Source organism: Coptis chinensis, chromosome 3 (assembly GCF_015680905.1).
Source record: "Coptis chinensis isolate HL-2020 chromosome 3, ASM1568090v1, whole genome shotgun sequence".
Classification (NCBI taxonomy): Eukaryota; Viridiplantae; Streptophyta; class Magnoliopsida; order Ranunculales; family Ranunculaceae; genus Coptis; species Coptis chinensis.
Window position 1 is genome coordinate 105,130,516 of NC_141458.1, and position 51,698 is coordinate 105,182,213.

General features: G+C 37.3%; 4 protein-coding genes and 1 pseudogene across 5 annotated transcripts; 2 read left to right on the top strand and 3 right to left on the bottom strand.

The window, feature by feature from the left end:
- Nucleotides 1–1,106: 1,106 nt before the first annotated feature.
- LOC147512515 (uncharacterized) lies at nucleotides 1,107–2,267 on the top strand. Its single transcript, XM_086595545.1, has one exon. The coding sequence runs from the start codon at nucleotides 1,507–1,509 to the stop codon at nucleotides 1,975–1,977; it is 471 nt and encodes a 156-aa protein (XP_086451671.1). The 5' UTR covers nucleotides 1,107–1,506; the 3' UTR covers nucleotides 1,978–2,267.
- Nucleotides 2,268–10,428: 8,161 nt separating this feature from the next.
- Nucleotides 10,429–17,795, bottom strand: ALDH7B4 (aldehyde dehydrogenase 7B4). The gene is made up of 15 exons (XM_086595546.1): nucleotides 17,548–17,795; nucleotides 17,390–17,476; nucleotides 17,192–17,323; nucleotides 17,009–17,081; nucleotides 16,717–16,739; nucleotides 16,539–16,602; nucleotides 16,278–16,323; nucleotides 15,327–15,507; nucleotides 14,552–14,728; nucleotides 13,816–13,980; nucleotides 12,982–13,122; nucleotides 12,729–12,826; nucleotides 11,447–11,596; nucleotides 10,803–10,872; nucleotides 10,429–10,683 (listed from the first exon to the last, which is right to left on the bottom strand). Exons 1-14 carry the CDS (start codon nucleotides 17,680–17,682, stop codon nucleotides 10,818–10,820), a joined length of 1,527 nt encoding a protein of 508 aa, XP_086451672.1. The 5' UTR covers nucleotides 17,683–17,795; the 3' UTR covers nucleotides 10,429–10,683; nucleotides 10,803–10,817.
- A 382-nt stretch (nucleotides 17,796–18,177) lies between these two features.
- LOC147512517 (L-type lectin-domain containing receptor kinase IV.2 pseudogene) lies at nucleotides 18,178–19,231 on the bottom strand (annotated as a pseudogene). Its single transcript, XR_015214996.1, has one exon. The product of XR_015214996.1 is annotated as an L-type lectin-domain containing receptor kinase IV.2 pseudogene (transcript).
- An 8,459-nt stretch (nucleotides 19,232–27,690) lies between these two features.
- Nucleotides 27,691–30,084, top strand: LOC147512518 (cation/calcium exchanger 4-like). The gene has a single exon (XM_086595547.1). The coding sequence runs from the start codon at nucleotides 27,956–27,958 to the stop codon at nucleotides 29,867–29,869; it is 1,914 nt and encodes a 637-aa protein (XP_086451673.1). The 5' UTR covers nucleotides 27,691–27,955; the 3' UTR covers nucleotides 29,870–30,084.
- Nucleotides 30,085–30,651: 567 nt separating this feature from the next.
- On the bottom strand, nucleotides 30,652–34,219 carry LOC147512519 (uncharacterized). Its single transcript, XM_086595548.1, has 5 exons — nucleotides 33,262–34,219; nucleotides 32,070–32,122; nucleotides 31,880–31,924; nucleotides 31,749–31,793; nucleotides 30,652–31,128 (listed from the first exon to the last, which is right to left on the bottom strand). Exons 1-5 carry the CDS (start codon nucleotides 33,589–33,591, stop codon nucleotides 30,825–30,827), a joined length of 777 nt encoding a protein of 258 aa, XP_086451674.1. The 5' UTR covers nucleotides 33,592–34,219; the 3' UTR covers nucleotides 30,652–30,824.
- Nucleotides 34,220–51,698: the final 17,479 nt, after the last annotated feature.

Genomic DNA, 51,698 nt, shown 5'->3' on the forward strand with positions numbered 1-51,698 from the left:
TCCATGCAAGTTTTTATGGTAGCAATTAATGAGAATGAACAAAGAAGAAGAAGTGAATGGAGGCTCTCATGGTGGAACTTGCAGACAATATATAGATAGTGAAGAAGATGGATACTATATAATTAGATCAAATCTTAGATTTGAGAATTTAAAACCATTTTCGACGTTTTGTTTTACAAAATCTGTTTTTTTTTCGGTCAATTTTCGGTTTATTTTTTAGTTGGCTAGTTGAGACCATTTTCGACGTTTTGCTTTTTATGTTTTTTTATTTTCGGTTTATTTTTTAAGTTGTGGGTAAAAGTTATACCTCTAGCCTCACGCTTAGTGAGAGTTAATATAGATATAATCTAGGAATGATCTTGAGAAAGAAATTAACGCGAGAAGCACCTTTGAGAGATCAAAACACAACGAATCTCAACCACAATTCTTGCGTAAACAGTGAACAAATTAGTTAAGCAACTTATGTATAACGCACTTATTATATATGACATCATCAACGAAAAAATAATAATATGACACATCAACTTTAAAATGCTTTAAAATTTGGTAAGCGCAACAATTCACAGTAAATGTGGGAAACCAAAAACAGATTACCCCGTGTGCCAACTAGTAAAGTGGGTAAAAAAATATAATAAAAAAAAATAAAATAAAAAATAAAAAAAAAAAAAAAATTAGTCGTAATTAAATAGTGTTAAGCAAACTAAAAATTGCAACTTTCCTCCAAATTTGGGGATCAGCTGGCATCTTCAGAATATTCTAGCTCATTCCTTCTATTTCCATCTTGGTCAATCCTTTTAGCAACAACCATACTTCCCTATTATCGGAAAAAAAAAACACAACAACCATACTTCCCAAAAATCAGGCCCACATTATATAAATCAATGGTCATCAAAATTAGTACAACAGAAAAATAGTAACACGTCAAGATCTTTGAGTTGTAGTAGTACGTTTAAGTTGCTAATGTGAGTAGCTGAGTACAATAGTTTTGGTAAGAAGACAACCGATACAGCTGGCAAAGAATAAACAATAATTGCCAGCAAAGAAAACTGACGTGGACTCAATAAGTTTTGTCAATCATTGTGGCCGCCTTGATTACAAAAAGGAATCAAATCTCCCTCTTCTCTACTCTTCCCACGCAAAGAGAGCAAAAAAGAAACAAAGAGGCTCACATGACTTTTCTACAACTTTCAAGATATGATCGATGATCTCAGCTAGATTCACAAAAGGAGAGTTTACAACACGTTCTTGAAATGGTACTAATCTTTTTAGAACTTCTTGAAGCTGAGAAGGTTGAAGGCGAGTGGGAAAAAGAGCGGTAGCAAAACAAAAAAATAAACCGTTTCAAACTTTCAATAAAACACCCACCCCATACTCCAAGCGTCAGAGAATCTCAAAACATAACCGAAACAGAATCTAACGTTACGCGAAATTCTCGGTAGTTTTAAACACAAGTCTTTTATCTAGAAAAGAGCTCATTCTTTTTCTAGAGGTCTGAAAATTTCGGTGATGTCGGCGACTTTGTTTACTGAATCAATGGCAATTCCAGCAGCACCAGAAACTCAAGCAAAGAAAGTTACAGCGCCGCAACTAGAAGTAGAGTTTGCTAAATGTGCATGTTGTGGATTAACAGAGGAATGTACGTTGACGTACATAGAAAAAGTTCGTGAAAGGTATCAAGGTCGATGGATATGTGGACTATGTGGTGAAGCAATTAAAGATGAAATATTTCGATCTGGGAGAATTATTACTAGTGAAGAAGCATTGAATCAGCATATGAACTTTTGTAAAAAGTTTAGTAGTTCGAGTCCGCCGATTAATTCAACGGAGGATTTGATTTCAGCTATGAAACATATTGTTCGTAGAAGCTTGGACTCGCCATTGAGATCAACGCCGAATAGTCCTATGAGAAAGGAAGACGGGGTTCGTAATCGTTCGCTGGTTCGATCTGGTAGCTGTTTCTCTACTCTGGCTCGTTGAAGCAGAGTGATGAGTTGATTATTACAACAACAAGAAGAAGAGGAGGTATAAAGGTAATGAAGAAGAATAGAGATATTCGAAATAAATTGCAGCAGTGAGAAATCAAAAGGTAGTTAATTAGCTGTTAGTTTAGCTAATTAATTAGGGTTTAGTTCTTTAATCTAGTGTATTTTTTATTTTATTTTTTTTTTTTTTTTTATCAATTTATGAATTTTGAATTGCTGCATTGTCAAGTGTAAAAACATGTACTTGAATTAAAGTTTTCAAGGAATTTGCCTTCTTAATTAAAATTATACATGATATAATTTTTTTTTAACATAGTTTAGAGTGAATATAGCACCCGAAATAATTTTAGGGATTTAATCATGATTTTTGACCAATTTATGCCCTTCTAAGCTATAACCAATGAAGACGAGACAAGCTGCGGGTTTTGGCTGAACATCCGGAAACAATTGGCTTAGTTGATAGTTTGATACTTTGGATTACCATCCTTGTGGGGTAAAGTAACCAAGCTACTCATGCTGTAGGAATTTAGGACTCAGGACTCGCTCGTTTGCAGCATGAGCTGAGCTAAACAGAATTTAGGGCTCGTTTATAAAATAAGTTAGTTAGCATTTATGAAAATGAGCCGTTGTTTTCTCCCCTTTTACTTCTTACTGAAACTCTTTCTAAACTCTAAACTTGTAAGGGAAGATAGGGAAGGGAAAATGTACTATAGATTTTTATATCAATGGAAGCAGGGAAGGCTATAATCCCAACTACTTAACTTCAAAAAAAAAAAAAAAAAAAATGAGCCGTTGTGTTTGTAATGAGATGTAACGTTTCTGGTAATTAATGCAAGTAACATCCCAAGTTTTGAGGTCTACCTCTCATCACAATGAGTGATTCCTAGAGATTGTTCATAACTTCCCTGGTCAGCAAATCTGACCATGGAATTTGTCAATGCATCTTGAAGTTCTAGTTGTGTATGTTCCATATATTTAGAAACGTGGGGGCAAATAATCACGTCTTTTTAATCTATTTATATGGTATGATTAGGTGATTTGTTCAATTATTTGTGTTATTCAATTTGTTTGTTGGTACTTGATAGTTTGTCAACAATAATGCAATGAGAACTAGAAAATGGGTAAACTAATTAAGTATACCAAGACAGAGTTTGGGGAGTCTTGGTTAGGTTCGCTGTTTTTTCTTTGCATTTGATGGATTTCACACTTTCACTGCAGAGCAGCAACAGTTAGTTTTAGACTTTTAGTTAGGAAATAAGACTTAGTCTGGTACTCTGGTGTGTGTGGTTTGACACTTGAACTGAAAATTGGCACTACTTTTTTGTGTTCATAGGTTTTGTGTTTCTATCTGAGCAAAATGCAACTGGCCATTTGTTCATTATTACATTGAGGTTTGTCATTATCTGACGGTTGGTTCAGTAGGGAGATAAGGATATGAGAAGAAGAGAAAGCCTGATGTGACATGAGGTCGTTCATAGAATTATCATGGCCAAGGACAAGGGACCATGGGGTGTCTGGGACCCTTCGAGGAAGGTGATATGGACAACATCATGGACCCTACCACGTTAATAGGAACATTGATGAGCTATCCTATGTGGCTGTGTCCTCTCAATGGGGGAGGAACCGAAGAATACCAACATATATTACTGCTAGCCTCATGCCACGTAGGCACATGGAACAATCTATGAAGCCACACTATTTTACTTTTATTTAATTTTTAAAATTTATAATCGAAATAAAATTACTATTTTATTTTCATATGCAAACTTTTTTCCCATCACGCCACAAAAAGTATATCTTCGTTTAATTACGATAAGGTGCATTGTGATTTTAATGTAGTTTCGGTTTTTAAAAAATTTTATTAGTAGTTTTCGGATTTTAGAAAAAAAAAGAAATATAAAGTAGTTATTTGGATATAAATTATGATAGAAGAAAATGAAATCGTTTAATATATCGGTGTGATAAAAAGTCCAATGGCAATATCATACTAAAAAAAATTGGACATAGAATACGTATAAACTATAAAGCCCAGACAGCAATGTGATAAAAAAGCTGGTTCGAAATATACGGAGGATATAAAGCCCAGACAGCAATGTGATAACAATTGGTTCCTACGGAGGATTGATTTTGCTATTCAAAAAGGGCTAGCGACGCAATTTTGTAGCGCGCTTGACCTCTAAATCATTTATTTGATTTATTTTTTATACCAATAAATATATTTATTGTTGATAAAAAAAAATTAAAAATAAATAATAGTGTATAGGGCAATTTTGTAATTTTTCAATATAGAGCACTTTTGTAATTTACATTGGGTAGAAAAGTGACTTTTTTTTTTTTTGTAATTTAGATAAAATATAGAAACTAATATTTAATTTAGACAAAGCAGTGTGGGGACTGTTATGTAGTTATCGTAAAGTATAGAGACTGTCCCGTAATTACCATAAAACATAGAAAATGTTCTGTATTTTATATAAAGCATAGGGACCTAAAATTATAAAACAAAACAAAAGAACTGTGAAATGATGAAATTGCCCCTACGTCACACACAATCACTATTCCTCAACCCTCAGATTTTTCTATATAGCAAAGATATCAATAAATATATTTTTTGTTGATAATTTTTTTTTAATGTAAAATTCGTTATCATTATTAATAAAATTTTCCACTTAAAAAAAATTGTGCATAAGGGCAATTTTGTAATTGTTGATAAAATATAAGGACTTTTTTGTAATTTAGATAAAATATAGTGACTAATATTTAATTTAGACAAAGTATAGAGATTGTTATGTAGTTATCGTAAAGTATAGGAATTGTCCTGTAATTACCACAAAAAATAGAGACGATTCTATAGTTTATATAAAGCATGTGGACTTAAAATTATAAAACAAAACAAAAAAATGTGCAATGACAAAATTGCCCCTACATCACACACCATCATTATTCCTTCAACCCCAAGATTTTTCTATATAGTAAAGATATTAAGATCTAGGGGTTGATTCCCAAAAAAAAATAAATAAATAAATAAAAATTGTGGGTTGATGACTAGTAATTTTGGTGTATGTCTCAGGGGCATTTTGATAATTCCTCTTTTTTTTTTTTGCTTTTAGGTCCCTAATATTTATATAAACTACAGAACAGTCTCTATTCTTTATGGTAATTACGTGACATTCCCTATATTTTACAATAACTATATAACAGTCTCTACATTTTTTTAATTAGATATTAATATTTCAAAATATATTTTATTGTAATTAAATGAAGGTATACTCCCTTGTGTTGGGAAAAAAAGTTTGCACATGAGGGTAAAATAATAATTTTACTTTGATTATAAATTTTAAAAAAAATAAAAATAAAAAAGAATGGTGTGGCTCATCCATGTTAGGATTGTTCCACGTTCCCAGGCACGTGGCATGAGGCTAGTACCATATATAGGGATATAGCGCATGACCACATATTTGTCTTAAAACACCATATCTTCTGAGCTTGAACTTCTTTACAACTTCTTGGGTACCTTTAGAGCAAGTCCAATGGGATGCTATATGAGCTGTTAAAAGCCATATAACACCCCAAACACCAAAAAGTCATTCCAATGGAATTGCTACATTTCTTTGTGTGGAGTGGCGCTGGACTGTTAATGCTCTTGTCGTGTTGTTTGTCTATGTTGGTTCCATCTCTAGAAAACTCTCAAGGTTGTTTACCATCATAAAAGGTTGTGTGATTCACATGCGCAGAGGTGATGAAGATAGGAATTTAAAATTGTTTATTCATTATGTTCTTATTCTGGCTTGTATACTTTGAAAGCGCAGAGGTGATGAAGATAGGAATTTAAAATTGTTTATTCATTATGTTTGTTGTTTTTTTTTTTTTTTTTTTTTTTTTTTTGGTAAGTCTGTTTTAAATGAGATTAGTAACTCTTTGATGTTGGTGGGGTTCGAGTCCCAAACCTCTAGTATCATCACTCAAAGGTTTTGCCGACTTTGCTAATCGGCACCTGCCTTGTATACTTTGAAAGCTTAGTTATTGGCAATCAAAAGCTTGAGAACATTGTAAATTTTGGAAATTATTATCAATGGATTATGTATCAATTTTTGAAATGTGTTGCTTTAGTATGTAGTTTTTGTGTAGTTGATTTTATGATTTGAGAAACCTCAAATCATGTAACAATTAGCAGGGGTACGTGTCTAGAAAAAAATAGATTTTACCAAAAAAAATTATTTTAAACTAATACGACTGGGAACATTGTCGTTAATTGACTTCCCAAAAACAAAATGTGAGGAAATACATGTCCTAAAATCAGGACACAAAAGTGCGACGGTTGGTTGAGTTCTAGTTTTGAAAATAGGTTGTTTTGGTGTAAAGAAAATTTATGACGGTTTTTAGTGTCCTAACTTTAACGACGACATAAACTGTCTCATATCCATTGCAATTCTAATTCAACTTACCACGCTATTTTCCGTCATAAATATTAACGATAGAACTATTCACGACGGAGTCTAGGACACTATCTCGTTGCAAATCTTGATTTAGGACAGAATAAACCGTCATTTTCGACCATTTCTAGTGTAGTGAAAAATTCTTAAATTTGGCTAGTGTGATAAACCCAGTCAAATTTGTGGCCTTGTCTAGCAATTGCCATAATATGTTTCGGGAGACGGATAACACAATTTTTGTCGTTTGTGTGTTAAATTTTGACGGACGACAGAAAGTATGTCGTCTGTCCAAAAAAAATTCAACTTAATACTTGCAACTAATGGACGGACGACAGAAACTATACCGTCTGTATCTCTTTAGCACTTCAAAGTATGAAACAACCATTGGAATGGTTTTTGTGTTTTGCGTCTGTCAAATTTGACTCTCTTGCTAAAAGGGCAAAAAAAAGTTGTCGTCCTTTAGCAGCTTCATTTTGGCAGCTCTTCATTGAACTTGCTCTTAATTCTTTGAACATTTTCTTCAATCTTGAGTCTTGACATTTATAAAGAAATTAAGAATTCACTTGTCAAGAGTAAACAACCAGCCTCAATGTGTGTAGTCATAAATTAACAAAATGAGTTAGTAGCCTTAGTAAATTTGGTGGATTGACGAAGTGAGAAATCCATGGTTGCAAAATGTTTGATTTTGCTAGGGTTTTCTGATAATTAAACTTGACCTAACCCTTGTTCAACCATAAAAGGCTACTTTATGAATCTTAAACCTGCAATGCTAAGGCGACATAAAGTTGGATTGTTTAGCTTTTCCAAGCCGGGTCATAAAAATGGAAGATCATAGATTCATGGTACATTAGGAGTTTAGGACCAAGTTAATGATGCCCTAAAACCTTTTTCGTTTTTGGAAAATAATATGTTCAGCAAATAATTTTGGAAATACGAGTACGAAGATTGGGAACCAATGGACCTCGAGTTTACAGGACCATTAGTGTTCTTTTGAGCTTACAGGACCATTAGAGTTGGTATTTAAGACTTAAAATGAAAAACAAGCTATTTCTTTCTAACCCTTTTCCAATCAATTTGTTTTTGTTAAGCCAATTATACTTTTTTAATTCTCAACCATATAAGCAAACTCCAATATTATTTCAAAAGTATATGAGAAATTAGGGTGCCAACGGGTTGGTTTTGGGTCGGGTCTTAGCAGTTTCGGTTTGGGTTTTACTATTTACAGTTTTATCGGTTTCGGTTCTCAACGGTTTTAGTATGAGAATTATAGAATCCAACCCAAAACCATAAAAACCCACGGGTTTTTATCGGTTTCAGTTCTAATTCGGGTCTTTATTATTTATTATGATTATTAAATAATTTCAATCATTTAAACACTAAAACTTTTTTTTATTTTTATTTTTTTATTTTCCTACATAATAATATTTTATATATAATTAGTGATGTATCAACAATCATATTTACATCAATTTATGAATACGTATCAATTATACACGTTAAAACATTTACAATTCATATGATAATTTAAACCTTTGATATATAAATTAAAATAATCAATATCTAACTTTATAATTTTGATTTTTTTTTACGTGCATACTGCATACATATATTTGTTTTCTTGTATTAACTCGATCGTGTACACGTGCAATCACATATATTTGTTACCTTGATATATTTTACGTGCACACACATATATTCGTACACGTGTATTAAATCGAACATGCGAGTACATGCGTCTTACAATTACATCTCATCACTAATTTTTAATATGAACACTATATATTGGTTTATAATAAGTGTGTGTACCACAATATATCAAGCATGTATATCCTATTTAAATATACACGTCTATAAGTTAATAAATATAAAATGTATAGTATTAGTTAATTCATTATATACACGTTGACATTATTATTAACATCTATGATACACTTGTTTAACGTATGTTATAAAATATACATTTAACAATACACATTCACTATTATACTATATATATATTTAATAGACTTTTACACGTAAAAAATATATTTTATATTATAATGTATGAGTTTGATTATCTTAAATGTAATATAATACTAAATTTTAAATATCGAAATCATAATAATCGGTTCGATTTCGGTTCGAGTATCTACGGGTTTTTTACTATTCGGTTCAATAGTTTCGATTCTTTATCGGTTCGATTTTTAATGACCCATTTTAAATGGGTCTAACTTTTTAAGACCCGAAACCAAAACATTTGGTTTCAATTTCTGTTTGGTTTCGGATAATCGGGTACCCATTACACCCCTATGAGAAATATGCTAAAAATACTATATCAATGAAGTTCATATAAAGATACACCAAGAGTAAGAATTTAAATATAGCACAAACCAAGAACTCAACCCAAGTTGTATTGAACAACGAGTCTTCCACCCAAAAGATCTGAGGCAAGTTCCCCAGTTGGTTAGTTTTCTTCATTTTGGACATTATCCCGTAAGTAGGTTAGTGGTTAGTTATTAAGTAGCTAGTGTTATAAATTATGATGTATCTCATCTATTGGGAGGAGAAAATAATATTATTGTAGTTTGCATTTGTGTGTGGATTACGAGGTCAAAAGCTCTTCAATAAGTCTTAATGTTATGTGTTTTTGATACAATCACTTCAAGATTGTATCAAAGCAAGATCCCAACTAGACGACCTGTTTCGGATAAATACCCATTGTCCCACATGCTCTGACCATAATGGAAGTGAGATTACATAATATAAACACTTAATTTTTAGAGAGAGGTTAGATCATTATTATACTTAAACTAGGAGAAGAAGCCAATGTGAAACGATGATTTACAAAAACGACGTAGGTGATAATTATGTACTGGGAGAATAAACACAATTAGGTTAAACAGTTGAACCCTACACAAAGATAGGACGATAGGTTGAAGCTTTGGTAAGTAAAGCCACATAGATAGAGCTTTTGTTGTGTATTTTATCATTCAATCAGGTTAGAATTCAATCTCAATAAAACCCAATTTCAGTTTTTGATGAACAAATCTGGTGACTCTTCCTTCCACCTCTGACCTCTGGAAAGTGATAGTTCCGAACGTATCCATATGGCCTGGCCACCTGGGACACCTTCGCACAATATGTTAGTTCCTTCCTTAGTAAAAACTAGATGTACCACGACCATATTTGCTTCATTAAGTGTATCCATGCAACAGATCAAACTAGACTCAAAGGTTTGAATCACAGAGAAAATGTGAACGCCAACACCAATCTTTAGGCATTTGCATGCTGACTAGCAACCGGTAAAATCTTTGAGTGATGATACTAAAGGTTTTGGGCTCGAACCCCGTCAGCATCAAAGAATTACTGATCTCATTTAAAAACAGACTTACTAATCAAAAAAAAATCTCATTTAAAATAGACTTGCCAATAAAAAAATACAAAACAAAAAATCTTTATGCAATTTTTAATCGGTAGTGCCAAAACAAAAACTTTGGAGCTTTTTTATCCATTCGTGCCTAAAAAAACCAAAACAAAAAATGCTGCACTCATTGAAACACAGTTAGCCTGACAAACAGGCTTCAGGGGTGACAAGGGCTGAATGAGCATTTATCGCTATTCTAGCCACTTTAGGAAATGCCGACCATCACTCACCTTGGCTTACTCCAGTGTTTAGTTCATATCTGAGGACGAGGGTGAAACCACATAAACGCAATCAAATCATATTCTTTGAGCATATGAAAAATGGTGAAAGGAATGGAAATTTGATTGATTAGAGAAAAAGTGTAATCCATTCTTCAGTATTCCGTCTCTCTCACTAGTTCTCCAAGGAAACCAACTCTACTAACCACAGCCTACGTATATACTGATAAGCACTATGTTCGGGGTGGAAAACACAGAAAGAACTTGTAGTAAGGCAACATGTGCAAGCAAGAATTGTGATCCACACTGAAGGGAAGGCTCAGGCTGATTGCAGCCTGATTCTAATCCGGAGTGACATCTTGGTAGATTAACTAGCACTACATCACAAACACAACTACAAAAGGAACTTAAGTCATAACCATGCGTGAAATGAATGTTAAAATATATTTCAACAAAACAAATGTCCTTTCATTTTCTTTTGCCCTTATTGTGTAGAAGGGGACTGCGATCAGATCCAATCCCAGACTTAACATTATCAGAAATACTTTTTATCCGATCTCAACATACATTTCTCAGATAGGCCACGTTGATGTTTTGAACAAAGGAAGTGAAAGGACTTTCCTGAGGTGGTCCCTGAGCAGAACTTATTCCTACAAGATAACCAACAAAATCAAATAAGCAGCGACAAGATACATAATGTGTACGTTATGAAAAGACACAAGATCTACACGAAAAGACATAAAAAAATAATATATCATTTGCAGCTCACCGAATGCCAGACCCATTAGCCGAAATTAATTCCTTGCGCAAGTGGAAGCTCACTTCCATAATTGATCGTGCTGTTAAGATATCAATCAGTACATATTACAACCACATTAACAAAAAAAAACTAAAGAACATAAAACTAAATAGGATATTAGATTGCAGTATTGCACCCTCAAAAGAACAAAACTCCAATGGGTTCAGTAGTGTATGAAGTTGGCACTTGAGAAAGATACAATGGTGTGAGATCTCCTCAACACCATTTCAGATTCATGAGCATTAGTTTCAATTAGCGGTTATCAAATAAAGCTAAAGCAACTAAAAGTTCTAGGGTAGGAAATCAAATAACAATTAATTCTGGCTTTCCAGTCCTCAGTGACTCCTCACACAGGAAAGAACAGATACATTAATGCCTAATCAAGAACTTTGAAGTAATTATCAGTTTATAGATTACAACGCATGAAGGGGACACATTATCACAATGTTAATACAACCATAAGCCATTAGTTTATAGCTTATTACGACAGGGCCAATTGGGAAATGAACAAAGAAATAAAAAGTGCATATTATGCTTAGTACTTGTAAATAAACTCTAAAACGTTTCTGTTTTTTTACACCAACAAAATCAAGACAGACTTATATCAAACTTACCATGTTGACCGTCGCATGTACTGCTTCCATGAGTCACTTCCTGCTTCACGGCCACCCCCAGTAGCCTTTTCCCCGCCAAAAGCACCACCAATTTCAGCACCATTTGTAGGAATGTTTACATTTACAATACCACAGTCACTACCATGTGGCCTGCATTACAGTTAAAAATGAATTAGCAACTAAAAATAAATAAATCAACAAACACATTAATGGAATAAAAGTTTGGTAAATGCATAAGACAAATACTATTAGTCATTACTAGACAATTACATAATCATCTAGATCATCACAAGATACCAACAGCTGTGAAGGCCATATATGGGTTGAGTAATATCGCAGAAGGTCTTTGGATTGTGTTTTCAGTGTGTCATGACTGAGATCTTACTCAATTCCCTCCTTTTTGAAAGTCCAACATCTACCAAATGCTGAGAAGTTTTAATTCAAAAAGTCATGAATGGAGACGGGCAGAACCAGGAATTTTATCGGGAGGGGGGATCTGGGCCAACGACATGTGTCAGGTTTTTGCAGCTCTTTTACCAATGTCTAAACTTACATAAAAACACATACGTGTAACATGTAATTTAAAACTATACAAGACGTAACATGGTATTATTTAACTGGTTATTTTCACATTGGCAAAGGCTGAAAATGTATATAACATGAATATATTTAACAAAGAAAAAGTGGTTTGGAACGAGAGAGCGCCCACAAATTGAACTAAAAATTGAAAAACGATACATTTGAAAAATTGTAGGATGCAAAGACACTGTGCATGTAGATGTCTATAGCATGCAGAGATGTCCTGTCATACTTCTCCTTATGAACAATTAAATTTCAAAACCATGTCTTTTTAGTAACTAAAACGTGTCTAGATTTTTTTGTCGGTGATTAAAGACAGAATAAGGTCTTTTAGACCATTTTCTTGAATATTTCATAGAAACTATACTAAATAGCTTTGATATTAGTTTATTTTTGATGTCCAAAAAAAACCAGGGGAAATGATTATACATTGTCGCATGTGAAGGTATGGTTACTATGGTATTCAAAAATTTAATGGGGGAGAGAAATATTCAAGTAGAACTCTGCTGGGGTGTATTGTATGTAACACCTTATACACGCTTCTAGAAATATCCAAATCTAATACAAAATTACACACAAAATAAAAAATAAAGAAGTTGATGACGTAAACCGGTACAATTCAACCATTTAAAATAGTTTAAAAAATAACTCATACAGATAATGAAATGAAAATAATATTCAACATCTAATTCTTAATACTCACCCGAGCCATTTGAAGATAACTTCCGGTTTGCGCGTAAATATCGAACTACTCAAACCTTGTGGTACAGAGTTGTTTATTTCAATTGCTTCTTTTAGAGTCTGTACAACGAGTAAGTTTAATTTGATGAATTATCTCACAATAGAAAGACTAAAACACCTAAAGACACCGCATTGTTATGTCAGGTGAAATAGGGACAAGCAATTAATTAGGAAACAAAAGTACGGAAAGTTAGATCCGATTCAGACCATGCTACCTGAAATTTCATAACATAGAGAACTGGACCAAACAACTCTTCTTTTACTACATCTGCGGTCGGGGAAATCTCAACTATTGTGGGCTGCACAAAATTTCCTTCAGATTCTACAGCTGAACCACCAAACAGAATCTTTCCTCCCTGCACAACATTAATTCAGAATGTACTCATGTGAAGCACAGCAGTTAAACATGAGTGACTCAAAATTCGAGGCATGCATGAAAGAAATAATGGTGCATATTTTCAGGACAAAGTTTCAGACAATTCAGAAGCAATTACAAATCAAAGTTCTGCATTTTTCAGTTGCAAAATAGAAAACACAACATGACAACAATAAATAAATCTGACATGAATCCAGGCATCCAGCACTAAATATTCCTAGAACGATTTTCTTCAACTGCTAAATGAATAATCAAATAATGGAAGCTTGACAATTAGTACAACTCTTATTTTACCATTGCATTCCAACACCCAAAACGAATAAAGAAGAATCAGCGTTTACCACTACTTTCCAATTATATTGAGGGAAATATAATTATGTAAAGCTTCAGAAAGGTCTCTTGGGTTTCTATTAGTAGGGTTTTTGGTATGAAGCACCCCAGATGCTTCACTATAGTTAAATTTAAAAAATAATAATAATAATAATTATTAAATAATATTAACAATATGAAAAATATTAATAAACTGCATGCTAAAATATTAAAATATTAAAAATGGCAGTTAAATTTAAACAAAAAATGTATGCACCTTAGTTATAAGAAACACTAGAAGACAAACACCAAACTTACGACTGGGAAACATAAACTGACTTTAATCGTAAGAAAAAATGATTACCTGAGATTTTATGATTTCCATTCCCTTTTCAAACTTTTCCTTCGACACACTAGTATGTAATGGCCCTAACAGCGTACCCTTCTCTAATGGATCCCCCATTTTAACTTGCTTGTAAACCCCAATTAGTTGTTCCAGTACACTTTGATATATACTTTCATGGAGAAGCTGCATGTAAAGAATATTTCAAATTGTATCAACAAAACATCATTAAAAATCAAGAAAATGGAATTTATGGCAAACATATCCCCTCCCTAATGTAATAGCATAAGTTTGGGGAGGAACTTATTTTACAAAGTACATCCCTGTGTACACCAATTAAGGATCATGCTAAATCTCCACGTCATTTGATCCCGGTGGCTCAGATTTTCGGTGCACCAAGTCCAGTGCAACAAGGGAAATCACAATGCAACATTGATGTCGCACTGCAAAACAACCGGACTGAAGGGCGCTTCCACATGGCGGCTTGCGTTTTAAAATTGCATAATTAAAATGCCAAAATACCCCCAAAACTCCCATATGGTCACAGTACTCGTTTCCAACCACCTTTGCCACACGGGCGCCACGTCAATTAAAAATTCTCCACAAGGATTTGATTTGTAAAATTAGTGTTGTTTCCTATTTGAGTAAACTACAAAACAAAGGCTCTATGCCCAATTCCGTGAAAAAATAAACAATCTTAAATGCTTTGACTAATGTTATCATTTCAGGACTCTAATGATAAACGAAACTAAATTACCAGCCTACGACATGTTGTGCAGCGCTGACCAGCAGTACCAACAGCAGCAAATAAGACAGAACGGACAGCTAGCGGGATGTCTGCGTCATCCATAACAATTATGGCATTGTTCCCACTTAATTCCAGTAAGCATTTGCCAAACCTCTCACTCACTGTGTGCTGAACCATTAGGCCCACCTGGAATTTCAAATGTGTAAGAAATGGTTACTGCAATCAAATGAAATGATCTAAGATTCTCAGTCTATAAGCACAAGACCATCCGTCTATTCCATTATAAGTCTCAGGAGAAACATACGGAGCTCTAAAACAGGAGCTAACATGCAATGAAAAGACAGACAAAGAGACAGACAAGGAGACAGAGAGAGAGGAAAAACACGTATACAAAAGCTAAGAAACTTAGAAGTTAACTGGACACATCTTCCTTCTAAATCATAGAGAATGTGTAGGAATGTAAGACCTGATAACAGGAATTCAAAGAAAACGCTCTAAGATATTCAGTCAGTACAGGCAAGACTAATGCCATTACCATCTTAAGTACATAAATTATCAGAGAAGGGCAGGACCAATATGCAATGCACACTATAGGGAAGAAGAGTTTGACACTAGAATGTATTTTCTACTGTGTATGATCAAAGATTGGAAATAATATTGAAAAAGGTCAGTGCAAAAAACCATAAATCTCAACAAACGAAGTAGAGAGAAAGGGATTAACTGCAATATGATAAATTCATAACCATCTTGAGATGAGGCCAAACAACAGAACAAGATGGATTACCTTGGTACTACCTGTGAATGAAACCAAATGTATACGCGTGTCCTTTGCTATGGCCTGACCAATTTCAGCACCTCCACAAAAAGAAGTGAAAATTGCACCTGGTAAGTTGTTCTTCTCTAGAACGTCCGCTATTATTTCTGTCATTGCGATAGTAATCAATGGCGTAGTAGGAGCACCCTTCCTGTGGAACATGAAACAGTCTGTCGTGAGTCCCATAGCATATCCAACATAATCTATAAATAATATACCACATATACTTCCGAGTTCCGAAGCAATGCATTTAAAGTGATGACCGATTTTTCATGTAATTTCAACTAAGAATGAGAATTGAGAAAAAAAACTACAACTTGTTGCTCATGTTTTCTTATAACGACAAAAAAGAAAGACTACTCTTTGGAGGTTGCCGTTATGTGAAATGAGAAACTCCTGTAACAAGAAATATCTGGACTTTTCAACACGTTTTCTCGGCTCTTGCATTTTTTTCACTGCGAGAAGTGAAGAAGATTAACACCGCCGGTTTCTTTTCAGAATTCATTGTCTTGTAGGACACCAATTTTTTTTCATAAAAGTATTAGTTCCATAAAAGGACAGGGAAATCCTGGTCAAGGTCTTAACAGGTGCCTTAGTCAATATGCTTTTGCAGTATGGGAATTTTAAGAACCTTCAACCTAAAGGAACTTACAGTTATATTATCATTACACATATCATTCTTAAGTAGGCTTTAATAGTTTGGAATACAAATGATCCAAACGACCAAATATGATTGCAGTGCATGAAGAACCCTACTTTAGATAACTTGGTCCAAACGAATTGATATAGTCTACACTATAGAGGAAAGGAATACAATGAGACTCTGTTACTGAAATCCCAGTAATTGAGCATTCCCAAACTGTTCTTAGTTTCTAGTAGGATATCTTGCTAAAAACCCCAGACAGAAAATTAAAGACTTACCAAACAACACAATTTCCGCAGACTAACGCAATACAGGCATTCCATCCTGAAACACAACAGTGTACTTAGTTCTCTGAAATGATCCCGAATTAAATGTTAGGCAAGAAAAACATTTATGGAGTTCCATTAATTCTTGCAGTTTAACATATGATCTGATTGATCGGGACGTATACTGATTTCTAAAAAAATAATTATGATAATAATAAATAAGTATTTCCCTAGCCTATAGAATATTTGTAAAACGGAAGAGTTAAAACTCACCAAGAACAGCACACGGAAAGTTGAAAGCTGTAATTACACCAACTACTCCAAGAGGGTTCCACATCTGCAAAGTAAAAGCGTATGTGCAAAGCGTTATCTGTACTAGCGTACTCATTTATTACCTACTGATATTCATAACCCAAATATCCTTGTTCGAAAGCACAAACAAGCACCTCACCTCCATCATCACATGATTCGGGCCTGTTGAAAAGACGCAAAATAATAAATATATATGGAAAGTGGTTTCACTGAAAGAGTACTCAAGATTTAAATTAGATATATAAACAAATAATAAAACTCAAATACAGCTGTAGATGTAACTAATATCAGCTCTAGGCTTCAGGTGTGCCGTGTTGTACACAAGAACTTATCACTACACAGAAGCTATCTAATCTGGCCTTGAAGAAGACAATGGAAATTTACATGTAAAAGATTAAAAATTAACATTGTAATGTAAAGCTTCAGCTTACGTTCTGACGGTACGACTGATCCATTCAGTTGACGACTTAAACCAACAGCGTAATCACACATGTCAATAATTTCCTGCCAAAAGATAACAAACATTATCCTTTTAGTTCTTTATCCCGAAATGTGCCACACATTTATGGAACAATGACAGTTCATATATATAGTAAGAAAGTAAACATTAATACTTGAACTTCTCCAATTCCTTCTGGAAGTATTTTTCCCATCTCAAGTGATACAAGTCTTCCAAGATGATCCAACTTGGCTCTTAGTGCATCACCGATTTGTCTAACTATCTCACCTCTCTTTGGTGCAGGAATCTGAAGAGAAAACACAAAAAATAAATAAATGAGTATCTAAACACATTTACACAAAGAATGACTTACTTGCATCCAAAGCTTTGATGCTTCACTACAAGCTTGCATCCCATCTTCATAATCTTGAATCGATGCCTCTGTGACTTCAGCAATGATCTGAAACAAAGAAAATCATGGATCATAGAACCAGACACTAATTAAACAATGATCGGGAAATAAATACGAACCTGATTGTTAACAGGATTAACGGAAGAGATAGTTGGACCGTTTCCTTTCCACGTGCCATTAGCGAAACAACCTGGATTACGAGGTCCGACACCTAGTTCTGTTAGAAACTCGTACTCTTTTTTTGCGAATCCCATTTTTCGATTTGATGAGTGAAGTGTTGTTTTTTTTTTTTTTGGAATAAATAGCAGAGAAAATGAGGACGTGGGTTATGATGAAACAAAGTACGGAGTGAGAAGTTTTGAGTGTGGGATTAGAATTGCTTATTATTATTAAAGGAAATAGGATTGGAATGGGACAACACACGTGTCTGATGAATGCTGATTTGATGGATAAGTTATGGTGGAAACCTGACGCGGGACATACCTTTGCGCCATTATTTTAGCGGTCCACATCGCGCAAAATGCAATTTTGCTTTCTATTTCTGTTTAGCAGAAGCCTAGGTGAGGGGAAGGACATAAATAGGGAACGAACATCAAGTAGCCAAGTAGGCACCCATGCCACGGGCCACCCCATGACCCCAGCATTCCTTTGCTAATGAGTCCATTTTTGCTGCAATTTCGGTGAGGCTTAGTTTGCTTCCAGCCCAATGGAAACATAACACGTGTCCATCTAACTAAACAAAAAATACTTTAAAAATTAGAACCGTTCCTAGTTGTTTTTCTTCCTATTATGCCCTCTCCTTCCTTTTGCCTCTGCAATTCAATAGTCCATAGACCCACCTCTTTCTTTGGGCGCATCAATGGGTGGAATTAAAGGGCATACTCAATCCAGACTTGCATCTGTTGTCCACTAATTAGGCTTAGATTCTTGTAATTGCCACCAGTACGATCGAGATAGTACTTTGCAGGAGCAGATATGGCTGACCTTAAGTTATTTAGATCAATACCAACATGGTTATCATTTATGTCACCAAACTCTTTGTTAACGATAGTATCAATCCACAGCAACAACATGATTGGATGGATCCCCATTACTGGTGTAATTGAAAACGAGATATTGGGTTGGTAGAGCTCCTGGTAGGCTTCTTGATGGTGCAATAACAAAGCAAATACCGGGACCACTTAAATCACTATATTTGGGGACAATTGCAAACACAAAAGTAGTAGAGAAGGAAAGAGTGCTACCATTTGATGACAGGTTCTTGAACTGAAATGGTTTCGGATGGAAGGCATGACTTGTCACTGTCAGTTGGGTGATGTTGGTTAGCCTCAAGAGGCCGCTCCCTGTGATCCCCGCTTGGCCGTCAAGGCTCAAATTAGCATTTTTGAAGCCGTTGTAAATAAAACCATGTTCTTCTAAGGCAGTTGCAACGCTACCGGCTAAGAAAAACAACCAAACGAACCTAGGAAACATGTTTGAATGTCAAGTCCTCTTACAGCATTGTGAGCCCCTTTTACGAGAAAAATTTCACTCGACGACGATGAGCGAAAAGTCTCCAGCACATCTCCATCAGAGTACTCTCTCTATCACATCTCCACCTATGAGTACTCTTCAATTATTGATTAACTATAGTTAATAAAAATCTAATCAATTCCAAGATTTATTCCATTCTCTCCAAATCAGTTTTTTTTTTCGCTCACATCCATTTTTATTTCTTTCTGCAAAATGAAAAATCACAAATAAAATTGTTACTTTCCTTCCTCTGTATTGAAAAAGATAATAAATTCCAATATGTAGTCTGTTACTTTACAGTGCGTTGTTACGGTGACAATGACCACCAATGAAGAGGATGGAGCCATTATATGTAATTTATGAATCTTCCAGAAAAACCGAAGTTTCTACGTGAACTCTATAGGAGAGATCAAGGGCATAATAGGAAGAAAAACAACTAGGAACGGTTCCAATTTTTAAAGTATTTTTGGTTTAGTTAGATGGACACGTGTTATGTTTCCATTGGGCTGGAAGCAAACTAAGCCTCACCGAAATTGCAGCAAAAGTGGACTCCTTTGCTAATCATCCTACACATCAATTGAACTATTGAAGTGTGGTATAAATAAATGTATAGAATAAATCGGGCCGTAGGACAGAATTGGGTGAGAATTACGTCTCTAGGCACTAGGCATGTGCAGTTGGAATTATGGTTCCAGGACAAAAAACGTAAAAAGACAGTTTTGTTGCTCCTCTAAGTGTTTTAATTTAAAACAAAAAAGAAACATATGTAGCTAATCACTCTCACTGTCTCTCTGGCGTGTCTCTCGCTCTTTCCTCTCTCTCTTCTCCATGTATTGTACACATACATAATAGTGTTTAGATATATATGTTGTACACATACATAGTGGTGTTTTGTAATACTCTAAATTTAAAAATATCATTGACAACAATAATATCGAGATAAATCATACGATTGATTAACATAAGATTTGAGAATTTGAAAATTAAATTTAATTATTATTCAATTGTTTGTCAAATCAGTACTCAAATCGACCAAAATATTCTTCAATTATCAATAATTTAAAATTGAAAAGTGAGAAAAGTAGATTGCAAAGTGAGAAAAGTGTTTATCATGAGAGAATAAGATGTTTTCTTATAGCTTAAATCAATAATCATAACACACAAATCAACTAGCTCAAATATGGAAACAATTAAATTTCAAAAAAAATTACAAGTTTTTAGTTGGAGTTTTTTTTTTTTTTAGCTAGATGGAGAAAAAGATATATGTTTGATTATATCTTAAATCAGTAATCAATAATCACTAATTCACAACACACAAATCAGTTAACTCAAAGAATGGAAACAACTAAATCTCAAAAATATTTTACAAGTTTCTAGTTAGAGTTTTTTTTTTTTTTTTGCTAGATGTAGAAGAATGTCATAATTGGTATTAAACAAAAGTAAATTGATGATGTCAGCCCAAAAATGCCCTAAAACTGAAATTATTGTTCATCCGAGCCTAAAACATAAATTCATGGTCAATTTATATGTATGGGCCTAAATTTATGATTTATAATTAAAGCCAGCTGCGCTACATGTTGGTTACTAGCAGGCCTCGTATGTCAACCAATGTTCTAAAAAACGTTAGGCGGTAGTCGAGCGGTGGGAGAGCACCTAGGCCTTCTAGGCAGTGCCTAGACGAGCTAGGCACTAGGCTTTTTTTTTCCCCTAATATATCTTATAATATATATAGTAATAAACACCTATACTACAAGAAATGAAGAAAATCATTTACCATCATTTACCATAACTCAAAAAATAAACATAAACAAATATACTTATTACAAAAATGCGTAATAGTTTAAGAATATCGACTTAATATAAAAACACTCTTTCTTATAGTGACATATAATTTACATTAGGCTTTAGTCTTTTAAACTTATTCAAATTTTAAACATTTAATTATTAAAATATATATATATATATATATATATTAAGTCTAAAAAGGACCTTAAATAAGGACCTTAAATAAGTACCAAATCTTTACAATACAAAATGATTTAAACATTTAATTATAACCAAAAAAAAAAAAAAAAAACTCGTTTGGTATCCTCTAACTTTAAAATTGTTTTCCACTTTTGAATATATATATAAAGGTCCAAAAATGCCTAGAGGTCGATTAGTCCTAGACTTCTTCAAGGCCCAAAATATCGATCGATCAATATATCGGTGTACCCAAAAAAAATTTGGATATATCCATTTTTGGTAACCGCCCCCTAACTATTTTTCGAGAAATATCGGATATATCGGAAATATAATATGGGAAATATCGAGATATATATATCGGAAATATCGGATTTATATTTTAAAATGGTCAAAAAGTCAACCGATATATATCGATTATATCGGAAATATCGATTATATCGGCGATATAAAGTTTCATATCGGAAATTCCGATATATATCGGAAAAAATGGTTCTATATTCGGTGGATATATGTCGGAAATATCGATATCGGTGTACCAAAATACCGATATATATCGGCGATATATCGGATATATCGGCGATATTTTGGTCCATGGACTCGCCTAATTGGTCCACCAATTTTTTAAATGACTTGGGCCTAGGCGAGTCGGTTGGGCACCGCCTAGCGCCTAGAGACCGCCTAGACCGATTTTTAGAACAGTGATGTCAGCCTAATCCGGTCCACTCACAAAGTTTAGAGATAGGATCACTTGGATTGAATTTGTATGTCATAACGTTGAGAGCATCTTCAATTGTGAATTTGTGATACCTGGATTTCAGCTTACACCAAATAATTGAATCACCAAACATTTTCACTATTTCATCAAATTTGCAGTATCAAACAGAGTGCCTACAATCAACTACTCGGACCGAATGAAAGCTAAGCTGTTGGAACGCGATAAGCTTAGTCTCTTTGTCAAAGTTCTAGAGGGAAAACTTTTGTATGGCACCTTTAAAGTCAATCTTGAAAAAACCTGGGCTCCTTTTAAGATCACTGAAGTGCATTTGTACAAAGGGGATATTTATCAAGTATGGCTAGAGAATCAACATCAAATTGAAATGATCTTAAAGGCTTAACCTTGGATTGTTTCTCAGCATATTTTACAAATTGTGCCTTGGATGGAGATGAAAGATAACCATGCACCTGACTTCAACAAGTTTTATGTTTGGGTTCAACTAGTTAACTTCCTTGAACTATTCCAGGATAGGGAGATTGTTGAAGGAAACTTAATTGACTCGAGCTGTTTCTCCCCAAATCAATTGATGCATCCAAGTTTAATGAATTCTCTCAGCTAACTCGAGTCAAAGCATTGATGGATATTCATGATCCAATCCCACCAGGATTCAAGCTTCCTGAACCAATTAATGGAGTTGAATGGATCCAATTCTCATATGAGTTTTTACCAATGTGTTGCTTCAAATGTGGGTTCATTGGTCATCATCAAGCGTCATGCAACATATATAGCAGATGCCGATCTTGGTTTAGAGCCACAGTTCACTTTGTCTAGTCTACGTTTTAATCTTTATAATCCAAAACAAGGCTGTTTCCAAAACTCATGATGATCGTCCAGTGTTTGAAGTGTCTCTAATTAGTACTTATGATCTTCCAAGAGTGCACCAACCTTTAAGGATTTTTGAGATTCCGAGGCATGGCAATGAAAGTGACTCTGTTCTAGACGGACATGAAAATCTTGACCTTCATATGCAGCGCATGGATGGGAAGGACAAAGGCCCAATGATTATGGAAGTCAATTCACCTAAACAATATGTGGGATCCATTCAAAAGGCTGGACACACTGCTGGTACAAACAATGAATGTACTATCAACTCTAACCCAATTAATTTAGATACCATATTCCCAAGATCTTTGGGACTTTCTCCGGAAATACCTATCCAGCAACTGACTTCATTACCAAATACTTCCTTCATGAGTACTACACAGGAAATGTTTAATGATCCAATTAATATTTCGTTTGTGGACTTGACTAACTATACTGACTCTGCTTTAGGTGGCGACAATTCCATACACTACAAGAGACAAGAAATTGAATTTGGTACTGCAAACCCAGAGAGTCTTGAATTACGTACGGATTGTTCAGCATCAAGAGTTTGAAGGAAGTATGTTCCAAGATAGAGAGGCTAGGCGCAAATCATCTTTGAATGTTGTTGGTGATGAAAACTCCCCTCCTCTAATGGTAATTCCATTGGCTTTTCCGGTAGGCATAATCCATATCGGACGGTGACGCAGTTCCCCACAAACAACTTCAAAAGAAGCCATGAGTTTAGTGTGGAACTGTTGAGGCATTGGTATCCCCTCGACAATAAGAGCACTGAATGATTCAATACAGAAACTGAGACCAAAATTTATCTTTTTGTCTTAAACTAAGGCTATTATGAGTAAGTCTAGTAGATTACTTAGAATGGTTAAAGGTGGATACCAATCTTATGTTTATCCAACAAAAGGACTGTCTAGGGGTTTATGGCTTTTGTGGGATGGGGATGTAGACCTTAACATTGTATATGTAGATGCTTTGATCATTCATGCAAAAATTAATGAAATCAGCTCACCTTGTTGGTATTTCTATGGCATCTATGGTAATAATGATTTCCCTACAAGAAAAGAACAATGGCAAATGATGGAAAACCTTAAATCTTGGAAATGATCATGCATGGTTATGTGCTGGAGATTTTAATGATATTTTGTACAGAGAAGAGAAAAGAGGTGGTCGTTCAGTGTACCAATGGCAATGTCAACCTTTTGCTGATATGATTCAAAATTATCAACTTATGGATCTTGGGTTTGTGGGATCAACTTTTACATGGACTAATAACCAATGCTTCCGCACTAGAGTTTCGAAAAGACTGGATCGTGCCTTGTGTTCAAGCAAGTGGAGGGAAATATATTCCTAATGCCTTGTTATTCCATAATGTTACTCTTGAATCTGATCACAAGATGTTACATTTGATTTTAGAACCGGCGAAACTGAAACTAAAAAGACCATTCAGGTTTGAAATGAATGTGGACTCGAGATATTGGATGCAAGAATGTGGGACGCAACGCTATGACAAGAGGTTTTTGGGTTCGCCTTCCTTTTCCTTCTGTCAAAACCTAGCTATCAGCTTGTAGGAAAGAACTTATTGAGTGGAATCACATATGTTTTGGCAACTTGGATGTGAAATTAAAGCAGCTGGATAGGAAGTTAACAGAGTGCCAAGAGCAACAACACAAATGCGTCATTCCCATTGAACAACAACTCATTCAGGAACAAAGCCTTCTGTTGGAGTATGAAGAGGTACTAAAAATGAAGGATACACATTGGGGACAAAAAGGCTCGACACGATTGGTATGGCATGGGAGAATTGAACACAAAGTACTTCCATACAATGGTGATAAATAGACACAGAAGAAATGATATAAACAGATTAGTGAAGCTAAATGGGGAGGTGTTAACATAACGTCTGGAGATTGGTGATCATCTTGCATAATATTACTCAAATTTGCTCTCCACGTCGGAACCTAAATATGATGGGGAGTTAATGGAAGCTATCAACCGCTGGTGACACAGGAAGATAATGATTCTCTAATCAGGCCTGTCTCAACTGAGGATTTCGATTGCGATAAAAAATATTGAATCCTTCAAAGCTCCAGGGCCTGACGGATTCCAAGCTGTTTTCTACAAGACATTTTGGGAGGAAGTACATGAGAAAATAATCAGCCTTGTTCAACATTTCTTTCAATCAGGCACCTTCACGAAAAAAATAAATCATACCAATATTGTCTTGATTCCAAAAATACCACATCCTTCAGCTGCTGATCACTTCAGGCCTATTAGCTTAACCAATGTAAGCTACAAGATTATTGCCAAGATTATTGTCCAGAGGACGATGAGACCGATTCTACAGTGAATAGTAGGACCTCAACAAAGTGCTTTCTTACCGGGAAGGTCAATCCATGATAATGCTCTGCTTGCACACGAGACGTTTCATGTTATCAAGGGTAAGTCAAATGCAAGTGCAAAATGTTTTGGGCTTAAGCTGGACATGCAGAAAGCTTACGATAAAATTGAGTGGCCTTTTCTTGAGGAGGTTTTGAACAAATATGGCTTCAATGGAACTGGATACAAAAAGTGATGTTTTGTGTGAGGAGTCCAACCTTCTCTATTCTGCTTAACGGATCTCCTCATGGTTTCTTTCTCCCTACTCGTGGCTTGAGACAAGGTGATCCTATATCGCCATATCTATTTGTGCTTTGTGCTGAAGTTCTTTCGCTCAATCTTAATCGACTGCAAGAGCAAGGTCTAATCCATGGAATCAAATTATCAAGACACAATTTGCCAATCACTCATCTCATGTATGCTGACGACACCATTATTTATAGGAAATGGAACATTGAGTAAGCAACAGAAACCGACAAGTGTCTTCAAAGATATTGTGATGCCTCATGTCAAAGTTTAAATTGACATAAGTCTCAATTCATTCATAATAAGAGACTACCAGACAGGGATTCTAGAATGTTCCACCGGATATTCATAACTCCTTGCACTGTTAATTTTCCAACCTATTTGGGTATTCCACCGGTGTTCAATGGGAGGAATACGATACAACATTTCTTACCTTTAATGCAAAAATTCAACAACAGATTAGCTTCTTGGAAGTCTAGCTTGCTGTCTAAAGGTGGAAGGCTTACTTTGATAAACTCTGTCCATTTCTGCTTTGCCCACACACGTTATGTCATGCATTTAACTTCCGTTGAATATTATTGAAGAGATGGATAAGATAAGAAGGAATTTTCTTTGGGCTCCTATTGCGGAAGAAAGGAAGATGCATTATTTCTCCTGAGATCTTGCATGCTCACCGGTAAATTGCAGAGGGTTAGGCATTAAAGATCTTCAAATGCAAAACTTAGTTTTGCTTGGAAAGAAGGCATGGGAATTGTGTAATCCTCAATCTCTGTGGGCAACTCAAATGAAGGATAAGTACTTTCGGAGGCAACATTTTATGCATGCACATTTAACCTTATCTGCATCAACAACTTGGAGGACTATGCACTACACGAGAAATTTTCTTGTACTAGGAAGGAGATGGCAGGTGGGAGATGGCATTTCCATTCGGGCTTCAAAAGATAACTCGATTCCAGACACCCCAATTATGTTGCCTTTAATTGATAAACCTAGTGATTGTATACATGATTGAGTGTGCGACTTCATTGACCCAGTTACCAAACAATGGGACACAAGGCTGATTACGGAGGTATGGCCACCTGATTACGCGAAAAGAATCATATCCATCCCACTCACTTTTGAAGCAAGAGAAGATACGACCTTCTGGTGGCCGCATAAATATGGGGATTACACAATCAAAAGTGCATATAACCTATTGCAGGATTGGTGTGATCCGACCAGGGAAAAGATAAAGATTTTTACTAAAATCTAGAAATTAAATATGTCGTATAAGGTGAGATTTTTTATGTGGCAGCTAGTACATGAGCTTGTACCAATTCTGTGACCTCTTATAAAGGAGAGGTTTAACGGTGAATAAAGTGTGTTTTCTTTGTGAGTGTGTGGATGAATCATCTGTGCATTTGTTTGTCTAATGTGCATTCGCTAGAGCTGTTTGGCTGGGACTTGGATTGTCCGTTTCCGTGGCTTACTATACTGTTGACACCATTAGAGATTGGTTACAACACATGGTCAAATGCTTAGAGAATGAGGCCGATGCAAGAATGTGGATGGCTACACTTGGTGCTGGGTTATGGGCCATATGGCTGGCGAGAAATGACATTATTTTCAATGGAAAACCACAACAACCTCTTCGTTGGGTAATAAAAGCAAGGAAGATGACGAAAATCATGGCTATAATTGCTGACACTCGACCACAAAATGGCACCGAGAAGATAGAAATTAATGTGAAATGGGATTGCCCACCAACTGGCTAGATTAAGCTTAACACTGATGGATCATCAATGGGGAATCCAGGTGCAGCAGGGGTTGGTTGCTTGTTCAGAGATGAAAATGGTATGTTCATAATGGCCATTACTACTCCCATTGCTTTCTCTACGGCTTTTTTGGCAGAGCCAATTGCACTAAAAATAAGATTACAAGTTGCGAAAGCCTCAAACCTTGCAAATGTACTCATGGAAACGAACTGTCGAATCCTTTACGAGTTCGTTACCAATATGTCATCTCCAATTTCGGCAATTGCTAAGGAGCTGATAAAGAAAATTTGAGCATTATTTTCGGAAGGAAACTTTGTAATGAAATGGAGCTACAAAGAAGCTAATTATGGGGATGATGCATTGGCGACGTTTGCGGCTCATAAGGCAGAAACAATGCACTGGATACTGCAATAGATCAAAAGAATCTATTACAACACGGATGGAGGCATTGACTCCCTAAGTACTCTTCGTTATGGAATGTAACTCCACCTCCTTTCTTAGGGGCTGGATTAATCATGATATCATGAATGATTGTACTAGGAGGATGATTTCAAGATAATAACATATATTTAGAAAAAAAAAAAAAAAAAACAGAGCGCCAACAAGTAGACGTCTCTAATAGGTCCAAGACCATGGGCCAAAACAATAACCACCTTCTAATAGGGTAGTTAATAGACCTCCTGGACTCTTGCTTTAAAGCCCACACGCGACTACTTAAGCCCATGTGCCACTTCAAAAACCGCTGGAGACTGTTGAAAAAGTCAAGCCTACACTTGTTTAACTGCCGATACGCTTGTTTTTGCTTCGTACATTTTGATGAAACACCCCCCTTGAAAACAGGCGTCTAGTATATATCTTGTCTACTATATCTTGTCACGCAATTTCTAGGAAGCTTCTCAATCTGTCCTTCCGACTCATAAACCTTCAAACTTACTTTTAATTCATCACCCTTTAATCAACCAGATTTATTTCTCAAGTCCCTCCAATTTTCTCCCACCTCAAAACCAATCTTTATTCCATCAAAAATTGAAACCACAAACTCTTAAACTCCACAAAGTTATTTAGGCCATCTAGAGAATGAGCCAATTGAACACTTTCCACAATTCAAAATCTCGTCACAAATATCGCGGAATCTTCAATGGTTTATGTTCTCTAGTATTAATTTTCTTCTTCTATTGCCGCGAAGATATTCTAAAAAACCCATCTTTAAAACCATCGCATTCTTCTCAATTAAGCTCAACACCTAATTTTCACAATTACAGGCGAGTTCTCGAAGTCGATGTGAATTCAACAAATTTGACAGTTAAAAACCCTGCAATATGCACTGGATTATTACAACACAAAGGTTACAATAGTGAATGTGAGTTCTTGAAAGCTAACCCGTCGTGTACTTCGGATGGGTTTTTAGATTACATTACATTTTTTTATTGTAGTTGTGAGAATGTTCATTTTATTGGTTATCTAGTGTTGGGTGTTTGGCTTTTGGCATTGTTTTATATGTTGGGTAATACTGCTGCGGATTACTTTTGTTGTTCGTTGGAGAAGTTGTCGAGTTTGTTGAGATTGCCTCCTACGGTTGCTGGGGTTTCTTTGCTTCCGTTAGGGAATGGAGCTCCGGATGTGTTTGCGAGTATAGCTTCTTTTGTGGGGACGGATGCGGGTGATGTGGGTCTTAATAGTGTGTTGGGTGGAGCTGTTTTTGTTACTTGTATTGTTGTTGGGACTGTTTCGCTTTGTATAGCAGAGAAGAGAGTTCAGGTTGATCGTAAATGTTTTATCAGAGATATATGTTTCTTTCTGTTCACTCTTATGTCGTTGAGTCTTATACTGATTGTTGGTAAAGTGAGTGTTGGAGGAGCAATTGCTTTTGTATTGATTTATATTATTTACGCTGTTTCTGTTGCTGCAAATGAGATTTTGCGGAAGCATGCAAGGAGGTTGAAGTTAGATGTTGTTACACCAATGCTTCCTGTTAGGGGGAGTATATTTTCTCAAGGAAGTGAAGAGGATGATTCAGTTTACAGCTCATTACTGGATGTCAACCCGAATAATGAAGCCCCATTTGTTCATACCTCATTGCCACAGTGGATGTGGGCTTCCAATGTGGCCATTTATTCTAATCAAGCTTCAAAGGTTGGTATGGGAGAGAATCCTAACTTGTGGGGTTGGGTTGATGAGGATGTGGAATTTGATCAGTCAAAGATTTCCTGTGCAAAGATAGTCTCATTGTTGGAAATGCCACTGGCACTCCCAAGACGGTTGACAATTCCGATAGTCGAGGAGGAACGCTGGTCGAAAGGGTATGCTGTGGCTAGTGCTTCACTGGCGCCCATTCTTCTTGCATTTCTTTGGAATACTCAGGACAGTGTGAGTTCTCAGAGTGGAATAGTTGCATATATTTTAGGTGCTCTTGTTAGTGGTACACTTGGAGCTCTTTCATTTCAGTTCACAAAACCTGATCGTCCACCTCTTAGGTACTTATTTCCGTGGGTCTTTGGGGGATTCATGATGAGTATCATCTGGTTCTATATTGTGGCAAATGAGCTTGTTACTTTGTTGGTGGCACTAGGTGTTATTCTAGGGATAAACCCTTCAATACTTGGATTGACTGTACTAGCTTGGGGTAACTCGATGGGTGATCTAATGTCGAATACTGCTTTGGCATTGAATGGTGGCGATGGGGTACAAATTGCATTTTCAGGGTGCTATGCTGGACCCATGTTTAACACACTTGTTGGTTTAGGGATCTCAATGCTGCTTGGAGCCTGGTCAGAGAGACCTGCATCATACTTGGTTCCGCAAGATAATAGTTTGTTTTATACAATGGGATTTCTTGTGTCAGGACTGATGTGGGCTCTTGTTATTTTGCCCAAGAATGACATGCGTCCTAACAAACTGTTGGGAGCGGGTCTTATAACTCTCTACTTGTTATTTCTATCTTTTAGAATGGTAGTCGCGAGTGGAGTTATATCAGTAGCAGGTTTGAGTTAATGTTTTGTACTTTGATTTTGTCAAGCTAAAAGAAACAGTCACCTCAGATTGTTTCCATACATGTAGTCATGTAGAGTAACATTTGTACAGAACGATATTTATCCTCCCGGATCTATCTCTTAATTGGCCAGAGTAACCAGTTATTATTGTGTTGTAAACAGGGCTAGAAATGTGACACTTATTTCTTTACATCAAGATATTACAGATTTATTACACTTAAGTTAATTGTAAGTTGTACAATTGAGTACAACTTACAATCGAGCTTCACCAAAAAAAAGTTGTACAATTGAGTCTTGCGTCATTATACTCGATTTAATTTTTCTATAGTGATTCTATAGTTATCTCACGGCGGTTATGCCCAAGTTTTATAGGGTTATTCTGTTGCACTCTTTTTCTAAGGTTTAAGGATGTGTGGTGGTTTATGCTATTTTGAACTTGCTATTCTTCTTGTTGTGTTGATATCCCAGTTACCACCAGAACTCGCAGACACATATATAACTAATACCAATTACAACACCATTGTCGAAGGTTGGAATCCTATTTTTCAATTTTAGGGAGAACGAAGGAAAGAAATCAAATTCCAGAAATACATGTGTTTAACAAAATTGTCCACAGAAAGCTGAACAAGGGATTTGCGATGGCCATATATATATGTTGATGTCAAGTTTCGGTTCAGTCCAATTCTTGCAACTCAGCTATAGCTTAATCCATCCTGATTTTAAGGGTAGCCCATCGAAAAAATGTTTTTTGGCATTTTGGCAGTTCTTACTATAATCTTATGGTTTGTAGCGAAAAAAAATACTATAATCTTATGATCAGAGGGGTAAATAAGTTCAATTACAAAGACATCCAAAATCAAATGGAGCCAGTACCCATATATGTACACCACCTAGTCACCTACAAAATTTGCTATTGGGTTTATTACTCCAGTGAAGATGGGATTACATGATCGTGCCTAGTAAAATAGATAACAAGGATTGCAACAGGTTTTTTTACATTTGAAGCAATGGCAAACTTCTGTACATTTTGGGAAACAACACGTGCATTTAGGGCATGATATAGATGAAACTTTGCAACATCTCGGACAAGATATCTTTCCCAAGCAGCAGAAGTGGCAGCTGCGGTGGCAGAGGCAGCAGGTTTGGTGGGAAAACCACTTATTCTCAGACTGACAACAGTTGCAACAGTCTGGCGTTCCTAGATAAAGTGAGCACCCACTGAAGCAGCAAATCCATGACAAGCAAGAACAGGACTTCCCACTGCTCATCACAACAGAAATCTCCGTTAGTAACTAAAGTTACATTCTTACTACTCTTGTTATTATTATTCAAGAGTGTAGATACTACTGGTGGAAAATATGCAAACAGAAGTACCCATTAAACTGTCCACCACAATTGAAACTGCAATCGAAGGCAAAAAAATGGGAAGCCTAAGATAATGCTACACTTTGTTCTCTTTTCGTTTCTCTTTTTCTTATTCTGCTTTATCTTCATTTTTGTTTTTTACGAGGTTTTTCTCTACGAGTGATCAGGACTGAATGTGAGATCTTCTGGACAAGTGACTTGTTCAGTTCAATATCTCCATAAGGATATGTCTTGTACCAAAGACAGAAATAGCTAATACTACTATGGCATATTTAGCACCCAAAACTTCATATCAACAATTGAAAGTCTGTTCACATTTTACATAATTCTCTCTCTATCACATGTGAACAGTTACGCAAGTGCAATCCAAATATGCAACTGTTTATATCTCAAATATCTTGTTTGCTCTCTTCACCTTTTCCAAATGACTTGTTTGTTCTCTATGTACATTTGATAATTAGATGTAACTCAAAGATCTTATAATACAAGAAGATAGGGCTAGGAAAAAGAAGTACCAGAACCACTTCCAGAAGCGTTGCGATCTATGAACCTTCTGATTGCTGCTTAAGAGAGGAAAATTGGGATCTGATTACAATGTAAGCTTGCAATGACATGAACTTACAAAGACAAAAGTTAATTGTCATACATAGGTATTAGTGGATCTGGGTTTGCGAGCACAAACTCGTCAACCCTGCAAAATTTAACACTCAATTCAAAGTCTGCAAATATTGAAAGATGAAACAAAAAAAGCACGGCACAACATGCATAAGCTGGATTCCTCTACAGGCCTACTATGGTAAGGTTTAAAAAAAATCAATGGAAGAAATGAAACATACTCTTTGCAGCTTCTAGAAGCAAGTTGAAGACCTTCACAATATTTTAACTCCTCCTGATTGAAACCAAACTGACTGTGAGATTCTTGTAGCGAGGTTTAAAATGGAAAGGGAAGTAATTAGGACAGTTTTCCACAAACGCTCTACACCAGCAATATAACCACAATATGATGTCAAATAAATTAGATTAGAAAGCCTGCGCACAAGCTCTAAGGATTATACCAAACTTCTGTTAAGACACATAATCGCTTCATTGGTAAACCAAAATAACATGGTTGTTGCTTTTGCACCTAAATGAGCCAATAGACATTGGTAATAATGTTGCAAGAGAACAATGAAACTTCCTTTGCAAAAGCAATCTCTACAATCTCCAATCACTAAAAAAGTGGAAAAGAGCATTGGATTATATTAATTCTGGAGGGATGGGTCTAAGGAAGACAACTGCAAAATGGAGCAGAGGCTATCGTGGACTGCAGTTATGGAATTGGATGAAGTCTGGTGGACTTTCACAATCAACAAGCAATCCATAGCTCAAATACGATATTTCCCTTGCAATTTTAATATCTACTACTCCTTTACAAAAACAAAGTTCTAAGCTACAACTCCTAGAGACACTGCGTCGCTGATTAGTATACCACCAAATTTTGCAAATGTTAAATAGCCAAAACTCAAAATAGACCTAAAACAAAAGCGTTTCTGAGGATTTTGGTTGTCTTGGTAGGGACTAATCTGACTACCAAAATCTCCATTTAGGATGCTGCAAACTCAACCAACGCTTTATGCTTCGCTACCATTTCAAAATTACAAACAAATAATTTAAATTCTGTATTCATGATATGAATTTGGAGTAAGATTTAAAACCACAAGTGACCCCTGACCACACTTTAATCCTCAAAGCCAATACTAATAGCAAACAATTGAAAACATGGTAACAATTTTTGCACTGAACCAGGCAGAGCCCATTCTTCATTCAAACATAAATAAACTAATGGTTTGTTTCCCAAATAATACGCATTACAATATGTTTGTAAAGGGAATAGAACTCAATGTGTTTCAGGTCAACTAAAAAATTCCCCTCCTAACCTCCTTTACTTACTAATGTTATTCATTCATTTCATAAAGAGGACTTTTCACTATGGAAGCTTTCCCACTGTTGAATTGAGATATTGCCAAGAAAAGAAAAACACCAACTTACCTCCAGAAAGCCAATTTCTCTCTCCAAAACCTGAACTTTAGCAAGCTCTTTACGCTTCCCAGAAAGATCTGGATACCTTGGAGGTGACTTGGGACAAGGAAATGGCATAGAAGAAGGGGAAGAAGGGCACCTCACACCATCCATTTTCATTACAACAAGTGAAAAAAGGGACGGAGTTAAAGAGAAGAAAAAAGAGAAAGAACTAGGCTGTAGAAATAAATGAGAAGAAAAAAGAGTGACGGAATATAAATGAATGGAAGAAGCAATAAGAGTTTCTGCAGGTGTGACAGTTCTGAAACACTGCAACAAGTGCAAATAAAGAGTATGCATGCATTGATTTATTTTATATTAAATGCAGTGCAAACTGCAAAGTGCAAACTATAGAGAGAGGAAGTTTCAGCAGCGCCGCGAAGCTCTGGTGGTGCACTGACTCTGCTGCAGGTGCTGCATGAAAACAGCTTGTTTTTTTTTTGGTTAAAGACGAAGTAGCTGCTAGTGATACTATTAGAGTCCATGTAAGGTGGGAGTTTTAAAAAGTGTGGTATAATTGGTCCGTACAAAACCATATTGCAGAAGAAGGAAAGAGAGAGAGTGGAGTACTGGATAGTGGGTATTGTATTGTATCGTCGTTGATGATTAAAGAAAGAGAAGGAAAAAGAACGGACGTTCGTACCTCGTTCAGACTAGCACGTGATCATCATTGAAGAAAGAGAAAATTGTGAAGTTTTGGGGTTTTGGACCTTTCATTTTGGGAGTACTAGTCGAATTATTTACCCCCACAAGCTACTCTTTGAGTCTTTAGTCAGTCAAGTTGTATAAACTCACAAGTCATAAGGAAGGATGCTTGTTTGCTTCACTCTGTTATTCATCTCATGTTTTTTGTGGTTGTTTTTGATAAAGTTCGTACAGAAAATGAAAATAAGACAAGTTCTGAAAATGAAAATGTATTAAATGACATACTGGAATTATTACAAGGGTTTCTATTTATACTCCTACATAGTTAGTAGATGTTGAGGGCCTTTGGAGAAGTACAAGCCTTTTGTAACAGTTCCTTTCAAATACCTTAAAACTCTTCAACAGCAGCAAAATGATTTGAAGTAGGCTCGTGCATGAACTGACATACTTGGTTCACTGAAGATGAAATGTCAGCCTAGTCCAAGTCAAATATTGCAAGGCTCCTACAATTGACTTATACTAAATTACTAAGTAGGATCTGCAAGACATCCATCACCACTATATGGATCCAATTTGACTATAGTGGACATGGTGTTGAACACGGCTTGGCTCCAATCATATTTGCTCTTTGTAGCAGATCAAGAGTATATATTTAGTCTGAGAGAGAAATAACCCTTTGGAATCCCTTTTTACTTCCATGTCCAAGAAGAAATATATAGAACCTAGGTCTTTCATGGCGAAGGATACACGAGTTATTTTATAAGATAATCACAATAGATTTTGGAGCTACTAGTGATAAGTATATCATCTACATAGACCAAAATATAAGTTGTAGAGAGTTTGTGAATTCTTACAAACAGAGATGGATCTGTATTGGTGATCTGAAATCCATGAGAAAGCAAGGCTTGAACTAGTTCTTGGTACCAAGCCCGTGGGGCTTGCTTGAGTCCATAGATTGACTTCCGAAGCTTGTAGACATAATGTGGCTTTCTTCATCCATAAAACCTTTAGGTTGAGACATATAGGCTTCCTCTTTCAAGTGTACATGGAGAAATGCATTTGTAACATCTAGTTGCCTGACATCCCAACCATTTTGTACTGCTATATATTGAAAGTATCATTCTGATTGTGGCTGGCTTGGCTACAAGACTATATGTATCAGTATAGTCAATGCCTGAAACTTGATGAAATCCTTTAGCTACCAGTTTTGCTTTAAACTTATTGTTGTCAATAAATAACTGTCGAAACAACATTATCCACAATAAATGGATCAATCCAACACAAGGATCGATCATTCTCAATAGACAAGACTTCAACACCCTCCAAGCAATATCCCAACACTTCTCAATATCAAATAACAAGCATGTATATAAAGTAAAACAATTAATGTAAAAGAAGAACAAACCACAAGGCCGAGAGATATATCGTGGTTCGCAATTTGCCTACGCCCCACTTCTGCGAGTTCCAAGCTTTACTAGATGTCCGGAGTAACAGATTACAAGTCTCTCAATTCACTCACAAAGAATGAACACTCAACTCACAAAGAATTGCTCTCTTATAATTTCTCTCTTTATTGGTTTTGGAAAAGTTAGGTTTCTACAGAAAAAACCTATATTTATACTATTTTAGAAAACTTCGAAAAGGGCAAATTCGTCTTTGAAATAAGGTGGAGGAGCGAGGTCGCTACCGACTAGGCAAAGTTGAGCGCAGGTCGCGCTTAAATCACTGGAGGTCGCCAAAGCATGAGCGCGGGTCGCGCCTTGCCCAGGTGTAAATGGAGCGCAAGTCGCACCCTTCACACCAGAATGAGAAAACATCATTTTTTCTCTACAATTCTCCACCTCGGTGAGGTTTTAACACATAAAACCGAGCTGAACACATCCATCCAGAAACTCGCAGTCCATCCGCCCCTAAGGGTCATGCCCACAAAGGACTCTATCAAGCATGTAGGATTTAGAGCAAGTCCAAACAGTGTTGGAACTTAACTCCGGTGACAACCTTAGTCAGCATATCAGCAAGATTGTCATAGGTGTCTACTTTCTCAAGTGCTACATCACCATCCTCAACGACATCCCGTATAAAGTGATAACGGACATCAATATGCTTGGTCCGAGCATGATGAGCCTGGTTTTTCACCAAATGAATAGCACTCTGACTATCACAATACAAGGCAACACTGTTATGCTCAATACCCATATCATTTCACTACCTCTGCCACTGCCATATACTCTGCCTCAGTAGTAGATAGAGCAACTGTAACCTGTAGCATCGACCTCCAACTAATCGGTGCACCATGCATCATAAACACATAACCAGTAGTCGATCATCGTCTATCTAGATCACCTGCATAATCTGAATCCACATATCCACTGACATAATAAGTACCTCCACCATAAACTAATCCCACATCCAAGGTACCCTTCAAGTACCTTAATACCCATTTCACTGCCTCCCAATGCTGCTTCCCAGGATTAGCCATATACCTGCTTACAACACTAACTGCTTGTGAAATGTCTGGGCGTGTGCACACCATAGCGTAAAGAACATGTGCCATATGCTTTTCCTCCTCCACCGAATTAGGAGAGAACTTAACTGAAAGCCTAAAATGCCCAGCCAAAGGCGTAGAAACCGACTTTGCATTCTCCATACCAAAACGCGAAAGTACTTTCTGAAGGTATTTCTTCTGAGATATAACTATCCGTCGATTCTGTCTATCTCTGTCAATCTCCATGCCCAATATCTTCTTGGCTCCACCTAAGTCTTTCATCTCAAACTCATAGCTAAGTTGAGATTTTAACTTGTCTATCTCTACCATGCTTTTGGAAGCAATAAGCATCTCATCCACATAAAGCAGGAGATAGATGAAGTCATTACCACGAAGCCTACGAAAGTAAACATGTCACGCCCCGAGACCCAACACACATCCCGAGGACGTAGAATGAATCTCGAGGCGGTCGCTATCCCGATTCTATCGAAATTTCGGCAGAGCTTCCTTTGTTTAATTGACGTTTCTTATACAAAAACACGCTATAAAACCGGACATCATGAAAATACCCATCCAACAACCATATATATATATATCCAAAATCCACTTTCTAAACAACCGAGATGTATATACACATATCCACAAAAGGTTTAAGGTAACTATTACTCCAATACATCGTTTATTACATCAAAAGGAGCGGAGCTCTCTATATATACAACCAAAATGACTAGACTATCTCTATACAATCCAAAAATGAACTTGACTCGTCCTCGTCAAGCATAAGGGAATCCTCCCAAATCCCCATAACCATCATCGCTAGGGTTAGGAAAAGCCTCCCTCGAATCAGGCTCAAATGCGAAATGTTAAGTAGGATGAGCAACAACTATCTTGAGAGAAACGACATAACCAATAAATAGTCCACTTATAGAAAACATTTAAAACATGCAGGGTTTCCATAAAAGTATTCAAATATCGTGACTACATACATACATCACTAACTAGCAGAAATCATTTCGACATGCTTCGTTAATATTCAAAATATAGTTTTCACAATCATCATATAATAACTATTGTGGCGGCGATCCTATTAGAATGGAATGGTGAGATGCGGTACGGTACTCATTGATCACATGCAAATCTCGGTTCAGTACTTTCCAGTGTGAACCATGCACCGTTGTTTTCTTGATTTTACCGGCAGGGAGATGAAATGTCGTTGTTGTGTTCGTACACACAAAATCCCCAAAGCTTTTAGGGCTCAGGTGGGCCCTATGACCACGACCCCCATACGGGCTGTCACCTAACTTACGGTAGTCAACCGTTCGACGACTGCAGACTGCTCAGGATTCTGACACACATCCAGGAGTGGACTAAACTCTCACTCCCCGCGTCTAAACCTCATCGAGGTAGCATGTAATCCATGTATCCTCACATAAGCTAATCACTATACAACGTGACACATACAAACATGGTTATCTAGAAAAGTAGAAAAGGAATTCCCGGACTACATCCTGTAATGCATCCCTTTAAAGGTGGCCCACCACCTCGAAAGGTGTACACCACAGTTGGAATCATAGAGCGAATTGCCGTCTCCGGAAATGCGACAACAGTTCCTTCTTTATAGGAATTCACCAATTCTTTTCCAAATCCCCTCGTGATAAGCATAGTAATATATATATATATATATATATATCGGTTTGTCTAGGGTGCCACCCTTATCTCACTCTTCATTTGAGCCGTCCGATCTCGCCCTCTAGATCTCAAGATCTAATTCACCCAATTTACCGATATTTACCGATATTTCGATATTTCATCATCTTCTCTAAAAAAAACAAAAAACCGATCTTCACCAATACTCTACTGGACCGATCTAACCAAAAAAAAAAATTTAGATTCTCTCTCTCTCTCTTCTTCAAAAAACAAAAAAAAATCAACAAAACCGATCTTCACAAAAAAGCGGTACCGATCTTCACAAAAAAAAGCAGACCGATCTGTTTTTATTAACAAAAAATACCAAAAACACGAAATTGGGTTGGGTTCTCTCTCTCTCTCGGCTTCTTCTTCTCCAATTTGAACCAAGCTTCGGATTAAGGTATTTTTCGAACATTTAATTCGTTTGATTTGTTGTTTAATTAGTAAACAACAAATTGGGTATATTGTTGGATGTTGTTTAAGCGGTTGAACCTAGTAAACTTTATTCTTGGCAATTGTTTTAAAGCGAAATTGGGTGAATCTTTGTAACAAGTAAACAAGCTTAAAGCGCTTGGTTTAACCGTTTATTGGGTATGAAATTGTTTATATTGTTGTTTGGAACAAGAAACTTGGAAGTAAACAAGTTTACGTATTTGAAAAAACATTAGACAACCGCGTGTATGAACTTTATTCAAATTGGGTACTTATACGTGTAGTGAATTTATTGAATTGGGTAACCTTTATTCAAATTGGGTACATGTAATAATTTTGCAAATTTAATTAGCTTTGAATGGTATTTAGTTTAATTAGCTTTAATGGTATTTTTCGTTGCCGTATTCTTCATGCTTTAATGGTATTTTTCGTTGAAGTTTGAATGTTATTTAATTAGCTTGAACTTTGTCATTATTAGGTCATGCCGTGATACGCAGAGTTTTGAGAGTTCGGTGAACTCTATCAGAGTTTTAAATTCTGTCAGAGTTTTGAACTATTCGAGGAGTTTTAAATTCATGCCGAGTTAGGTGAACTAGCATATTCGGTGAGTTTTAAATTGGCCGGAGTTGGTGAATTCTGTCAGAGTTTTAAATTCTGTCGGAGTTCTAAATTCTGTCGAGTTTGAAATTATCGTCAGAGTTCTAAATTCTGTCAGAGTTCGGTGAACTCTGTCAGAGTTTTAAATTCTGTCAGAGTTTTGAACTTTGTCGAGTTTTAAATTGTCGAGTTTAATTCGTCGAGTTTTGAATTCTGTCGAGTTTTGAACTTCTGTCGAGTTCTAAATTCTCATTAGAGTTCGGTGAATTTCGTCCGAGTTTTGAACTCTGTCGAGTTTTAAATTCTGTCGAGTTGGTGAATGTCGAGTTTTGAACTCTGTCGAGGAGTTGATGAATTAGCATATTCGGTGAACTCGTCGAGTTTTGAACTCTATTAGAGTTTTGAGCTAAAGTGGATTGATCCGGTCGGCGTGGCTAATTTGAAAAAGAAGGGAGTCCTATATATTCTATATTGTATTGATGGCTCATTTTGGCTCACTTCCTCGATATGGGATCGAAAATGTTAAGTACTCAGATTTCTTTGAGAGGTAGCGGGTTAGGTCATGTACAAGCAATTCGACCTCTTATAGGGGGATGGGGTTTAAAGCGACTTCTCTAGAGGGCAGCCCGGAAGCAAGATTCTAGGGGCTTAAGTGGGGATTTTGGTCTAGCAATTAGAGATAGAGAAAAGTTGAGCCAACCAAGGCTTTGGTAAGAAACGATAATATGCTTAACACACCTGAGTCAAGGGCTACGAGTGGGGATTTCTAGGGAGATTCAAGGCTGTAAAATGACTAGCTTTAGTCGGCATAAGAACAAACAACTAAATGGGTATCCTTAGCCTTTTGTTAGCCGGTGGCACAGGAGTCTTCTACGGGGCATCTCTTCTTTATAGCTTTATAGATTATGAATTCGATTGAGAACACACAAGAAAAGCGTTGATGGAACCATGCAAAGCGGTGCTCATTAACTCACTAAGCGTCCCAATCAAATCATTCCAAAGTACTTCCCTTATCGCCCAAGTGTCCGGAACAAGCTCTTGGTGAAAAAAATGGCGTGTAGTCGAGCGAAGATTATCCGTCGTAGTTATTTCCTTTTTCTTGAGAAAGCTCTGCGAGTAAAGGGAATGCTCGTGTAGTCGACACTTGCACTAAGCTTTTTCAGAATATCTTCGATAAACCGACGACTGGAGTCCGCGGCCGTCTTGAGTGATAAGCACCGCTAAACCTCGGTTTAGTGCCTAATTTCTTCCATAGCACCCTTTATTAGAATTAGAATTGCCAGTTGGTGTATTGATCGGACATAATGCTCCCTTTTCGTCATAGGCGTGGTTTCTCCGCTCTATAATGATGATCAAATCCACGATCATGGGATAGCCCGGTTCTAATTCTATATGCGGATTAGAATTGAAATTAAGACCGAAGCTTATTTAGTTCGGATGATGTAGAGCCAATTCGAATTTATTTCCTTAGGTTCCTAGCTCTCCTCTCGGGTGGGTTGGAAAACTTTCATATCAAAGGGTTAGCTCTATCGAGCGAAGGTTAGGTTTTCAAAGTGGTAGGCTTAGAGCCCGCAATAAAGCTAGAAAAGTCTACATGAAGCGAGTAGTCTTTGCCAAAGCAAAAAAAGGTAAATGCTTATTTCATCTTTCTTGAGATGAAATGCAAATTAAGTAGTCTTTGGGGTCCAACTTCTTTCTTTTTATGCGTATTGGACTTGCCGACATATCCGAAGCGTAAGTGAGTCGGAATCAAGCTCTTGTCGTTACGTCCATTGAAGCGATGCTATAACTTAAGAAAGAGTGCCCCCTCTTATAATAATAGTAGATCATTTTAGGCATGCTATCCATTTGAATTGTTTTCTCCTCCCTTTCCGGTGAGTCATTTCGATCATTTTTGCATTATAGTCCTCCTCTCAACTAAACAAAAACACCTAAGATTAACGGAAGAAGGTCTATCCCTTCAATCCATTTTGAAAGCCAAGCAAGCTCGGGTAAATGGCCTAGAAATACATGCACACCTTAGATATAGATTGGCATGCACACATGGCCTTTTTTCGTTCTTTGTTTTTCACGTTGGTATTGCAACAATTTGAATTAGTTGAATGTCTTATTTTTAACTCCTATTTATTTTGTAGCAATGCCTCGAACAAAGAATCTGAATGTGAAGAATGCGACAAAAAGTGTTTTCCGCGGGTGCTAAGAAGTTGTTAGGTGGGGGAGTAGTAGTTCGGTCGCGAGGAGCCCGAGAAAAAAAGAGAAGGGCAACAACTACCTCGGCATCAGTCAGTAGAGGGATCGGAAAGCGGATGATCCCAGTAATGTAGTAAGTGGTGTAGAGTTAGGAAATCAAAAGAGAAGAAAACAAACAATTATGAGTGATGTAGATTTAGATGTAGATGTAGATGTAGATTTAGATTTAGATTTAGATTTAGATGAAGATGAAGATGTAGATGTAGATGATGTAAATATGGATGGATGGGGAAGAGTGTAGCTATAGGTGATGATGAAGAAGATGACGAAGAGGGTGTTGATGGCGAGGAGGAGGAGGAGGAGGAGGAGGATGATGATGACGAGGAAGTCCCTGAAGTCCCTGTACCTGTACCTCCAGTGAATATTGTGAGAAAATCCAACAATGACTTGGAGTTCAGAGAGGTGTTTATGGAGGTGGCCCCGTGTGTCACATCTATTGTATGACTATCATGCGATTACCGCGTAGCTTCGCGATGTTTGGGAGGGCAGGTAATTATAATATTATCATATAGTGTCTATTAGTATTTAAATTTTGTATTCTGAAACTTGTGCATACATTAATACTAAGTTTTTTTGTTGTTTTAGGCGGGGCGAGGGGTGTTGAAGTGCCATGGGCACCTCAACAAGTTGGTACAATGGGATATCGAGGAGGAGAGTGTTAATTTGTTCTACTTTTCACGTGGAGCTTCAAAGGACCGGCTTATGTGCTCGGTCTTAGGGTATATCACGGGCATCGAGGATCTGTGTTGGTCTCTGCGTTTGTGGAGAGGTGGCATCGAGACCAACACGTTTCATATGCCATGGGCGAGAGATGACAATCACGTTGGACGATGTTTCCCAACTCTTAGGAGTTCGATCGAGGCAAAGCGGTGGTAGGGACACCGATTTGACCTTGGAAGAAGAACAAAAAGACTTCTCCACAAAAATCTTGGCATACCCATGGATAAGATAGATGCGGAGATGAAATCCAATAAGTTCACTTCAAAGTTAGGATGGATTTCTTGATGAAGCGGTTCTTTGGGAAGGTAAGAGATGAAGATTTACGTGATGAAAATGGGGTTGTTGTGAAGAAGCGTCAACCCAAAAAGAGGTGCGCGATTTCTTTGTGAGAGCTTATCGTTATTTTTCTTTGGATGTACCGCCTTCACCGACACGTCTGGAACTGCGAGTTCCGTTTGTTATCGAGGCTGCTTTCTAAATTTGCGAGATCGGAGACTCTGGCGTGGGGTGCGACCTTCGCGGCTTACTTTGCGACGGGGGTCTTGGGACTGCCACAAGTGCCAAGGTGAAGGGTGTTTCGAGGCTATTTCACTCTCCTACGGTATTAGTTTTTGTTTTTCTTTTCAATGTCAATTTTATCTATCTATTACAATATTAACTTTCGGTGTCTATATTAATGTAGGCATGGATTTATGAGTACTTCGGTGTTGGGCCATACCCAAATGAGGACTATCATTTGAGCATGTCCGATGCTAATAGGTACTTTCGATTACTTTCGATCTTTTATGCTAGCACAACAATTTGCATTGAAGTATACCCGAGCCACCATTGATAATATGACTTGTACCGATGTAAAGTATTTTTGTATGTAAATAGTTTTATTTATTAATTAATATTATTAGTATGTGATTAATGATTAATTTCCTCGATCATATGCTATTTGTGAGTTGAATGGTATCCCTATGTTGAAGTCCGAGCTACGGCCGGTGGATGAAATAGCATTTTTCGAGGGATTTATATGCTTTCTTGATAATGTCGAAAGCGATTACAATTGCGAGGGTTGTCGCGTCGGTTGGGTCATATGCGGTTTGTACCCTCGGATCCCCAAAACCAAAAGAGCTCGACGCGAACTACTTCGGACGGTGGTATGATGTAAAATTTAATATCAAGCGTCTTCCCTCTTGGAGTAATTGGCGAGAATCACTTGATTCAACTTGAACAACGCGGACCCATTCCGTCTTATCCATGGGAGTGTGTTAGTAGATACATGAGTTGAATGCGAAAACAATAGTCATATGAGAATGATAAACCACGATCATCTTAGTCACTACTCCCTACGAGTCTTCCATATCATAATCTGGTGAGTTAATATCTTACAGCGTTAATTTTTTTTTGTTTTGTTTTGTTTTGTTTTGGTATTTTATAAATGTAAATGTATATACTAATGTAGTTTTGTGTTTTAATTTTGACAAACACCCCGTCGTCGATGAAATTTTCGCTTGCTCAATCAAGGCTGCAATTGGGTGGATCTGCGATTCGAGGGATACTGCGAAACGAGTTCATGGAGGCATACAATTTGACCGGTGCAAGTTCATTGGCGGACGATATCGTGAAGGAGCATAGGATTTAGGTATGTTGAGTTTGGTTAGTTTAGGGTTTAGGGTTTAGTGGCCATATATCTTGTTTTTGGTGTGTTGAGCATAGGATTGCAGCTTGTGGCCATATATCTTGTTTTGGTGTGTCCATCGGGCAATGAGTGGAATGGGAGAGTCTCATTGTTGTCCTATATGTAGGTGTCCATATAGTCACTTCCCTAGTATCATCAATTGCTTCATTTTTGCTCTTGAAAATGTTGAGCATAGGATTGCAGCTTGTGGCCCCCAAGAAAGCATATACATAGATAAAACTCATACACAATACACATATGAAGAGGGAAAATTGGAGAAAAGATAGAGATTATTAACTTCATATGATTTAGTTATCTCTAGCACCACCACTTTTGAGTTTGAAATAGACACCCGGCTGTTCAATGGCATCAACAATAGTGTTTTATGCTTAAAAAGGAGGAACTTCGCACCTTTCGCACATTAGTTGGATCTTTTCTTAGTAGACATATAACGACAAAGTTTGAGGACTTGCTAGGGTCTTAGAAAACATAGCTAGTTTGGCAAATTGTCATTTTGATCACTTAAATATGATAGTGTTAAGTCTTGATTAGGTCATGTAACAGTGTGGTGTTTCTCATGATGCAAACAATTACTTAATGTATTTTCGGGGTCTAGAGTGTAGTTAGTCTACTCAATGTGAAAGCGCCACTTCTCATGAGCAGGTAATTTCCCAAACTATGAGTTTGATATTTTTGGACAATGGCATATATATGAAAATCTTAGAAATCATGATTTTGCATTTGAAATTTGAATTTTATGTTATCTTTGTTTGTAGCTCGAAATGGAGGCGGTGATGAAATTGATGCGATCTTTGCACTGGGGGGTGCTCTCGACGGTATAATAATAGCATGATGAAAGTTTGTAAATTGGTAGGGAAAAGGTTTGTGTGATAGAGGTCTTTGTCCGAAGTCTGTTATTTTCGGTTTTGTCAAAGATTATCTTTCGTGTAAATTACCAAAGAAAAGGGTTAAGACATTTGTAACCGATACCTCCATATGGTTTTATGTTCTTGAATGGTTATTGGTTGTCCTCTCATTTGTCATTTTGCGGTGAATGTGGTTTCATTTTCTGCATCTTTCGGTTCTTTTGTTTCACTTCTATCAATAAAGACATTTGTAACCCGATACCTCCATATGGTTTTATGTTCTTGATCAATATGTAAAAATATGATAATCCGGCTTTTGCTTCAGTTTTGTGGACTCATATGTTTTACTTTGAAATAATGGAAGTACAATTTTTCCTTACGTTTTGTAATCCTGTCGAGTTCGATGGTCTTATAACTGAATTATTTCTACGTGGATGTATGTTTCCATATATGCTTTACGCCCACAATCTACGGGTGATTAAACCGACAGAGTGACAGGTGATGTATAGGGATTACGGGGCATTATCAACCTTGTTCATGTGATGAATTCATTAATAAGATTGGCAAGGAATAAGAGTAAGACCTTGATAGCATACAGTCACCATCTTGAAATTATGATCCGGAAAGCTTGGCATTCTCACTCCGGGCTTATTTAGTATATTGAGAAGAAAGAGGTAATTTTCAAAGAGAGAAATGTGTCCTATATACATTTATCACGGCTATACGAGTAAATTAGCTACAATTATATTAAATGGAACATTTAATATTACGCAGCCATCGATTGGTTGTATACAAGCATTATAACAAAGTAATGCTTGTATACAAATTTGGTTAATCTAATTTGTATCTTAGCGAGCATGAGCCATGCATTGCTTGATCGGTTGAAATGCTTACAAAGCAATGTAGTAATCTAGCAATTGAACTTGCGTCATGGCGTGTGTCGGTCCGTTTGGACTTGAACTTGCATTAGAAAGCGGCATGGCGTGTCTGTTTGGACTTGAACTTGCGTCAAAAATGGCGTGTCTGTTTGGACTTGAACTTGCGTCAAAAAATGGCGTGTCTGTTTGGACAAAGTCCAACGGCGGTGCGGCCATGCCGTTTTGGACAAAGTCAAACGGACACATTTTGCAAGTTCAAAGTCAAACGGCATGGCCACACCGTTTGTCCTTAGTACCAAGCGGTGTGGCCATGCCGTTGAGAAAAAGGCCAAAACGGTGCCGCCATGCCGTTTGGACTTTGAACTTTGCAAAAAAAAATGGCGTCTGTTTGGACTTTGTCCCAAAGCGGCATGGCGGAACCGTTTGGCCTTTTACTCTCAAGCGGCATGGCCACACCGTTTGGTACTAAGGACAAGCGGTGTGGCCATGCGTTTGGGACAAAGTCAAGCGGTCCGCCATGCCGTTTGGACTTTGAACTTGAAAAAAATGGTTTGTCTGTTTGGACTTTGTCCCCAAGCGGCATGGCGAACCGTTTGGACTTAGTCCCAAGCGGCATGGACATACCGTTTGGCCTTAGTACCAAGCGGTGTGTCCATGCCGTTTGGGACAAAGTCCAAACAGACACCATTTTTCAAGTTCAAAGTTCAAACGGCAATGGCGGCGAGCACCGTTTGGCCTTAATTCCAAGCGGTGTGGCCATGCCGTTTGAGACTAAGGCCCAATGGTGCAGCCATGTCGTTTGGACTTTGAACTTGCAAAAAAAATAGAGTGTCTGTTTGGACTTTGTCCCAAAGCGGCATGGCGAACCGTTTGGACTTTGTCCCCAAAGCGGCATGGCCACACCGTTTGGTACTAAGGCCAAACGGTGTGGCCATGCCGTTTGGGACTAAGTTCAAATGGTTTGGCCATGCCGTTTGGGGACAAAGTCCAAACAGAACGCCATTTTTTATCAAATTCAAATCCAAGCGATATCGCCCATTACTAAGTCCATATCGTTGATGTTGATGTTTTGGCAATTTATCGGTTTTGGTTTGTTTGTGTTGATGTTCATTGATGATCATATGAGTTGAGGTAAATTTGTTGTTGACAAAGCGTTGGCATTATCTTGGTGGTATAGTATGCGCATCAATACATCATATCAACTTACGGAACAAAATTGCAAGTTAAGCGCGCCATTGTAACAACATGATAACATTTATAATAAGCACATCAAAATGCTTTATGCAATCCCAAATATTATTGTTCGTATTACAACATTTAAGCACATCGAATGAATTAGCAACAAGTATAGCCTGCTGCGCACCTAGCTTTGGCTTGTTCAAGCCTTTCACTCCAAGTTTCACTCTCTTCAACTTCTCCACCTTCTTTCAACACTTACGCTTCTTCTCTAAGCTCTTTTCGACAATTTCTCCGTTATAGCTAATAACTCAATTTTGGCGCACTTTCTTGAATGGTGCATAGTCAAGGTGGCGGTGATCTTGTGGCATCTTGTGGAACTGTATGCTTGATAGAAACATAACTGAGAGAATGATGAAAAGACTGAAGATCGATTGATGCAAAGTCGAGGGGCTGGAAGCGAACGGATGAGTAGGCGATATTTTTACCTAAAGCAAAGCTTTGCCTCGATTCTCCATTTCTCCTTGAGCCATACTTCTCTTTTCTACAATATCAATGAGATTAGAACTCGGTCTAATTAAACTCCCCAAATGTAACCTAAACCAGCAATATTAAAATTTGAAAATAAAAGGGAGAAAGAAGTTATCAAAAAAGCACCGGTCTATCATTATGATGTTTCCTATCTAGAGCCTAGCTAGCGGACAACATTAGATACTATCAATGGAATGATGCAATGGAACACAACCCTCGACCGTAGTTCAACTTAACAACACTTGATAAAACTCTAACAAGGCTGCCATATCTAAACCACTCTTAACAAGTCCGGACATCAATGAAGTCCATGACCAGATAAAAATATCATTAGAACTAGTGAACATTTAGAATCAAAGAGTTTTGAATAAATCTATACTTACAATAACAGATTCATTATTATTTTTCTCCGGACAATTTCTCGAGTCATGGTTAGCAATCTGTCCACATCTGTGACACTTTCTTCCTGAATTGTTTAGGGCTATCTCTTTGGGGGATTTCCATCTATCCGCTTTCTTCTTCCCCCTCCCTTTTGTTTGAGAAATGTTGGGATTCAAAATCAATAGCTGAAATAAAGACCGAATTAAAATAAATATTTATATCAAATTAAACACCGAATTAAACACTAAATTTATATCAAATTAAACATTCAAATAAAAAAAACCTGTGATGTATTAACCGAAGGTATCGAAGGCTCTGCAACTGGAGGCTCTGCAACTGGAGGCTCTGCAACTTCTGCGTCTCCTTTGTAGGAAGTCTCATTAAACTTTGAAATTTCAATAGCCATTTCACCAATCTTTTCAATAAAATATGAATAACCCTCAAAAGTATGCGACGCATCGTAAGCCACTTGAGAAGCAACCTTGATAGAATGAGCCACTCTCAAAGGTTCATTTGAGACATTCCCGACCACAAATCCAGTATCAAACTCCGCTCTATAAGTGTTAGACTTTTGCATCCACCGCGTCAATCTAAAATGGTTTGGAATCTCTTCAATCTCGTAAGCATAAAAAACCTTTAAGATATGACCACAAAGCAAACCCATAAACTGAAAGTACTTGCATTCGCATGATCTCCTCTAAGGTTCCTCTATCGAAACTCACTCTCCAAACTGAATTCTTGGGGTCTCTCCATTTCACCATGTAGCTTCGGTTCCATACTGTCAATTTGTTCCCCATCAATTTTGTACTCCATCTTTGCCTTTTCTAGTTGCTCTTTAAATTTATTGAATATTGAGATCATTATAGACCTTCGCGGCATGCATAAGGATGAAAGCATCGTTAGGCACAATCAAGTGAACTATGCTCGGTCGCGTAATCGAATCTCTTTCTTTCCTAGCAAGCAAAGTCAAAGACTTCTCATTACCATGTACAAACTGCATAAAGCGTAGTCGTCGAATTGACAAACTGGTCATAATGAGCATTCATCGATTCGCCGACCCGGTCGTGTGCATACCGAGCAAAAAGGTGCCTTTGAGATAACAAGGAACCCATTTCTCCGCATTGAATATATCTCTGTCAACCAAGGATTTTCGGACAACTCATACTTCTCAATGATTGTACACCATCTTCTCTCAAAATCAACAATCTTATCACGAAAAGAAATAGTGTTCTTCAACTCGGTTACCAATGTCTCAAATTTGGTAAATGACATCTTCTCTTGGAATTTCTGCATAATATGCCAAAGAGCGATGCGATGGCGAGTATTAGGAAACACTTTGGCAATGGGCTGCTTTGTCATCGCTCTATCACGGTCGTTGATGATTGCGGTTGGCGCCACGACCACCCATGGCTGCAAGCCGGGCCTTAAATAGCCATATGAATGTATCTTCGTCTCATCAAGCAACAATGCGCCAACCAAACTGAATCGGTGATAATGATGGTTGACTCGATTAAAAGGGGCAAAAGGCATGGAATATGCATTGAGTGCGATATGTGGTATCAAAAGACACAACATCTCGAAATATTCATCGGCATCGAGACCTCCCATGAACCCGAAAAAAGTTCACGCGGTCCCATTTTCATCTAAATCAATGGCGTAATAGAGGCGGGGATCCTCGGCACTCTTGCATAAAATATTGCGGCCGCGGCGGTTGCATCACCTTCTTTAGGCATCTTTTACGGTCAAACCATAATAATGGTTCCAACAATCTTTACGTGTAAACCCAACTTCCTCTCCATGGAAAGCGGATGCCACTTTCCCAACGGATAAAACTGTTATCACTAAATATCTCGGTCAAGCGCTTCACGCCCGGGCATATGTTTGTTAGTTTTCATGCAAATTCTCTTGATGGGGTCACCCGGGCCGTGACTATGGTCATTATGAGCTTGGCCCGACCTCATATATCTCTTCATGCATTCTTTTCTTAATGACGAATTCTAGCTTGGCAACCACACGGATAGTTGATGTATTTCTTGATCCGGACTTCATCTCTTAGGAGTCTTAACCCCTTCCGTGAGCAAACCGGTAAACAACCACTAACCAAATCCACCTGATTTTGTTGCTTAGAAGTCGTCGAACACGAGTCTCAAATCCCTCTTGTTGACCATACTCTTTGTAATAAGTCTTTGCCCGTCAATACTTGTAAAAGTCATTCCTATATAAGGGCGGCTAATGTTTGCGTGCCTTGAGCGGGGGCTTTAGTAGGCGAAGACCCAACTACGTCTTCTTCGATATTGATTGATGTCTCTGTCTCCATTTCTATAAATCGAAAAAATTAAAAATATAAATAACTTAAACGGTCAAAAATCCCCAATGTACATAAACGGTGTAAAATGGCTTAAACATGAAACTCGGTGAGTTAACCAAATATGCTACTTCACGAACTCAGCGGAGTTCAAAACTCTGACGAGTTCACGAATATGCTAGTTCACGAACTCTCGTGAGTTCAAAACTCGACAAAGTTCACGAATATGTTAGTTCACCGAACTCTAACGAGTTCAAAACTTCGACAGAGTTCACGAACTCTGACCGAATCTGGCATGAAGAATATGGCGAGTTCAAAACTCGGCGAGTCAAAGTTCACCGAATATGATACTTCACGAACTCGGCGAGTTCAAAACTCTGACGAATCGGCATGAAGAATACGACGAGTTAACCGAACTCGACGAATCTGACGGCGAGTTCAAAACTTTGACGAGTTCACCGAACTTCGGCGAGTTACCGAATATGCTATGCCAGCGAACTAACTCGGCAGAGTTCAAAACTCTGAAAAGAGTTCAAAACTCGATAGAGTTCACGAACTCGATAGAGTTCAAAACTCGACGAATCGGCATGAAGAATCGACATAGTTCACGAACTTCGAAGAGTTTTGAACTCGAAGAATCTGACGAGTTCAAAACTTCGGCGAGTTCACCGAATATGCTACTTCAGCCAGCGAACTCGACGAGTTCAAAACTCGATAGAGTTCACCGAACTCGATAGAGTTCAAAACTCGAGTTCGGCATGAAGAAACGAAAAGTTAACCGAACTCCGGCGCGACGAAGTTCAAAACTTTGGCAGAGTTCACCGAAACAGAAGTTCACGAATATGCTACTTCAACGAACTCGACAGAGTTCAAAACTCGATAGAGTTCATCGAACTCGGCGAGTTCAAAACTCGGCGAGAATCGGCATGAAGAATACGGCGAGTTCACGAACTCACGAAAGAGTTTTGAACTCGGCGAATCTACGACGAGTTCAAAACTCGACGAGTTCACCGAATATGCTACTTCAGCGAACTCGACCGAGTTCAAAACTCGATAGAGTTCATCGAACTCGGACGAGTTCAAAACTCGGCGAGAATACGGCATGAAGAATCGGACGAGTTCACCGAACTCGAAAGAGTTTTGAACTCGGATCACGACGACGAGTTCAAAACTCGGCGAGTTCACGAATATGCTACTTCAACGAACTCGACGAGTTCAAAACTCGAAAGAGTTCAAAACTCGATAGAGTTCACGAACTCGGCGAGTTCGAATATCACGACATGAAGAATACGACGAGTTCACGAACTCACGAGAATCTACGAAAGAGTTCACCGAACTTTCGACGAGTTCAAAACTCGGCGATCACGGCATGAAGAATACGGCGAGTTCACCGAACTCGAAAAGAGTTTTGAACTCGACGAGAATGACGACGAGTTCAAAACTTCGGCGAGTTCACCGAATATGCTACTTCACCAAACTCGATAGAGTTCAAAACTCGAAAGAGTTCAAAACTCGATAGAGTTCACCGAACTCACGACGTATCTCGATGATGAAAATACGACGAGTTCACCGAACTCGGACGAGATCTGACGAGTTCACCGAACTCGGCGAATACGACGACGAAGTGAAGAATACGGCGAGAGTTCACGAAATTGTCGCCGTCTTTAAACGAGGGTATTAATCATAACTATAATCATAGCAACCTAAATTAAATCAAAATTCAAGGTTTTATGGTATAATGACAATCCAAGTGTCAATTAAAGCATTATTAATAGGCAAGCACCAT

Bases quoted from the DNA above. Each gene is read 5' to 3' on its own strand.
- LOC147512515 (XM_086595545.1), top strand. From the start codon at position 1,507: ATGTCGGCGACTTTGTTTACTGAATCAATGGCAATTCCAGCAGCACCA.
- ALDH7B4 (XM_086595546.1), bottom strand. From the start codon at position 17,682: ATGGGATTCGCAAAAAAAGAGTACGAGTTTCTAACAGAACTAGGTGTC. The intron at 16,324-16,538 runs GTGAGTTTTAAC...GTTGTGTTTCAG, and splicing joins CTTTCCGTGTGCTGTTCTTG to GATGGAATGCCTGTATTGCG. The intron at 13,981-14,551 runs GTAATTTAGTTT...CTTTACATGCAG, and splicing joins GCACAACATGTCGTAGGCTG to CTTCTCCATGAAAGTATATA.
- LOC147512518 (XM_086595547.1), top strand. From the start codon at position 27,956: ATGAGCCAATTGAACACTTTCCACAATTCAAAATCTCGTCACAAATAT.
- LOC147512519 (XM_086595548.1), bottom strand. From the start codon at position 33,591: ATGCATACTCTTTATTTGCACTTGTTGCAGTGTTTCAGAACTGTCACA. The intron at 32,123-33,261 runs GTAAGTTGGTGT...GGTTTCAATCAG, and splicing joins GAGAAATTGGCTTTCTGGAG to GAGGAGTTAAAATATTGTGA. The intron at 31,794-31,879 runs GTATGACAATTA...TCTCTTAAGCAG, and splicing joins CCAGATCCACTAATACCTAT to CAATCAGAAGGTTCATAGAT.